General features: G+C 57.1%; 3 protein-coding genes across 3 annotated transcripts in view; 1 reads left to right on the top strand and 2 right to left on the bottom strand.

The window, feature by feature from the left end:
- LOC308051037 (EVI5-like protein) overlaps window positions 1-4,553 on the bottom strand; it is a gene marked incomplete at its 3' end in the record, with an annotated part of 22,146 nt that extends 17,593 nt beyond the window's left edge. The window contains exons 1-2 of the mRNA XM_080361310.1: window positions 4,403-4,553; window positions 919-1,068 (exon numbers count right to left, since the gene is read on the bottom strand). Of these exons, the coding sequence (XP_080217436.1) occupies window positions 919-1,034 (116 nt within the window). The 5' untranslated portion in view covers window positions 1,035-1,068; window positions 4,403-4,553. The remainder of the gene's footprint in view (window positions 1-918; window positions 1,069-4,402) is intronic.
- Window positions 4,554-15,081: 10,528 nt separating this feature from the next.
- Window positions 15,082-44,650, bottom strand: C3 (complement C3; the record flags this gene model as incomplete). Its single annotated transcript, XM_080361371.1, has 40 exons — window positions 15,082-15,223; window positions 16,914-17,049; window positions 17,644-17,727; window positions 18,005-18,091; window positions 19,124-19,213; window positions 19,410-19,515; window positions 20,651-20,740; window positions 21,266-21,353; window positions 21,479-21,530; window positions 21,666-21,816; window positions 22,685-22,843; window positions 23,753-23,916; window positions 24,622-24,772; window positions 24,885-24,980; window positions 26,277-26,436; window positions 26,520-26,595; window positions 27,577-27,780; window positions 27,867-27,953; window positions 28,498-28,564; window positions 29,217-29,429; window positions 29,510-29,649; window positions 30,469-30,554; window positions 31,297-31,408; window positions 32,736-32,966; window positions 33,657-33,728; window positions 34,581-34,710; window positions 34,791-34,952; window positions 36,099-36,293; window positions 36,533-36,745; window positions 37,353-37,499; window positions 37,700-37,815; window positions 38,478-38,598; window positions 39,292-39,394; window positions 40,151-40,241; window positions 40,609-40,691; window positions 40,775-40,869; window positions 40,943-41,013; window positions 41,844-42,003; window positions 43,073-43,265; window positions 44,580-44,650. The coding sequence occupies 40 exons, from the start codon at window positions 44,648-44,650 to the stop codon at window positions 15,082-15,084; spliced, it is 4,995 nt and encodes a 1,664-aa protein (XP_080217497.1).
- A 3,257-nt stretch (window positions 44,651-47,907) lies between these two features.
- VAV1 (vav guanine nucleotide exchange factor 1) lies at window positions 47,908-68,011 on the top strand (the record flags this gene model as incomplete). Its single annotated transcript, XM_080361309.1, has 27 exons — window positions 47,908-48,111; window positions 48,857-48,973; window positions 49,059-49,117; window positions 49,593-49,658; window positions 50,073-50,181; window positions 50,273-50,359; window positions 51,186-51,254; window positions 52,375-52,490; window positions 53,188-53,284; window positions 53,843-53,938; window positions 54,806-54,874; window positions 55,646-55,732; window positions 56,875-56,960; window positions 57,896-58,028; window positions 58,895-59,004; window positions 59,111-59,212; window positions 60,287-60,384; window positions 61,178-61,194; window positions 62,650-62,689; window positions 62,979-63,115; window positions 63,947-64,012; window positions 64,152-64,183; window positions 65,160-65,276; window positions 65,362-65,449; window positions 65,552-65,666; window positions 66,474-66,622; window positions 67,958-68,011. 27 exons carry the CDS (start codon window positions 47,908-47,910, stop codon window positions 68,009-68,011), a joined length of 2,520 nt encoding a protein of 839 aa, XP_080217435.1.
- Between the last annotated feature and the right edge of the window lie 2,882 nt (window positions 68,012-70,893).

The following is a 70,893-nucleotide window of genomic DNA, read 5'->3' as shown; positions in this document are numbered from 1 at the left end:
CAAATAGCCCCTAGAAAAGGAGATATTAACCCAAAATAGCCCCAAATGAGGAGATCTTCCCCCAAAACTGGCCCAAAACTAGAGATATTCCCCCAAAACAGGCCCTAGAAAAGGAGATATTAACCCAAAGAGACCCTAGAATAAGAGATATTAACCCAAAATAGCCCCAAATGAGGAGATCTTCCCCCCAAACTGGCCCAAAACTACAGATATTCCCCCAAAACAGCCCCTAGAAAAGGAGATATTAATCCAAATAGCCCCTAGAAAAGGAGATATTAACCCAAAATAGCCCCTAGAATAAGAGATATTAACCCAAAATAGTCCCAAATGAGGAGATCTTCCCCCAAAACTGGCCCAAAACTAGAGATATTCCCCCCGAAAAGTCCCTAGAAAAGGAGATATTAACACAAAATAGCCCCAAACGAGGAGATATTGCCCCAAAACTGCCCCAAATGAGGAGATATTCCCCTCCAAAAAGACCCAAAAGAGGAGCTATTGCCCCAAACCAGCTCCAGATGAGGAGAAATTCCTGCAAAATGACCTCAAAAAAGGAGATATTTCCCCAAAACTGGCCCAAAAGAGGACAGATTTTCCCCAAAACAGGAGATATTCACCCAAAATAGCCCCAAACGAGGAGATCTTCCCCCAAATAAAGACCCAACCAAGGAGACCTTCCCCCGCAACTCGCCCAAGAGAGATGTTGCCCCAAAACCAGAGATACACCCCCATATATTTATATAGATATTGTACGCAGAATTTATTTTATATTCAAGACATTTTAATATTTCTATTATTTCTATTTTTTGTCACTTATTTTTCCCAATATTTTCACCATTTCCCCCCCCGGTGGCACCAGCTCCTTTGATTTTTAAGTGAAATATCTCTTCAAAAGTCCAACAAACCCCCCAAATTTCGCACCGGTTCTGCTCCTCCAGTTTGGCCAGTAGCTCCAGTTCATCGGGACTCAGGTTTTCTGAGTCGGACGTTGGTCCCGAGGGGACGGACGAGTCGGGGCTGGCGGCTGGAGACGCCATCGCGGGGCCGAATGTGGCGATTCTGGGGCCTCACCTGTGATAAAACCACAACATTTTGTTCAAAATCTCGTTGGAAAAGCAACATTTTAGTCAACGGGACTGAAAATAGGACTTGGCTGAGATATTCGCTGAATTCCCTACAAAAATTCAGGAGTCGTCGCTCTCCGAACACAACAGCGGCGTCATCTGTGTGGCTGCACTGGACTCTCTCAATGGTTCCCTGTCCTTGAACTGAGGGGCCACAACTGGACACGCTATTCCAGATGTGACACACTATTCCAGATGTGACCTCCCCAGGGAGGGGCAGAGGGGCAGGAGAACCTCTCTGACCTACTGAGCACCCCCTTCTAATCCCCCCCAGGTCCCATTGGCTTCCTGGCCACAAGGGCCCAGTGCTGGCTCAGCCCACAGCACCCGCTGTTCCCAGCTGGTCTCCCATCCAAGCACTGACCGGGCCCGACCCTGCTTAGCTTCCCAGATCAGACGAGATGGGGCGTTCTCAGGGTGCTATGGCTGTACATATTATATATATGGATATATATATACGTTCCCCAAGTATATCCTGATAGTATCTGAACCAACCCCTTTTCTCAAGGGCAGAGTAGAGGGGCAGGAGAACCTCTCTGACCCACTGACCACCCCACTTCTAATCCCCTCCCAGGTCCCATTGGTCTCCCATCCAAGCACTGACCGGGCCCGATCCTGCTTAGCTTCCCACATCAGATGAGATGGGGGATTCTCAGGGTGCTATGGCTGTATATATTACACATATATATGTATATATGTTTCCTAAGTATATCCTGATGATATCTGAACTAAAGGGCAGAGCAGAGGGGCAGGAGAACCTCTCTGACCTACTGACCACTCCCCTTCTAACCCACCCCAGGTACCATTGGTCTCCCATCCAAGCACTGACCGGGCCCGACCCTGCTTAGCTTCCCAGATCAGATGGGATGGGGTGTTCTCAGGGTGCTATGGCTGTATATATTATATATATATATGTTCCCCAAGTATATCCTGATAGTATCTAAACTAAACCCTTTTCTCATGCTCATCCTGCTGTCCCCAGGACCCCCAGCTCCCTTTTCACCGCTCTCCAACAGGTCGTTCCCAACCCACACTGGAACTTGGGGTTGTTCTGCCCAGTTACAACACTCTACACTGGTTCTATTTCATTCAATTTCTCCCCTATGGGGTTCAGCCTGGACAACAGGAGCCCGAGGGGGGACATGGGGCTCTCCTTGGGGCTCTAAACGGCACCAGAATCACCACAGGGATCAAAATGGCGCCAGAATCACCTCAGGGTCAAAATGGCGCCACAATCACCTCAGGGATCAAAATGGCACCAGAATCTCCTCAGGGATCAAAATGGCACCAGAATCTCCTCAGGGTCAAAATGGCGCCAGAATCACCTCAGGGATCAAAATTGCCCCAAAATCAACCTCAGGGACATCAAAATGGCGCCAGAATCACCTCAGGGACATCAAAATTGCCCCCAAATCACCTCAGGGATCAAAACAGCGCCAGAATCACCTCAGGGATCAAAATGGCGCCAGAATCACCTCAGGGACATCAAAATTGCCCCCAAATCACCTCAGGGATCAAAACAGCGCCAGAATCACCTCAGGGATCAAAATGGCGCCAGAATCACCTCAGGGCTCAAAATGGCCCCAAAATCACCTCAGGGTTCAAATGGCGGCTGTTCCAACCTTAATGATTCTATGATCTGAATTAAATTGATTAAATCATTGCATTAAATTAGACATAAAGCCAGAATTTAAGCCAATGGAGCCTCATTTTGGGGCCAGAATGGGGAAGAGAGAACCAACAAAACCCACTTGGTTTGGTTTTGGGGGGCGAATTTGTTGCGTTTGAACCAAAAATCTATGGTTTTAACGGTTTTTTTTGGGGGGAAAAAGAGCAAAATGAGAGAAGAAAAAGGAAGAGGAGCCGGGCGAGCGAAATGGGGGAAATTCCAGCCATTTTGGTTAATGTTTTATTGCCAAAAGTGGTAAAATTTAACAGGGGGGGAAAACAGGCTCAATGGTTAACGCATTATTAAGCGGGAAATTTTATAAAAGTGGGCAAAAAAAGCCTTAATTTTATTTAATTTGGCCCAATCTGGTGGTGGCCGCGTGTCCAGGAGAGTCGTTAATTTAAATTAATTCAATTAATTTTGAAAATAAGATATTTTTGATAATAATTAGTATTTCCCTGTAAGGTTTTGCTGGTTGATCCTGCCCCAAAACGCCGGTTTAATCATTAAAAATAAGAGTTTTGCTGCAAAATTGGAAGTTATTGGTTAAATAGAGGCCATGGCACAAACGATTTGGGTTCAAGAGGCGGCGAAAATGGCTTTTTTTGAGGAAAAAACCATGGATTTTGGGGGCGAAATGACCCAAAATGCCACTCGGGTGGTGATTTTTTGATGGAAAAGCAGCAAAAAAGGGAGAAAATGGTAAAGAGAAGGGGGATTTTTGGGGAAAAAACCCCTGGAATTAGCCAAAATCATGGTATTTGAAGCCAAATTTGTTGAGGGGGGGGCACAAAGGGTGTGGGAATGGGGATGGGGGGAGGTTTTGGGGGCATTTTAACCAAAATCTCAGGGTTTTTAAGGGAAAAAGACATAAGGGCAACACCCTCTTTGCACACAGGTTGTAATGGGGGGAGGGAAAGGGGGGAAACCCCCCAAAATCAGCATATAGGGGGGGGGGACACCCCTAATGTCACCCCTATGGGGACACACACCTCCCCAATGTCACCCCTATAGTGGGGGGGGGGACACCCCCCCAATAGCCTCTAATTCCCCCCCATTCCTTAGGGGACACACACCCCTAATTACCCCCCCCCATCCCAATTAGTGTTTTGACCTTATTTACTCCCTCAGCTTTTGGGGGACACACACACTCCCCCCTAATTACCCCCCTCCCCCAATTAGTGGGGGGGGACACCCCCAATTACCCCCCAGTGTTGGGTGGGGGGGGGGGTTACCCCCCTTTTCCCCCCCCCATATGGGGGAGGACCCCAAAATAACCCTCAGGTGGGGGGAGGGAACCCCAATCCCCCCCCCTATAGATTGGGGGGGGGGAGGGTATTTACCCCAAATTACCCCCCACAGCCTATGGGAGGGGGGGAGTCACCCCATAGACACTCCTTTGTAGCCTAATGGGGGGGTTTGCCCCATTCCCCCCCCCCCCAAAGAGGGGTCACCCCCTCATCCCGGGGAAGGGAGTGACTCCTAGGTTCATTAGCGGGGTTATTAGGCCTAATTACCCCCCCACAGAGGGTTAATTACCCCCCCAGGGAGGGGGGGCACCTCTATTTCTAAGGACAGGACCCCCCCCCAGGGGGCGGGGCGCTCCTCCTACCTGCGAGACGCTGCCATAGCGACCACCGGCTGCCTCCGAGGGGGGGGCCCGCGGCTTCCCCCGGCCGCCACCGCCGCTGGGAGCCGAGCGGGAGCCGCGGCCGCCGCGGGCCCCGCCGCTGCCATGGGGGGGGACCCACCGCCGCCGCCGCCGCCCCGACACCGACTGACAGCGATTGACAGGCGGCCCCGCCCCGCAGCCAATCACCGCTGGGTTTCCGCGCCTCCGCCCGCCCTCCCGCGGCGCCTCCGCCAATCGACGCGACCCATCCATTAACGAGCCGCCGCTGTCAACGGCGCCTTGCTGAGCGGCGAGCCAATGAGGTGGCTAGCCGGGGGGTGATGGGCAAGCCGGCCTTCCAATGAGATTCAAGGAGATGCTTCCACTGAGGGGGGTGGGAAGCGTGCTGCTGAGAGGCGAATGGCAGGCGCAGGGAGGATGATGGATAGGTGGGGTGACCAATCAGCTGCCAGATCTCGCTGGAGTGGCACCTGGATGACAGGAGAGGACAACAAGCCCCCCCCTTTCAGCCGCAGGGTTTGGATTTGATTGACAGAAGAATTCACCAATCGCTGGCGCAGGAGAAGGTGAGGCAACCTATGGGAGCGCGGAGAACAGGAGGCGTTCACTCCTCCAGCACAGGTGGCTGATCCCCCGGGGAGATTTGCGGCTCTTATTGGCTGGTGGATGATGATAGGCAGTTGCCTCCACCTATGGGACGTCGAGTAGCTGATGCGATGGGGGTCCCCAGGAACATGGGGGCACTGGGGGGTCCTGGATGCTGCAAAGTGGCTTTTTTTAGAGCTTTAGGGCATTTTCAACCACTTCACTTTTAGTATTTAAAGAAGAAAAACATATAAAACCCTAAAAAAGCTTAAAGACATAAAAATGTGGGAAGTTTAGTGGTGGGAGCTGGTGGTTTGGGGGGAAATCGAGCAATTTTGGGGGCGTTCATTAACATTTTCCTTGTGGGGTCGCTTTTTGGGGGAAAATTGACCAATTTTGGGGTCACCTGTTAACAATTTGTTGTTTGCAGAGTCACTTTTTGGGGGAAAATTGACCAATTTTGGGGTCATTTGTTAACATTTTGCTTGTTCCTTGTGGGGTCACTTTTTGGGGGAATACTGACCAATTTTGGGGTCACCTGTTAACAATTTATTTGTTCTTTGACGGGTCACTTTTTGGGGGGAAACTGAGTGATTTTGGGTGCATTCATTAACATTTTCCTTGTTCCTTGCGGGGTCGCTTTTTGGGGGAAAATTGACCAATTTTGGGGTCACCTGTTAGCAATTTGTTTGTTGTTTGCAGAGTCACTTTTTGGGGGAAAATTGGCCAGTTTTGGGGGCATTAATTAACAATTTATTTGCTCTTTGCCGAGTCACTTTTTGGGGGAAAACTGAGTGATTTTGGGTGCATTCATTAACATTTTTCTTGTTCCTTATGGGGTCACTTTTTGGAGGAAAACTGACCAATTTTGGGGTCACTTGTTAACAATTTGTTTGTTGTTTGCAGAGTCACTTTTTGGGGGGAAATTGACCAATTTTGGAGTCACCTGTTAACAATTTGTTTGTTGTTTGCAGAGTCACTTTTTGGGGGAAAATTGGCCAATTTTGGGTGCATTCATTACCATTTTCCTTGTTCCTTGTGGGATCCCTTTTTGGGGGAAAATTGGCCAATTTTGAGGTCACTTGTTAACAATTTGTTTGTTGTTTGCAGAGTCACTTTTTTGGGGGGAAATTGAGCAGTTTTGGGGGAAATTGAGCGATTTTGGGTGCATTCATTACCATTTGCCTTGTTCCTTACGGGGTCACTTTTTGGGGGAAAATTGACCAATTTTGGGGTCACCTGTTAACAATTCATTTGTTCTTTGCCGAGTCGCTTTTTGAGGGGAAACTAAGCAATTTTTGGGGGAAACTAAGCAATTTTGGGGGAAAACTAAGCAATTTTGGGGGTGTTTATTAACTCGACGCATCACCACCTAATCAGAGCCGAACCCCAATGAACAACCAACCCCCTTAAATCACCGTTTTGCCCCCAAACCGAGCGCCGCCCTCACCTTTTTTTCCCATGGTCCGCGCACCAAAACACCCCAAAAAAAGGGAAGAGAAAGCGCCGAAGGGCGTTTTTGGGGCCGAACATGCAAATCGGCGACTCGCGGGCGCCGGAGCGCGGCGCCTGTTTTGCCGAATTGCGGCGGCTCCATTTGGGTGTCACCGGCATCACCATCAACACCGATCCCTAAAACCCCCCGAATTGTCGCTCCGATCGCCTCCAAACCCCCCAATTCGGCGTTTCCCACCCCAAAAACCAACCCGCCGTGGGCGGATTGCCCGAAAACGGCGCGTTTTTGGGGAAGCCAAACGGCGGCGCCATGGAGACCTACGGCAATTGGTTGGGACCCCCCGGCAAGCGCCCGCCGAGGCAAACAGGTACGTTTTGGGGCAATTTAATGAGATTTTGGGCCGTTTGGGTGGATGGGTGTTGAGTCCCGGACTGGATTGCGCAGCCAATGGAACTGGATTCAAGCCACTAGGTCTCAGCTCATAAGGACAACACGCAACATCCTCCTAATTTAACCCATAAGGACCAGCGATGACATCCTTGTGACGTCACACAAGCCTCCGTTTGCACCCAAAAAACCCCAAACCTCACGTTTTCGCCCCAATTTCAGCTCTAAACTCCACATAGAGCCTTAAAAAACCACCGGAACGTCCGCCTTGTGGTTTGACCAACAGGGTTTCGCTTCCTTCCCCGTATCCCGACGCTCTTCTCCTTTCTTTTTTGGGCAGGAATTTACTCCGTCGCCGGGAAAATGACGCCCATGGGCGACTTCAGACCGGGTAATTTGTCCTAATTTCACCTTTTTGGGCTCTTTTTGCTGTGTAGACGGAAAGCAGAACTCCCCAAGGTTCCCCCTTTGTGCTTTATTTGGAGCTCGGTCGCTCAAACGTGTCCCGCGTTTCGCTCCAAATTTGGCTCCTTCTGTCAAATTACCCCCAAAATAACCCCGAAATTTCACTCTTGGGTGGATTTAGGGGGAATTTATCCATCCTCAATTTGCTAAAATTCATCTCTTTTCGCTTAAAAACTCATTCGAACCACTTAGCGGCCAAACCTGAAAGCACAAAGCGACGCCCTAAAACGCTATAAAACCCCCTAAAAAAACGCCGATTTTGAGCAAAAAGGTGTAAAAACCTCGCGAAGGGGCCGGGAAAGGGGGTGATACGTAAAACCACTGATTTTGCCCCATTTTGTAGCGTCCCCCGACAGCTTTGACGATGATTATGACGACGTGTCCCTATCGGAGTCGAATCGCGGCCCCAAATTATCGGCGACCCCCGGGGATCCATCCAGGAGCAAGAGCAGCACAGGTGGATCATCGTGGGGGTGATTTGCCCCCAAAATCCCCCCAAAATGCCCTAAAATCCCCCCAAAACCACCACCCAATGACTCTAATACCCCTCTCAATAGGGGTTTACACCTTGGTGGGGAAACCGGGGCAGATTTGCCCCCAAAATGCCCTAAAATCCCCCCAAAACACCACCCTGTGACTCTAACACTCTTCCCAATAGGGGTTTACACCCTGGTGGGGAAACCAAGGCAGATTTGCCCCCAAAATGCCCTAAAATGCCCCAAAACACCACCCTGTGACTCTAACACTCTTCCCAATAGGGGTTTACACCCTGGTGGGGAAACCAAGGCTGATTTGCCCCCAAAATGCCCTAAAATGTCCCCAAAACACCACCCCGTGACTCTAACACTCCTCCCAATAGGGGTTTACACCCTGGTGGGGAAACCAAGGCTGATTTGCCCCCAAAATGCCCTAAAATGTCCCCAAAACACCACCCCGTGACTCTAACACTCCTCCCAATAGGGGTTTACACCCTGGCGGGGAATCCGGAGCAGATTTGCCCCCAAAATGCCCTAAAATCCCCCCAAAACACCACCCTGTGACTCTAACACTCTTCCCAAAAGGCGTTTACACCCTGGTGGGGAATTCGGGACAGATTTGGCCCCAAAATGCCCTAAAATCCCCCCAAAACACCACATTGTGACTCTAACACTCCTCCCAAAAGGCGTTTACACCCTGGTGGGGAATTCGGGACAGATTTGCCCCCAAAATGCCCTAAAATGCCCCCAAAACACCACCCCGTGACTCTAACACTCCTCCCAATAGGGGTTTACACCCTGGTGGGGAAACCGGGGTAAATTTGCCCCCAAAATGCCCTAAAATCCCCCCAAAACACCACCCTGTGTCTCTAACACTCTTCCCAATAGGAGTTTACACCCTGGCGGGGAAACCGGCGCCTCCGAACCCTCCCCAAAATGGTGAGTCCCCCTCAACCACCCCCTCCCCCCCATGGCGGAGCCCTCCGTTGCGTCCTTACCCAAAAAGCTGTGATTTCGCCCCAATTTCTTCCCCACAGGCGACGCGGAGCGCGGAGGCGCCGGGGGCCGGAGCCGTGGGGCCACATCGGTGGCCATTCTCTACTTCTTGGTGGCGCTGAGCTTCGTCGCGTGGGTCCTGTTGTTCGCCGTGGGGCTGGTGAAACGTGAGTGGCCACGGGAGGGTGGGCGTTGGGTGAAAAAGAGGCCGGTTTGGTTAAAATGGTGGAAAAACGACCAAAAAAGGGCGGTTTTGCTTGTAAAATGCGGCTCAGCCCGCTGGGATTTGAGGGTCCGGTGGGGTGCAAAATGGGGCTAAAAGGTGTTTGACGGCACAATTTGGGTTGAATTTCACCTCGGAATGTGAATAACAAGAAGAAGAACAATAATAACAATAATAACAAGAGGAGGAACAAGAAGAAGTGGAGGAAGGAGGAGGAAGGAGGAGGAAGGAGGAGGAAGGAGGAGGAAGGAGGAGGAAGGAGGAGGAAGGAGGAGGAAGGAGGAGGAAGGAGGAGGAAGGAGGAGGAGGAAGGAGGAGGAAGGAGGAGGAAGGAGGAGGAGGGAGGAGGAGGGAGGAGGAAGGAGGAGGAAGGAGGAGGAAGGAGGAGGAAGGAGGAGGAAGGAGGAGGAAGGAGGAGGAGGAAGGAGGAGGAAGGAAGAAGAACAAGAAGGAAGAAGAAGAACAAGGAAGAAGAACAAGGAAGAAGAAGAACAAGAAGGAAGAAGAACAAGAAGAAGAACAAGAAGGAAGAAGAAGAACAAGAAGAAGGAAGAAGAACAAGAAGGAGGAAGAAGAACAAGAAGGAGGAAGAAGAACAAGAAGAAGGAAGAAGAACAAGAAGGAGGAAGAAGAACAAGAAGGAAGAAGAAGAACAAGAAGGAAGAAGAAGAACAAGAAGGAAGAAGAAGAACAAGAAGAAGGAAGAAGAAGAACAAGAAGAAGGAAGAAGAAGAACAAGAAGGAAGAAGAAGAACAAGAAGAAGGAAGAAGAAGAAGAAGAAGGAAGAAGAAGAAGGAAGAAGAAGAACAAGAAGAAGGAAGAAGAAGAACAAGAAGAAGGAAGAAGAAGAACAAGAAGGAAGAAGAAGAACAAGAAGGAAGAAGAAGAACAAGAAGTCATCATCATCATCATTTAAATGAAAAATATTTTCTTTCAAAAATTAAACAAATCAATAATCATTAATAATAAATCAATAAATATATATATAAAATTTTAAGGGTTTAGCCCCAAATTTCCCCCATCCCGGCACCTCCCGCCCCATTTTCTCCGAGCTGTAAACCCAGACTAAATCTGCCCCTTAATTCCCCGTTCAGCCCCAAAACCACCCAAATTTGGGCAGATTTTGACACCACTTGCGACTTTTTGGCCTCATCCTGCCCTATTTTCCTTCATTTTCACCCCAGAGATGGAAATGGCAGCGGAACTGAAGCTCCTGCGCTCGAACTTCTCGGAGAGCCAAGCGGACGGTGAGTGGTGCTGATTTTGGGGGCGTTTGGGTCATTTTCTGGCACCGGTTACGCCGATTGGTGTCAATTCACCCACCCATGAGCCAATTCTGGAGGAATTAGCCCCAAAAAGGAGCGATTTGGCCCATGGGATTCGTCCTATGAGGATCCCGCTTGGGGATAATAACACGGGATAATAATAAATGCTTGAAGGAGTCGTTAATTACGTTATATCATGGGTTAAATCCTTAAAGGAGTCTTTAATTAAATGCAGAGTGGGGCAAATCCTTCAATAAGTCGTTAATTAAACGCGGAATTGGGCGAATCCTCAAATAAAGCCTTAATTAAAATATATCATGGGCCAAATCATTCAATGAGTCTTTAATTAAATATACAACAGGCCCAATCCTTCAATAAGTCATTAGTTCAATTATATAATGGGCCAAATGCTTCAATAAGTCATTAATTAAATACAGAATAGGGCGAATCCTTCAGTAAGTCGTTAATTCAATTATATCATGGGCTAAATGATTCAATGAGTCATTAATTAAATACAGTATGGGGCAAATCCTTCAGTAAGTCGTTAATTCAATTATATCATGGGCTAAATGATTCAATGAGTCATTAATTAAATACAGAATGGGGCAAATCCTTCAGTAAGTCGTTAATTCAATTATATCATGGGCTAAATGATTCAATGAGTCATTAATTAAATACAGAATGGGGCAAATCCTTCAGTAAGTCGTTAATTCAATTATATCATGGGCTAAATGATTCAATGAGTCATTAATTAAATACAGAATGGGGCAAATCCTTCAGTAAGTCATTAATTAAGTTATACCATGGGCCAAATGCTTAAAGGAGTCATTAATTAAACACAGAATGGGGCAAATCCTTCAATAAGTCACTAATTAAATACAGAATGGGGCAAATCCTGCAATAAGTCATTAATTATATTATGGGACAAATACTTAAAGGAGTCATTAATTAAATACAGAATGGGGCAAATCATGCAATAAGTCATTAATTACATTATATCATGGGCCAAATGCTTCAATGAGTCATTAAATAAATATTGCACGATTCGCCCCATTCTGTAAGCCGTTAATTAAATTATATCACGGGCTAAATGCTTCAATAAGTCATTAATTAATAACTATATCACGAGCCATAGCGCAGCAAAACGTCCCCCAAACCCACGGCCCCGATTGGGGTTCCCGTGCATGGAAAAGTGGTAAATCTTGGGGGGGGAAAAGGCTGGAAATGGGGTAAAACGGGGCATTTGGGGGTCGCGCAGTGCGGCGGGAGCTGCGGGAGCGGCGGCGCGAGCAGACGCGGCTGCGGAGCGGGATGCAGCGGCAGCGCCAGGAGCTGCAGGACATCACCGGTACGAACACACACCGCGTTTCTCCCCCAAAATAACCAAATCCCCTCCGTTTTTGTGGCCATTTCTCATCGTCTCCCTCCCCACCAACCAGCGGTGATCTGCAGGTCCATCCCCGACGGCAAAAAGTGCTCGGCCGGGTGGCAAATCTTCGAGAAGAGCTGCTACTTCTTCTCGTCGGAACGGGCGAGCTGGGCGGATGCCGGCGAGCTCTGCGCCGACCAGGACGCGCATCTCGTCATCGTCGACTCCGAGAGGGAACAGGTGAGCCTGGGGAGTTGAGTTGAGTTGAGCGAGTTGGGTTGGGTTGGGTTGGTTGGGTTGGTTGGGTTGGTTGAGCTGAGTTGGGTTGAGCTGAGCTGAGTTGAGCTGTGTTGAGCTGAGCGAGTTGAGTTGGGTTGAGCTGAGCGAGTTGAGTTGGGTTGAGCTGAGCTGAGTTGAGTTGGGTTGAGCTGAGCTGAGTTGAGTTGGGTTGAGCTGAGCTGAGTTGAGTTGGGTTGAGCTGAGCTGAGTTGAGCTGGGTTGAGCTGAGCTGAGTTGAGCTGAGCGGGTTGAGTTGGGTTGAGCTGAGCAGGTTGAGTTGGGTTGAGCTGAGCGAGTTGAGTTGGGTTGAGCTGAGCGAGTTGAGTTGGGTTGAGCTGAGCTGAGTTGAGTTGGGTTGAGCTGAGCGGGTTGAGTTGGGTTGAGCTGAGCGAGTTGAGCTGGGTTGAGTTGAGTTGGGTTGAGCTGAGCGAGTTGAGCTGGGTTGAGTTGAGTTGGGTTGAGCTGAGCGAGTTGAGCTGGGTTGAGTTGAGTTGGGTTGAGCTGAGCGAGTTGAGTTGGGTTGAGTTGGGTTGAGCTGAGCGAGTTGAGTTGGGTTGAGTTGGGTTGAGCTGAGCGAGTTGAGTTGGGTTGAGTTGGGTTGAGCTGAGCGAATTGAGCTGGGTTGAGTTGAGTTGGGTTGAGCTGAGCGAGTTGAGTTGGGTTGAGTTGGGTTGAGTTGGGTTGAGTTGGGTTGAGTTGGGTTGAGTTGGGTTGAGTTGGGTTGAGTTGGGTTGAGTTGGGTTGAGTTGGGTTGAGCTGAGCGAGTTGAGTTGGGTTGAGTTGAGTTGGGTTGAGCTGAGCGAGTTGAGTTGGGTTGAGTTGGGTTGAGCTGAGCGAGTTGAGTTGGGTTGAGTTGGGTTGAGCTGAGCGAGTTGAGTTGGGTTGAGCTGGGTTGAGTTGGGTTCAGCTGGGTTGAGCGAGTTGAGTGAGTTGAGTTGGGTTGAGCTGAGCTGAGCTGAGTGAGTTGAGCTGGGTTGAGCTGAGTTGAGCTGAGCAAGTTGAGTTGAGCTGAGTTGAGCTGAGCTGAATGACTTGAGCTGAGTTGAGCTGAGCTGAATGACTTGAGCTGAGTTGAGCTGAGTTGAGCTGAGTTGAGCTGAGCAAGTTGAGATGAGTTGAGTTGAGATGAGTTGAGTTGAGATGAGTGAGCTGAGTTGATTTGAGTGAGCTGAGTTGATTTGAGTGAGCTGAGTTGATTTGAGTGAGTTGAGCTGAGCTGAATGGAACTTAGTTAAGTTGAGCTGAGTTGACCTGAGTTGAGCGAGTTGAGTTGAGCTGAGTTGTTTTTTAACCAATTCTGCCTCATTTTAGGGTTTTTTAGTGGAGAACATGAACAGCAGTGGCCTGTACTGGTTGGGGGTGACGGACCAGCTGCAGGAGGGAAACTGGGTCTGGACCAACGGCGACCGCACCAGCATCAGGTAAAACCCCCCAAAATTGGGAAATCAAAGGAAAACGGCAACGTTGACGCACCAGAAATTCGCTTTTTTAGCAGTTGTGCAGAAACTTGTCGCGTTTTTAATCATTTCGGCCCCGTTTTCGCAGTTATTGGGACACGTGGACGGAGAACAAGGACAAGGAGCAGGAGGATTGCGGCACCATCGGGGCCGGCGGCGTCTGGAGCGACGAGCGCTGCTCCCGCGCCCACCACTGGATCTGCGAGAAGGCCTGGAATTGCTGATTTTCCGCTTAGTTTTCCCTGGTTTCGCACGATTTTCCAAAAAAAAAAGCAGCAGATTTCAATATTATATCATGGGGCAAATCCTTAAATGAATCATTAATTAAATATAGAACGGGGCAAATCTGTCAATAAGTCATCAATTAAATACAGAATGAAGTCATCTCTGAATTTCTCCTTTGTGGAGCTCAACAAAGCCTGACAGAGCCCAATAAAGCCTGACAGGGCCCAACAGAGCTCAACAAAGCCCAATAGAGCCCAACAGAGCTCAACAAAGCCCAGTAGAGCCCAACAGAGCTCAACAAAGCCCAGTAGAGCCCAGCAGAACTCAACAAAGCCCAACAGAGCCCAGCAGAACTCAACAAAGCCCAACAGAGCCCAATGGAGCTCAACAGATCCCAACAGAGCCCAATAGAGCCCAACAGAGCTCAGCAAAGCCCAGTAGGGCCCAACAGAGCTCGACAGAGCCCGACAGAACTCAACAAAGCCCAATAGGGCCCAGCATAGCTCAACAAAGCCCAACAGAGCCCAATAGACCTCAATAAAGCCCAACAGGGTCCAATGGAGCTCAACAAAGCCCAGTAGAGCCCAACAGAGCTCACCAAAGCCCAACAGAGCCCAGCAGAACTCAACAAAGCCCAACAGAGCCCAATGGAGCTCAACAGATTCCAACAGAGCACAATAGAGCCCAACAGAGCTCACCAAAGCCCAGCAGGGCCCAACAGAGCCCGACAGAGCTCAACAAAGCCCAACAGAGCCCAACACAGCCCAGTAGGGCCCAACAGAGCCCAATAGAGCCCAGCAGAGCTCAACAAAGCCCAACAGAGCTCAACAAAGCCCAACAGAGCCCAGTAGGGCCCGACAGAGCTCAAGAGAGCTCAACAAAGCCCAACAGAGCCCAGTAGGGCCCGACAGAGCTCAAGAGAGCTCAACAAAGCCCAACAGAGCCCAGTAGAGCTCAACAAAGCCCAACAGGGCCCAACAGAGCTCAACAAAGCCCAATAGAGCCTGACGGGACTCAACAAAGCCCAATAGAGCCCGACGGGGCTCAACAAAGCCCAATAGGGCCCGACAGGGCTCAACAAAGTCCAATAGGGCCCGACGGGGCTCAACAAAGTCCAATAGGGCCCAGCAGAGCTCAACAAAGCCCAGCAGAGCCCGACAAAGCCCAATAGAGCCCAACAGACCTCAACAAAGCCCAATAGGGCCCAACAGAGCTCAACAAAGCCCATCACCCACTATGATGACACCATCACCCCCTATGGTGTCCCCACCACCCCAGTGTCACCTACAAAGTCCCCATGACACCAGCGAAGTCCTCACCACCCCATTGTCCCCAACCATGTCCCCACATCCCCCCCCATACAAACCCAGAGCCGGACTGTCAGTAAGGTCTTTATTTAACCCCTAAAAAAGTGTGTGTGGGGGGAGACGGGAGGGTGCGGGGCACCCATAGGGGGCACCCATGGGTGGGGGGCTCAGGATGGGCACCCGAACATGGTCATGGCCTCAGCGAACTCCAGCAGGTCCTGGCACAGGGACATGACGTCCGGCTCCTGGCACGTGTCCTCCGAGGGCCACAGCTCCAGCCACGTGTCCTTCCCCACCAGGTACGAGAAGCTGGGGACACGGGGGACACGGGTTATAATGAGGACACACGGCTCGTGTCCCTGCGTCCCCACATGTCCCCGATGTCCTGTGGCTTGTGTCCCTGTGTACTGCTCACTCATGTCCCAGCTGCTCATGTCACCAGTGTCCCCACGTCCCATCTACCCGCATCCCCATGTCCCATCTACCACATCCCCAGTGTCCCCATGTCCCATCTACCCGCATCCCCAGTGTCCCCACACGTGTCCCAATGTCCCTGTGTTTCCATATCCCCATGTCCCATCTACCCACATCCCCAGTGTCCCCACACGTGTCCCCATGTCCCATCTACCCACATCCCCAATGTCCCCACACGTGTCCTCACGTGTCCCCATGTCCCATCTACCCACATCCCCAGTGTCCCCACACGTGTCCCCATGTCCCATCTACCCACATCTCCAGTGTCCCCACACGTGTCCCAATGTCCCTGTGTTTCCATGTCCCTATGTCCCATCTACCCACATCCCCAGTGTCCCCACACGTGTCCCCACATGTCCCCATGTCCCATCTACCCGCATCCCCAGTGTCCCCACACATGTTCCAATGTCCCTGTGTTTCCATGTCCCCATGTCCCATCTACCCACACCCCCAGTGTCCCATGTCCCTATGTCCCCATGTCCCCATGTCCCTGTGTTTCCATGTCCCCATGTCCCATCTACCCACACCCCCAGTGTCCCATGTCCTGTGTCCCCATGTCCCCATGTCCCATCTACCCACACCCCCAGTGTCCCATGTCCTGTGTCCCCATGTCCTCATGTCGCTGTGTTTCAATGTCCCCATGTCCCATTTACCCACATCCCCAGTGTCCCATGTCCTGTGTCCCCATGTCCATCTACCTGTTCCCAATGTCCCCATGTCCCCAATGTCCCATGTCTTGTGTCCCCGTGTCCTCATGTCCCCTCTACCCACATCCCCAATGTCTCATGTCTTGTGTCCCCATGTCCCCACATACGTCCCCAAGTCCCCAGTGTCTCATGTCTTATGTCCCCATGTCCCCACATGTGTCCCCACACATGTCCCCATGTCCCATCCACCCACATCCCCAGTGTCTCATGTCTTGTGTCCCCATGTCCCCACATGTGTCCCCATGTCCCCACTGTCTCATGTCTTGTGTCCCCATGTCCCCATACGTGTCCCCAATGTCTCATGTCTTGTGTCCCCATGTCCCCACACGTGTCCCCATGTCCCCACTGTCTCATGTCTTGTGTCCCCATGTCCCCATACGTGTCCCCAATGTCTCATGTCTTGTGTCCCCATGTCCCCACATGTGTCCCCATGTCCTCAGTGTCTCATGTCTTGTGTCCCCATGTCCCCACATGTGTCCCCATGTCCCCAATGTCTCATGTCTTGTGTCCCCATGTCCCCACATGTGTCCCCATGTCCCCAATGTCTCGTGTCTTGTGTCCCCATGTCCCCACACTTGTCCCCATGTCCCCAGTGTCTCATGTCTTGTGTCCCCATGTCCCCACACTTGTCCCCATGTCCCCAGTGTCTCATGTCTTGTGTCCCCATGTCCCCACATCCCCACACGTGTCCCCACACATGTCCCCATGTCCCATCCACCCACATCCCCAGTGTCTCATGTCCCTGTATTTCCACATCCCCATATCCCACCCACATCCCCCGTGTCCCCACGTCCCCCGGCGTGTCCCCATGTCCCTACCGGCCATTGGTGACCCACATGTCGCTGGCCAGGCCCCACACCAGGTATTCCTGTCCGAGCCGCAGCTGCAGCGCGTCCCGGCACTGCCGGTGGCTCACGAAGGTCCGGTTGCTCCCGGCCGGGTCCTCGTCGGTCCCTGTCACCCGAGGGGACACGCGGGTGACACGTCACCTCCACCCAACGCAATGGGGACGGCCGCTGGGGTACGTCCCGCAATGGGGACACTCAGTCCCCAGGGACTGTTGTCACCAGCTGTGGGTGACACCAGCCCCCTCCAGCCTTCCCCAGCACCTGTGGGTGTCCCCACCTCAACTGGGTGACACTGGCCTTCATGGGTGTCCCCAACACCCTTGAGTGCCACCAACAACCCTGGTGGCCCTTCCCAATAGGTGTCCCAGTCACTGTTGAGTGTCCCCAACCCACATGGGTGTTCCCAACCCCCTTGAATGTCCCCAACCCCCTTGAGTGCCACCAACAGCCCTGGTGGCCCTTCCTAATGAGTGTCCCCATCACTGTTTGGTGTCCCCAACCCACTTGGGTGTCCCCAACCCACTTGGGTGCCACCAGCCCCCCTGGTGGCCCTTCCTAATGAGCGTCCCCATCACTGTTGGGTCTCCCCAACCCACTTGGGTGTCCCTATGCCACCTTAGTGCCACCAACCCCCCCTCCCTGGCTGTCCCCAGCCCAAGGTGACCCCCGTGGTGGCCTTGTCCCCAAACCACGGTCATACCCATCTTGATGACGGAGAGGACGGTCATGATGTAGTTGTCGTGTGACAGCGACTGCTCCGTGGCCACCAGCTTCACCTTGTACACTGGGGAGGGGACATCACCGCGTCACCCCCACCCCGTTCCTCTTGTCCCCTCATGTCCCCATCGCCTCCTGTGTCCCCGTTGCCCCCAATGTCCTTCCATGGCCCCTTCATGTCCCCACCCATATCCTTTGCGTTCCTCATTGTCCCTCCATGACGTCACACCACCCGTTGTCCCTCTATGATGTCACATCCCCCATTGTCCCCCCATGACGTCACATCCCCCATTGTCCTTCCATGACATCACACCCCCCATTGTCCCCGTGTCCCCATGTCCCACCATAGTCGACCCCGGCCTCGCAGGCGCGCTCAATGCGCTGGTTGACGGTGATGGCGACGTCGTCCTTGTGCCGCACGAAGCAGTTTTCTGTGGGGACATGGGGACATGGCCATGACATGGTCTGGGGTGGCAGTGACACGTCGTATCATGGCAGGGACATGGCCCCATGATGACCACGACATGTCCCATCATGTCAATGCCACGTCCATCATGGCCATGACGTGTCCTATCATGGTCACGACGTGTCACATCATGAGCGTGACGTGTTCCATCATGTCACTGATGTGTCCCATCATGACCTTCACATGTCCCATCATGCCAATGACAGGTCCCATCATGACCATGACGTGTCCCATCAGCTCAATGACACATCCCATCATGGTCATGACTTGTCCCATCACAACCATGACGTGTCCTATCATGGTCATGAGGTGTCCCATTGCAACCATGACATGTCCTATCATGGCCATGATGTGACGGAACACGTCATGGTCATGATATGTCACATCACGAGCGTGACATGTTCCATCATGTCATTGATATGTCCCATCATGACCTTCATGTGTCCTATCATGACCATGACATGTCCCATTATCTCAATGACACATCCCATTGTGGCCATGAGGTCCCATCACAGCCATGACTTGTCCCACCATGGCTATGAGGTCCCACCATGGCCATGACTTGGCCATGATAGGACCTCATGGCCATGACTTGTCCCATCACAACCATGACATGTCCCATCATATTAATGGCACATCCCATCATGGCCATGACGTCCCATCATGGCCATGACTTGTCCCATCACAACTATGACATGTCCCATCATATCAACGACACGTCCCATCATGGCCATGAGGTCCCATCATGGCCATGACTTGTCCCATTGCAACCAAGACATGTCCTATCATGACTATGAGGACCCATCATGACCATGATGTGTCCCATCGTGACCATGACGTGTCCCATTATGTCAATGACACATCCCATTGTGGCCATGAGGTCCCATCACAGCCATGACTTGTCCCATCATGGCCATGAGGTCCCATCATGGCCATGACTTGTCCCATCACCACCATGACGTGTCCCATCATGGTCACACCATTGTCCCCACGTCACCTTCGGCGCAGCGGCAGACGTCCCCATAGCAGATCTTGCTCAATTGTCCCCCGTCCTTGTCCGGGTGGTAGAAACGGGTGCAACGGTCATCTGTGGGGACACAAAGGGACACGAGGGGACACAAGGTGAGGGGGGACACGATTGGGAGACACGTGGAGGACACAGGGGACACAAAGGAACACAGGGAGAAGACCAGATGGGACAAAGGGACAGGAGGGGATGTGGAGGGGACTTTGTGGAGGACAGAGGGGACCTGAGGGTGACAGGAGGGGACATGGGGACGCACCAATCTTGTAGTAGCTGTAGACGGTGACGGCCGCTGGCTGGATCAGGCCCACACGGAACCGCTGATGGGCCTTGAAGGCAAAACACTCCTCGGCCTTGTGGGAGATCTGGGGACACGGGGACAACGTGGGGACACCATCACGACCATGACGTGTCCCATCAGGTCAATGACACATCCCATCATGGCCACGAATTGTCCCATCACAACCATGATGTGTCCCATCAGGTCAATGACACGTCCCATCATGACCATGACGTGTCCCATTATGTCAATGGATTGTCCCATCGTGGCCATGATGTGTCCCATCACGACCATGACACATCCCATCAGGTCAATGGACACATCCCATCATGGCTATGACTTATACCATCACAACCATGGCGTGTCCCATCATGGTCATGAGGTCCTACCATGGCCATGACGTCTCCCATCGTGGCCATGAGGTCCCATCGTGGCCATGAGGTCCTATCATGGCCGTGACGTGTCCCATCGTGGCCATGAGGTCCTATCATGGCCGTGACGTGTCCCATCGTGGCCATGAGGTCCTATCATGGCCATGACGTGTCCCATCGTGGCCACGACGTGTCCCATGACAACCATGACATGTCCTATCATGGTCATGACAGGTCCCATCATGAGCGTGACGTGTCCCGTCATGTCAATGACAGGTCCCATCATGACCATGACGTGTCCCATTATGTCAATGGATTGTCCCATCACAACCATGACGCGTCCCATTATGTCAATGGATTGTCCCATCACAACCATGACGCGTCCCATCAATGGCCATGAGGTCCTATCATGGCCATGACGTGTCCCATCATGTCATGTCACATCACGAGCATGACATGCTCATGGGGACACCGTGGGGACACAGGGACAGTGTCAGCGCCACAACCCCCAGCCTGGCCCTGTCCCCAGCTGTGTCACCGCCATGTCCCCATCCACCATGTGGAGCCACCCCTGGCCTTGTCCCCACCCATGAGAGCCTTTTCCTGTCCCCAACCCCACCTGTGTCCCCACCCTTGTCTCCATCCCCGTGTCCCCATTGTCCCCCATGTCCTTGTCCCCATCCTTGTTGCTGTCCCCACCCCTGTCCCATCCTTGTCCCCATCCTTGTTGCTGTCCCCACCCCTGTCCCATCCTTGTTCCCATCCTTGTTGCTGTTCCCACCCCTGTCCCATTGTGCCCCCAGTCCCGTCCCATCCTCGTCCCCATCCCCGTGTCCCCATTGTCCCCACCTTGTCCAGGTAGATGACGAGGTTGCTGCGCTCCGCCAGCGCTTTGTCGATCTCGAACTTGGAGATGTACCTGTCCACCCCCTCCGTGAGCTGGGGACAGGGACACGGTGACACCGGGCACGTGGGGACACGTGGGGACACGTGGCAGGATGCAGGGATGTGGGGACACGGGGAGGATGAGGACATGTGGGGATGTGGGGACACTGGGGGACACGGGGAGACATGGGGACACTGGGGGCACGAGGGGACACTGGGGGACATGGGGAGATGTGGGGACACTGGGGGACGTGGGGATGCTGGGGACACAAGCGGGGATATGGGGACACAAGGGGGGATATGGGGACACAAGGGGGGATATGGGGACACTGGCGGGGACGTGGGGAGGATGTGGTGACGTGTGGGGACGTGAGGACATGGGACCACATGGGGTACGTGGGACCACAGGGGGACATGGGGACACAAGGACACAGTGACACCAGGGGACACATGGCCATGGACTCAGCAGCACAGGGGAATACGGGGACATGGTGACACGAGGGCACACAACGGCAGGGCGCTGTGTCCCCTCCCCTTGTCCCCATGTCCCCACACGTGTCCCCATGTCCCCACGCTCACCCTCTTCAGGTCCTGCAGGTCGGGCGAGAAGCCGGTGAGCATGGACACATCCAGGATGGACATGGTGGCATCCACGGTGTCCAGGTGCCTGTGGGGACAGCGCTGAGGCCACACGCTTGTCCCGTCTTGTCCCCAACATCCCCAATCCCTGATATCCCTGTCCCCAGTGTCCCCACTCCTCTCCTTATCTCCATTGTCCCTAATGTCCCCAACCTGGTGCAGATGGTGATCTTGACGGAGCGGACGACGCCATCTTCTTCCTTGCCTGTGCGGGGACAATGAGGGGACAATGAGGGGACAATGAGGGGACAACGAGGGGACATCGAAGAGGACCTGGGGGATGCACACAGAGGACACGGGGAGGGGTACAGGGGACACCGTGGGGACATTGGGGACTCACCCGCCTTGACGTCCTCCACCTGCACCCTCAGGTCGAAGTTGTCACACTTGTTGTCCTTCTCGGGGACCTTGGCGTTGTAGACGGTCACCACTGTCATTGTCCCCTTGCCCGTGCCCTCGGCTTTCACCGTGAAGTCCTCGTTCAGCTTGGTCTGTGGGGACAGGGACAATGGGGACATTTCCCGGACATGGAGGGGACAACAGGGACACAAAGGGGACAGGGACATTGAAGGACATGGAGAAAACAGGGACGTTGAAGGACATGAAGGGGACAACAAGGACACAAAGGGGACAGGGACACTGAAGGACATGGAGGGGGCAGGGATGTTAAAGGACATTGAGGGAACAACCAAGACACAATGGGGATAAGGACACTGAAGGACATGAAAGGGACACAGAGGGACATGAAGGGGACGGGGACATTGAATGACATGGAGTGGACAACCAAGACACAAAGGGGACAGGGACACTGAAGGACATGAAGGGGACAGGGACACTGGGGGACACGGAGGGACATGAAGGGGATGGGGACATTGAGGGACATGGAGGGGACAGGGACATTGGGGGACACGGAGGGACATGAAGGGGACAGGGACATTAAATGACATGGAGGGGACAACCAAGACGCAAAGGGGACAGGGACACTGAAGGACATGGAGGGGACAGGGACATCAAAGGACATTGAGGGGACAACAAAATACAAAGAGAACAGGGACACTGAAGGCCGCGAAGGGGACAGGGACATTGAAGGACATGGAGGGGACAACCAAGACACAAAGGGGACAGGGACACTGAAGGACATGAAGGGGACAGGGACATTGAGGGACACGGATGGACATGAAGGGGATGGGGACATTGAGGGACATGGAGGGGACAGGGACATTGAAGGACACTGAGGGGACAACAAAACACAAAGAAGACATGGACACTGAAGGACATGAAGAGGACAGGGACACTGGGGGACACTGAGGAGATGGGGACACCCAGGAACAGTGACACGGGTGACACAGGTGACGGTACCTCTTCGGACCGCGCCACCAGCGCGTTGCGGTTCTCGATGCGGTAGGTGACGGGTTTGGCGCGACGCGGCAGCAGCAGCGACACGTCCAGGTTGAGCTCCAGCTGCCGCGGGGACGCCAGCTGGTACTGGGCCAGCGCCTGGAACACCAGCATGGTGGCCTGCGGGGACACCGGGGTCACCAGGGCTTGGGGACAACACCTGGAGTGTCCCCAGAGACCCCCTGGGTGACCCCAAGTGACAACAAGGTGACCCTTGGAACACCAGCATGGTGGACTGTGGGGACACTGGGGGTCACCAGGGCTTGGGGACAACACCTGGAGCATCCCCAAATACCCCTTGGGTGACCCCAAGTGACAACAAGGTGACCCTTGGAACACCACGATGAGGGGACATCTGGTGTCACCGGGACTTGGGGACACCATCTGGAGTGTCCCTAAAGAGCCCCTGGGTGACCCTGAGTTACAACACAATGACCCTTGGAACACCAGCGTGGTGGCTTGAAGGGACACCTGGGGTCACCAGGGCTTGGGGACAACACCTGGAGCATCCCCAAAGACCCCTTGGGTGACCCCCCAAGTGACAACAAGGTGACCCTTGGAACACCACGATGAGGGGACGTCTGGTGTCACCGGGACTTGGGGACATCCTTTGGAGTGTCCTCAAAGACCCTTTGGGTGACCCCAAGTGACAACAAGGTGACCCTTGGAACACCATGATGAGGGGACATCTGGTGTCACCAGGACTTGGGGACAACACCTGGAGCATCCCCAAAGACCCCTTGGGTGACCCCAAGTGACAAGATGACTCTTGGAACACCAGCATGCTGGTTTTTGGGGACATCTGGTGTCAGCAGAGCTTGGGGACACAATCTAGATTGTCCCCAAAGCCCCCTGGGTGGCCTAGAGGTGGACCCCAAACCCTGATGGATCCCTCAACACCCTTGAGGTCCCATACACGTCCCCAAGAGCCACTCGCCATCCCTGGAGTCCCCAGGGCCACAAGGTGACCCCTCAACCCCCACCTGCCCCACAGCAGCACCCATGGGTGCCAAGGGACCCGTAGCCCACCTGAGTGGACCCGTAGCCACCACCGAAGTAGTTCTGCTGGGCCAACCACCTGGCCACCGGCCCCGTCAGCTCTGCCTTCTCCATCTGCAGCAGGGCCAGCAGCGCGTAGGACGTCCCCTCCATGTTGTAGGTGCGGGCGTTACGTTCTTCCCAGCTCTTCCCTCCTGAGGGGACACCGGTGGGTCAGCACCCCCTGGGGACACGTTGTCCCCACCCCAGATAACCCATAACTACGTGTCTCCCGCACCCCGGTGTTGTCCCCATGTCCCCCATGGGCAAAACGTCACCTTTGGAGAACTTCATGAGAACCTTCTCGCTCTTGAGGTGGCCGGTCAGGGGACACATTGTCCCCACCCCAGATAACCCATAACTACGTGTCCCCTGCACCCCGGTGTTGTCCCCATGTCCCCCATGGGCAAAACGTCACCTTTGGAGAACTTCATGAGAACCTCCTGGTTCTTGAGGTGGCCGGTCAGGGGACACGTTGTCCCCACCCCAGATAACCCATAACTACGTGTCCCCTGCACCCCGGTGTTGTCCCCATGTCCCCCATGGGCAAAACGTCACCTTTGGAGAACTTAATGAGAACCTCCTGGTTCTTGAGGTGGCCGGTCAGGGGACACGTTGTCCCCACCCCAGATAACCCATAACTACGTGTCCCCTGCACCCCGGTGTTGTCCCCATGTCCCCCATGGGCAAAACGTCACCTTTGGAGAACTTCATGAGAACCTCCTGGTTCTTGAGGTGGCCAGTCAGGAGTCTTGAGGTGGCCGGTCAGGGGACACATTGTCCCCACCCCAGATAACCCATAACTACGTGTCCCCCACACCCCGGTGTTGTCCCCATGTCCCCCATGGGCAAAACGTCACCTTTGGAGAACTTCATGAGAACCTTCTCGGTCTTGAGGTGGCCGGTCAGGGCCAGCGCGTAGGAGGTCAAGGCCACCGTGTAGGGCCGGGCCAGTGATTGGTACCTCTTGGTGAGGTACTGGGCGGCCTTGGTGATGCTCCTCTCCAAGCTCTGGTGGGGGGGGAAAGCCAATTTTGGGGTCTCAGGTGGCTTCGAGAAGGGTTGGGTCTACGTGACAAGAGCCAATTGTCCCCAGCATGGGGTTGGGGACAAGGCCACTCACGTTGACGCGGTCCTTGCAGATCTCTCGGGACTCCTGCAGCGCGATGAGGACGAAGGCCGTGAGGGACACCTCGGGTTCGGCGCCGTGGTACCCGCCCTGGGGGACAAAATGGGGGAAGACTTGAGGGATCTCCTGAACCTTGGGAAGGTCCATGGGACTTGAGGGATCTCCTGAACCTTGGAGGACTTCATGGGACTTGGGGGATCTCCAGAACCTTGGGAGGACTCCATGGGACTTGGGGGATCTCCAGAACCTTGGGAGGACTCCATGGGCCTTGTGGGATCTCCTGAACCCTGGGAAGATCTGCGAGACTTGAGGGATCTCCTAAACCTTGGGATGGCTCCATGGGACTTGAGGGATCTCCTGAACCTTGGGAAGTCCCATGGGACTTGAGGGATCTCCTGAACCTTGGAGGACTCCATGGGACTTGAGAGATCTCCTGAACCTTGGGAAGATCTGTGGGACTTGAGGGATCTCCTGAACCTTGGAGGACTCCATGGGACTTGGGGGATCTCCAGAACCTTGGGAGGACTCCATGGGACTTGGGGGATCTCCAGAACCTTGGGAGGACTCCATGGGCCTTGTGGGATCTCCTGAACCCTGGGAAGATCTGCGAGACTTGAGGGATCTCCTAAACCTTGGGATGGCTCCATGGGACTTGAGGGATCTCCTAAACCTTGGGATGGCTCCATGGGACTTGAGGGATCTCCTGAACCTTGGGATGGCTCCATGGGACTTGAGGGATCTCCTGAACCTTGGGAAGGTCCATGGGATTGAGGGATCTACTGAACCTTGGAGGACTCCATGGGACTTGAGAGATCTCCTGAACCTTGGGAAGATCTGTGGGACTTGAGGGATCTCCTGAACCTTGGGAAGATCTGTGGGACTTGAGGGATCTCCTGAACCTTGGGAAGATCTGTGGGACTTGAGGGATCTCCTGAACCTTGGGAAGATCTGTGGGACTTGAGGGATCTCCTGAACCTTGGGAAGTCCCATGGGACTTGAGGGATCTCCTGAACCTTGGAGGACTCCATGGGACTTGAGGGATCTCCTGAACCTTGGGAAGATCTGTGGGACTTGAGGGATCTCCTGAACCTTGGAGGACTCCATGGGACTTGAGGGATCTCCTGGACCTTGGGAAGCTCCGTGGGACTTGAGGGATCTCCTGAACCTTGGGAAGATCTGTGGGACTTGAGGGATCTCCTAAACCTTGGAGGACTCCATGGGACTTGAGGGATCTCCTGAACCTTGGGAAGCTCCATGGGACTTGAGGGATCTCCTGAACCTTGGAGGACTCCATGGGACTTGAGGGATCTCCTGAACCTTGGGAAGCTCCATGGGACTTGAGGGATCTCCTAAACATTGTCCACCAGCATTGGGACCCCCCCATACCACCATCTCCTTGTGGATGACGGGAGCATCTTCTTGGAAGATGCCATCAGGCTTCTGCTTCTCCAGGATGAGCCACTTGACGGCCCCGCAAACCACCTCGGGCTCAATGTCCACCAGCGTGATGGCCAAGGAGAAGACTTTGGCCACATAGGCTGTCAACCTGGTGGACAAGGGGGGACCTTGGTGGCACGTTCGACGCAGTCACCTGGACCCACGTGGTGGTGGTGGCAACGGGACCCTCACCAGGTGCTCGATGGCCGGTCCTTGAAGGCGGCGTAGGAGTTGTCGGGCTTGCGGAAAGCGAGTTGTTGGGTGTAACCTGGGGAGGAGATGTGGGTTGGACAACACAAGGGGCACCCAAGGGTGCTGTCAGGTCATAAAGGTCCTTCAGCCATTGGCCACTCTATGGGAGATGATGACTCCACCCTATGGGAGATGATGCCCCCACCCTTCCTTTGGGAGATGCCCCCATGCTTTGGGAGGTGATGCCACCACCCTACAGGAGATGCCACCACCCTATGGGAGATGATGACTACACCCTGTGGGACATGATGCCACCACCGATTTGGGGGATGACTCCACCCTATAGGAGATGATGCCCCCACCCTTCCTTTGGAAGATGCCCCCACACTTTGGGAGATGATGCCACCACCCTTTGGGAGATGACGCCCCCACCCATTTAGGAGATCATTACTCCACCCTACATGAGATGATGCCACTACCCTTCCTTTGGGAGATGCCACCACCAATTTAGGGGATGCCACCACCCTACATGAGATGATGCCACCACCCTACAGGAGATGCCACCACCAATTTAGGGGATGACTCCACCCTATGTGAGATGATGCCACCACCCTACAGGAGATGCCACCACCCTACAGGAGATGCCACCACCAATTTAGGGGATGACTCCACCCTACGTGAGATGATGCCACCACCCTTTGGGAGATGCCACCACCCTTTGGGAGATGCCACCACCAATTTAGGGGATGACTCCACCTTATGGGAGATGATGCCACCACCCTTTGGGAGATGCCACCACCAATTTAGGGGATGCCACCACCAATTTAGGGGATGCCACCACCAATTTAGGGGATGCCACCACCCTACGTGAGATGATGCCACCACCCTACAGGAGATGCCACCACCCTACAGGAGATGCCACCACCCTACAGGAGATGCCACCACCCTACAGGAGATGATGCCACCACCCTACAGGAGATGATGCCACCACCCTACAGGAGATGATGCCACCACTCTACGTGAGATGATGCCACCACGCCACAGCAGATGTCCCCACCTTTTTTGATCAAGTTGATGGCCTCAGCGCGCCGGTCGATGCCGAAGCTCTCCCACTGCTGGGTGCTGTCCAGGTAGTGGGTGGCGATGACCGTGGGCGTCATCCCGATCATGTTCTGCTCGCCGCAGCCCGCCGGCGTCACAATGAGGTGCTTCAGCTTGTCCCCATCAATAGCCTTCTCCACCAGGACGGACACGGGGTTGCCTGGACCAGAAGAAGGGGACACGTCAAGGCGGGAGCGTCCTGTCCCCTCCTGGTTTGTCCCCATGGGGTGTCCCCTGTGGTCCCACCTTGGATGCTGACTTTGGTCTCCGATTCGGTGTTGGGGACGATGTCGGAGAGGTTGGCTGCCCTCACCCGTTCTTCTTGGACACCATCTGTGGGGCAAGGGAGGTCAGGGTGGACACGGGTGGCCCTTCATGTCCCCATCACCCCCAGGTGACCCAGCCCTGCAGACCCTTGTCCCTCGAGATGTTCCAGAGCTGAACCACGTTGTCCCTTCTCCCTTGAGATGCCCCATCTCCATAATGAGATGTCCCTTGTCCCCAAGGGTGTCCCAGGCCCACAGCAGGATGTCCCTCATTCCTTGAGGTGCCCCAGTTCCATAGCAGGATGTCTCTTGTCCTCAAGGATGTCCCTTGTCCCCAGGGATGTCCCAGACCCACAGCAAGATGTCCCCAATTCCCTGAGATGCCTCATCTCCATAGCAAGATGTCCCTTGTCCCCAAGGTGTCCCAGTCCCACCCTTGGTGGCACATCCATCATCCCTCAAGATGTCCCAGGCCCATGGTGGGACTTCCCTTGTCCCCTGAGATGCCCCCAATCCCTCAGGGGAAATCCCCATGGGGCTGGGGCATGTCCATGGGACGGGGACATCCCCATGGGGCTGGGACATCCCCAAGGCCACCTGGGACCACTCACTGATTCCCTTCGTCTTCGGGTCCAACTCAACGATCTTCACCGTCTTCTCCAACCTTATCCCTTCGGGCTGCAGATGGGAGAGTCCAATGCTCCAGGTTGGGTTGGGTTTGGGTTCCTCCCCTTCCCAACCTCCCTCTGGGTTGTCCAGGAAGGTTGTCCCACCCCAACATGCCACCAACAGCTCAAGGTGCCATGGAGGGGACCCAAGACCCCAAGATGCCACTAAGACCTCAAGATGCCACCAAGAAGACCTCAAGGTGCCATGGAGGGGACCCAAGACTCCAAGATGCCACCAAGAAGACCTCAAGGTGCCATAGAGGGGACCCAATAGCCCAAGATGCCACCAAGACCTCAAGATGCCACCAAGAAGACCTCAAGGTGCCATGGAGGGGACCCAAGACCCCAAGATGCCACCAAGATCCCAAGATACCACCAAGAAGACCTCAAGGTGCCACGGAGGGGACCCAATAGCCATAAATGCCACCACCAGGGTTGTCCAGGAAAGGTGTCCCAGTACAAACCAGCACCCCCAGGTCACGGGCCAAACTGGGAGAACCCCAGAAGACCACACTTGACCATCCTGGATGGAGGATCCTTGGACGTCAACACCAGGATGGAACCAGAGATGCGGATGTCACAGGGCCACCACACTGGGGACATCTCAGCGATGGAGGTGGCACCACATGGTGGAGATACCATGAGCAGCAACACCTACTCACCACAACTTTGAGCTTCTTCTTGACGCCGTCGGCCACGAAACTGCCCCGGACGGCGGCCTTGACCTCCACATCATGTTGTCCCAGCTGCAAGGGGACAATGACGAAGGGGACGGCCCAGGATGATTGTGGCTTCAGCTTGAGGATCTGCTGGTAGCGCTTCTTGGAGGTGGACGCGCTGCAGATGGCCGGGTTGTGGACCAGCTCCACGCGAACCTGATGGACACCGAGTTGGCCGTGGGGTCCAGGTGGCCACCAAAGCCCCCCTAGATACCCAGCGTGGGTCTCCTACCAACCGTGATCTCGTGGGTCCAGTAGTTGTAGAGGACGGCGCGGATCTCCACCTGCTCGTTCCTCACCACGGAGTAGGGCAGGCGCAGGTCAATGAAGAACTCCTTCATCACCGTGATCTCGTATGGGTCGGCCACACACAGCCCTGCCGGGTGGCCCATGGGGACACGGGACTCAGGTTTAGGGGCTCCTTGTGTCCCAGGGATGTCCCCAAGATGATCCCTCAAGTCCCAGGGGGCCAACCAAGGTTCAGGAGATCCCTCAAGTCCCACAGATCTTCCCAAGGTTCAGGAGATCCCTCAAGTCCCATGGAGCCATCCTAAGGTTCAGGAGATTCCTCAAGTTCCATGGAGCCATCCCCAAGGTTTAGGAGATCCCTCAAGTCCCATGGAGCCACCCCCAAGGTTTAGGAGATCCCTCAAGTTCCATGGAGCCACCCCCAAGGTTTAGGAGATCCCTCAAGTCCCATGGAGCCATCCCCAAGGTTTAGGAGATCCCTCAAGTCCCATGGAGTCCTCCCAAGGTTTAGGAGATTCCTCAAGTCCCACAGATCTTCCCAAGGTTCAGGAGATCCCTCAAGTCCCATGGAGCCAACCAAGGTTCAGAAGATCCCTCAAGTCCCATGGAGCCATCCCAAGGTTTAGGAGATCCCTCAAGTCCCACAGATCTTCCCAAGGTTCAGGAGATCCCTCAAGTCCCATGGAGCCATCCTAAGGTTCAGGAGATTCCTCAAGTTCCATGGAGCCATCCCCAAGGTTTAGGAGATCCCTCAAGTTCCATGGAGCCATCCCCAAGGTTTAGGAGATCCCTCAAGTCCCATGGAGCCAACCAAGGTTCAGAAGATCCCTCAAGTCCCATGGAGCCATCCCAAGGTTCAGGAGATCCCTCAAGTCCCATGGAACGACCCCAAGGTTTGGGGAACTCCTCCAATCCCCAGGGAGCACCTTCCTCCTCCATCACATACCCTTGGTTGGGGACAGGCTGACGGCCAAGACCTCCCAGGTAGTGATGGAGTCCTTCAGGTAGATGGGCAGAGTCTTTCCGGAGATGCTGGTGAAGATGAGAAGGACCAACGAGGTCACAACCAACCCTAAGCCAGGCTTGGGAGGTGGCACCAGCCACCACGCTGGAGTAAGGGGCTCACAGCTGGTCCCCAAGGTGGAGCAGGGGGGTGTAGATGGTCCCTAAACTGGACCAGCGTGCCACACTTGGTCCCCAAGGTGGACCACGGGGTTGTAGATGGTCCCTGAGCTTGATGAGGGTGTCACACTTGGTCCCCAAGGTGGACCAGGAGGGTGTAGATGGTCTCTAAACTGGACCAGGGTGTCACACTCGGTCCCCAAGGTGGACCAGGAGGGTGTAGATGGTCCCTGAGCTGGACCAGGGTGTCACACTCGGTCCCCAAGGTGGACCAGGAGGGTGTAGATGGTCCCTGAGCTGGACCAGGGTGTCACACTCGGTCCCCAAGGTGGACCAGGAGGGTGTAGGTGCCACCTGAGCTGGACCAGGGTGTCACACTTGGTCCCCAAGGTGGACCAGGGGGGTGTAGATGGTCCCTGAGCTTGACCAGGGTGTCACACTTGGTCTCCAAGGTGGACCAGGAGGGTGTAGGTGCCACCTGAGCTGGACCAGGGTGTCACAGTTGGTCCCCAGGTTGACTCAGGAGGTCCAAGGTGGCCCTTGATGGACTTGGGGGATTCATAACTGATCTCCAGCCTCCAGAGCTGGCCAGGGAGGAGGTGCCGATCCCCAGGCTGAGCCACGGGGTGGTGGGATGGGGTCGCACGCTCACCCCAGATCGTTGGGCGGCTCCGTCAGCTTCTCCTCCTGCCACAACCAGCTCTCCGGGAAGAGGCTCCGCGAGGGGATGTCGTCATCGTCCAGGAATCCATCGTCCACCTCGCCTGGGGGCGGCACCATCCCCCTCGACCGTGGCCTCAGGAGACCAACCCCTGAGCGGAGCCGGTAGCACCCCCAGCATCATCCGAGCACCGCTCGAGCAGCGTGTGGGCAGCACCCAACCCCACCCAGCCCTCTCCCAACCATCGCTTGAGGTTCACTTGACCTTCCCCCAACCTTCACCCAAGCTTCCCCCAACCATCACCCAACCATTGCTTGAGGTTCTCTTGACCTTCACCCAACCATCTCCCAACCTTCACTCAACCATCACCCAACCTTCCCCCAACCATTGCTTGACCTTCACCCAAGATTCACCCAACCTTCACCCAACCTTCCCCCAACTATTGCTTGACCTTCACCCAAGATTCACCCAATGTTCCCTCAACCATTGCTTGAGGTTCTCTTGACCTTCACCCAACCATCTCCCAACCTTCACTCAATCATTGCTTGACCTTCACTCAACCCTCTCCCAACCATTGCTTGAGGTTCTCTTGACCTTCACCCAACCATCTCCCAACCTTCACTCAACCATTGCTTGACCTTCACCCAACCCTCTCCCAATCATTGCTTGAGGTTCTCATGACCTTCACCCAACCATCTCCCAACCTTCCCCCAACCATCACCCAACCTTCCCCCAACCCTCTCCCAATCATTGCTTGAGGTTCTCTTGACCTTCACCCAACCTTCACCCAACCTTCACCCAATCATTGCTTGAGGTTCTCTTGACCTTCCCCCAACCATCTCCCAACCTTCCCCCAACCATCTCCCAACCTTCCCCCAACCATCTCCCAACCATTGCTTGAGGTTCTCTTGACCTTCACCCAACCATCTCCCAACCTTCACCCAACCATCTCCCAACCATCAATTGAGGTTCTCTTGACCTTCATCCAATCATCACCCAACCATAACCCAACCTCCACCCAACCTTCTCCCAACCATCACTTGAGGTTCTCTTGACCTTAACCCAACCTTCAGCCAAGATTCAACCAACCTTCATCCAAGGTCTACCCAACCTTCCCCCAACCATCTCCCAACCTTCACCTGACCATTGCTTGAGGTTCTCTTGACCTTCACCCAAGTTTCACCCAACCTTCACGCAACCATCACCCAACCTTCATCCAACCTTCTCCCAGCCATTGCTTGAGGTTCTCTTGACCTTCATCCAACCATCACCCAACCATCGCTTGAGGTTCTCTTGACCTTCACCCAACCATCTCCCAACCTTCACCCAACCATCCCCCAACCTTCACCCAACCTTCACCCAACCATCCCCCAACCTTCACCCAACCATCCCCCAACCTTCACCCAACCATCCCCCAACCTTCACCCAACCATCCCCCAACCCTATGACCCAGGACTTGCTTCGCGCCAGCTGGAGATGGAGCTCGCGCTGCTTCTGCTCGCGGATGCCCTTGATGTAGTTGCAGCAGGTCAGGAAGGCCTGGACGCAGGTGTCCCCATCCTGGATGTAGGTGGCCCGGCGCTCGCAGCTGTGTCCCATGGGGTTGTCCTTCATCCCGTCCTCGCAGCACTTGCGTTGCGCCTTGTCCGTGTACTCGGCCGCTGATGGGACCGAGGGACCCGACTGGCACCCGGCATCCCCAGGGACATGGGACATGCTGGTGGCCTTTGGGTCATGGAATCTGTGGTGTCACCGGGGACCTGGGACACTCTGGTGGCCTTTGGGACATGGGACATTAGTATTGATAGGGAGATAGAGTGAGCTGGTGTCCCTCAGGGACATGGGACAATCTGGTGGCCTTTGGGACATGGGACACTGGTCTTGATGGGGATATGGAATGAGCTGGTGTCCTTTGGGGACACGGGACAATCTGGTGGCCTTTGGGACATGGGACACTGGTCTTGATGGGGATATGGAATGAGCTGGTGTCCTTTGGGGACATGGGACAATCTGGTGGTCTTTGGGACATGGGACACTGGTCTTGATGGGGATATGGAATGATATGATGTCCTTTGGGGACATGGGACAATCTGGTGGCCTCTAGGACACTCTGGTGGCCTGTAGAGTGTGGAATGTTATGGTGTGACCAGGGATACGCTGGTGGCCTTTGGGACAATCTGGTGGCCTTTGGGACATAGGACGCTGTGGTGTCACCAGGGCTTGGGATACCGGTGTGGATTAGGACATGGGACAATCTGACATCCCTCAAGGACATGGGACACCATGGTGTCCCCAGGGGCATGGGCCATCCTGGTGTTTTTGGGGACAAGGGACACTCCGGTGTCACCTACCCTTGGTGCCCTTGTACTCCATGAGCTGCAGGGAGCGGCGCTTGCGCTTGGCAGGTTGGGGACACTGGACATCTGGGGAGGGAGGGGACAGAGGTGTCACCACCCCATGGCATCAGGATGTGACCCCGAACCCAAGTGTCACCTTCCAAAGCTCAGGGGACACCTTCAGGTGTCACATTCCCCAACCCTTGAAGTGCCATGTCCCCAAGGTGTCACCCTTGAGATGCCACCCCAGGTTGTCCCCAATGCGTCCCCTACCCATCTTTGAGCCCCATCCTTGAAGTATCATGTCCCCAAGGTGTCACCCTTGAAGTGTCACCCAGGTTGTCCCCAATATATCCCCTACCTGTCCTTGAGCCCCATTCTTGACATGTCACGTCCCCAAGGTGTTGCCCTTGCGATGCCATCCCAGGTTGTCCCCAACATGTCCCCTACCCATCCTTGAGGCCCATCCTTGAAGTGCCACCTCAGGTTGTCCCCAACATGTTCCCTACCCATCTTTGAGCCCCATCTCTGATGTGCCACATCCCCAAGGTGTCACCCTTGAAGTGTCAGCCCAGGTTGTCCCCAATGTGTCCCCTACCCATCTTTGAGCTCCATCCTTGAAGTATCATGTCCCCAAGGTGTCACCCTTGAGATGCCACCACAGATTGTCCCCAATGTCCCCCCTACCCATCTTTGATCCCCATCCTTGAAGTGCCACATCCCTGAGGTGCCACCCCATGTTGTCCCCAATATGTCCCCTACCCATCTTTGAGCCCCATCCCTGATGTCCCACATCCCCAAGGTGCCACCCTTGAGATGCCACCCCATGTTGTCCCCAACATGTCCCCTACCCATCTTTGAGCCCATCACTGACGTGCCACATCCCCAAGGTGTCACCCTTGAGATGCCACCCCAGGTTGTCCCCAGCGCGTCCCCTACCCGCTCGCTGTGGCGTGGTGACCTTCTCGCTGGTGACGATGCTCAGCCCGGCGTCCGCAAAGACGCCCACGTTGTCCCTCCCGCTGCCCGCGGTGCAGCCGATGTCGCTCTTCTCCACCGTGTCCCACACCTACGGCCGCGTTGGGGACAAGGGTGACGGCCACCGGGACAAACGGGGACAGCGGGGACGGCAGGGACGTGCTCGCTCACCTTGGCTTGGGTGATCTTGTGCTTCTTGTTGAGGACGAAGACGCCCTTGTCCACGGCCACCAGCCCCACGTGGGCGTTGTGGTCGCCCTCGATGCGCAGCCGCATGGGCGTCCCTGGCTCGTGGACGCGGTTGTCGGCCTCCGACGCGCCCTTCACCACCAGCTGGGGGGGACATGAGGTGGTGTTGGGTTGGGAACACGGGGTGGCATTGGCTGATGTCCATGGGACACCCCAAAAGAACCTTCACCACATCCCCAGGAGCTGCCGTGACCCCAAGGGGTGGTGGGGACCTCCAGGGGTGGTTGATGTTCCTCATGGTGGAACATCTGGACCATCAATAGGCTGCCCAAGTCACTCATGGACTATCCAAAGCACCCAAGTGACACCCAGTCCCCATCATGGGCCACCCAAAGCCTTCAAGGGTCACCCAAACCCTTCCAATGGTCACACAAACCCCTCAAGAGTCATTCAAGTCCCTCAAGGGCCACCTCAAGGGTCACCCAAGCCCTTCCAATGGTCATCCAAACCCCGCAAGGGTCACCCAAGTCCCTCAAGGGCCACCTCAAGGATCACTCAGTCCCTTCAAGAGTCACCGAAACCCTTCCAATGGTCACCCAAACTCTTCAAGGGTTACCCAAACCCTTCAAGAGTCACCGAAACCCTTCCAATGGTCACCCAAACTCTTCAAGGGTTACCCCCAAACCCTTCAAGAGTCACCGAAACCCTTCCAATGGTCACCCAAACTCTTCAAGGGTTACCCAAGACCCTTCAAGAGTCACCCAAACCCTTCCAATGGTCACCCAAACTCTTCAAGGGTCACCCAAGCCCTTCCAAATGTCCCCCAAGGGCCACCTCAAGGGTCACTCAATCCCTTCAAGAGTCACCCAAACCCTTCCAATGGTCATCCAAACTCTTCAAGGGTCACCCAAGACCCTTCAAGAGTCACCCAAACCCTTCCAATGGTCACCCAAACTCCTCAAGGGTTACCCAAGCCCTTCCAAATGTCCCCCAAGGGCCACCTCAAGGATCACTCAGTCCCTTCAAGAGTCACCCAAACCCTTCCAATGGTCACCCAAACTCTTCAAGGGTTACCCAAGACCCTTCAAGAGTCACCGAAACCCTTCCAATGGTCACCCAAACTCTTCAAGGGTTACCCAAGACCCTTCAAGAGTCACCCAAACCCTTCCAATGGTCACCCAAACTCTTCAAGGGTTACCCAAGACCCTTCCAAGAGTCACCCAAGACCCTTCCAAGAGTCACCCAAGACCCTTCCAAGAGTCACCCAAGACCCCTCAAGGTCCCACTCACGCTGCCCATGCACGTATCCTTGACGTCCACCCAGACGGAGTCGGCCACGATCTCGCCAGGCATCACGTAGTAATAGGCCACGATGCGGAAGGAGGGGATGAGCTCGGCCGTCACCGGCAGCGACATGGTGACCAGGCTCTGCCCGGCCTCGTGCGCCTGCCGCCCCACGCGCACGATGCGGCCCTTGCTCATGACCTGCGGGCGGGCGAGGAGAGGACGCGGTTGGTGGCCACGCGGTCACCGAAGTCACCAAGACTTGAGGCCGCGTGTGGAATATTGTGTCCCATTGTAGCCCCTCAACTCAAGGACAGGGACACGTTCCTGTGTCACCTCAGCTGGGTGTCCCTGCTCGGGGGGACCGGGTGAGCTTTGAGATCCCTTCCAACACTCTGGGATTAAGATGGGGGACAATGGGGCGGCCCACGCGCCCTCACCAGGTAGGTGAAGAACCGCACGGCGTCGCGGACGGCGTTGCTGTTGCTCTTGAGGTGGAAGTTGACGACGAGGTTGTCCCCAGGCTTCACCTCGGTGGCCCCCACGGCCAGGTGGAGGAAGTTGCCGGAGGAGCCCTGGCTGCGGTACGCTTCCGCCGTCATCTGCCGCGACGCCTGGCGCTCGGCCGGCAGCCCCGGCTGGTCCGTCCGCACCTGCGACACGGGGGACACGGTGACGTTGGGTCAATGGGGAGAGGTGTGGACCTGGATGGGGGTCAACATGGAGGTCTGGGCTGCCGTAGAGGTCTTGGTTGTGCTGGTGTTCCCTGCTGGCCTGGGACCTGGTCAATCGTCATCAGCTCCTTGGTCAACTTGATCACCTTGGTCAACCTGACCACCTTGGTCAACCTGACCACCTTGGTCAACCTGACCATCTCCCTTGGTCAACTATCATGAACTCCTTGGTCAACTTGACCATCTCCCTTGGTCAACTATCATGAACTCCTTGGTCAACCTGACCATCTATTGGTCAACCTGACCATCTATTGGTCAACCTGACCATCTCCCTTGGTCAACTATCATGAACTCCTTGGTCAACCTGACCATCTATTGGTCAACCTGACCATCTCCCTTGGTCAACTATCATGAACTCCTTGGTCAACCTGACCATCTATTGGTCAACCTGACCATCTCCCTTGGTCAACTATCATGAACTCCTTGGTCACCCGAACATCTCCACCACCACTGTTGTCACAGCAACCCCAACCCCCAGGTTGCCCCTGTCCCCACCTTGGCTACCCCGGTGCCGATTGTCACTCACGGTGATGGGGACGGTGTCCTTGTTGGCCGGCATGTTGAGGACCAGCTTGGCCGTGCCGTCGCGTTGGGTGGAGACGATCCCCTGGAAGCCATCGGCCTTGACGGTGACACGCGGAGCCGGGGACCCATCGGGGTTGGTGACGTAGACCTGACAGGGGGACACGACACGAGGGACACGTCACCCGGTGCCATCCAGGTGACACAGGGACAGGACACAGGGACAAACTCTGGTCCCCACGTCTCCTCCAACCACAATCCCCCCAGGTTTGTCCTGTCCCCACCATGATGCTGGTGACACATGGGGGTCATTGGCCAACTGTCCCCAACGCTGTCCCCAGGTGGCATTACCGTCAGGTCAAAGGGCATCCCCGGCTTGAAGTACTTGGGGGTGTGGGTGAAGTGGATGGTGTAGGGGGACGTCACGATGCGGATGCCACTGCGCTGCGTCTCCACCATGTCACTGCCTGCGGTGGCCATGGGGATGGACATGTCACCCGTGGCGGCCACCAGGGGACCTGGGTGGCCCCAGGTGTCCCCATCCTCACTGTTCCCAACCCCATCCTCGTTGTCTCCAGCCCCTGGTCTTCTCCATCCTTTGGTGTCCCCAACCCCTCATCTCTCCATCCTTTGGTGCACCCAACGCCTTTGTCCCCAACCCCTTGTCTCTCCACCCTTTGGTGTCCCCAACTCCTTGTCTCTCCACCCTTTGGTGTCCCCAACCCCTTGTCTCTCCATCCTTTGGTGTCCCCAACCCATGTGTCCCCAACCCATGTGTCCCCAACCCCTTGTCTCTCCATCCTTTGGTGTCCCCAACCCCTTGTCTCTCCATCCTTTGGTGTCCCCAACCCATGTGTCCCCAACCCCTTGTCTCTCCATCCTTTGTTGTCCCCAACCCTTGTGTCCCCAACCCCTTGTCTCTCCATCCTTTGGAGTCCCAGACCAACGTGTCCCCAAACCCAACTTGTCCCTGCTGCCCCCATCCCCTTATGTCCCCACATGTCCCCAGGTGTCCCCCACCCACCAAACTTGCTGAGTCCTGTGACACAGACAGAGCCAGTGGCCTCATGTGTCCCCACTGTCCCTGTTCCCCAATGTCCCCTCATGTCCCCCCATGTCCCCCGCACACCTGAGTCGGTGAGGACGGTGACGGACACGTAGAGCGAATGTCCCACCAGCTCCTGGGGGTTCTTGAACCGCTGCCGCAGGTCGGCCATGGACAGTGTGGCCTCCCCGTCCCCGTCGGTCACCTGCGGGACAGGGTTGGTGGGACAGGGGACAACAACAGGGACAGGGGACAAACATGGGGACAGGGGACAATCATGGGAACTGGGGTGGGGACAGGGATGGGAACAGGGGACAACCATAGGGATGGGGGACAACAATGGGAACGGGGGTGGTGAGAGGGGACAACAAGGGGGACAAGGGACAACCATAGGGACCAGGTTGGGGACAAGGGTGGTGACAGGGGACAGCCATGGGGATGGGGGACAACCATGGGGACCGAGTTGGGGACAAAGGTGGTGACAGGGGACAGCCATGGGGACCAGGTTGGGGACAAACACAGGGATTGGGATGGGGACAGGTGGAGGGATGGGGGTGACAGCAAGGGACAACAGAGGATGAGGGCGGGGACATGGACACAGAGTAGGGTTGGGGATGGGGACACAGAATGGTAATAAGGACATGGGATGGGGACAGGGACATGGAGACGGGGACACAGAATCGAGACGGGGCTGTGGGATGGGGACACAGGACAGGGACATGAAATGAGGATGGGGACAAGGGACAAGGACATGGGATGGGAACAGGAACAGGGACATGGGATGGGAACAAGGACACAGGATGGGGACAAGGACACAGGATGGGGATGGGGCTGTGGATAGGGACACAGGACAGGGACAAGGACATGGGATGGGGACAAGGGACACTGCTGGTGTCACCTGGATGCGCTGCAGGGACTGGGGGATGCTCTTCTTCTCGTCGTCCACCATGACGCCGAAGAGGACGAACGCCGAGCCCTGTAGGCGCTTCCCATACAGGTACCTGGGGACGAGCCGCTGTCACCGCGTCCCCATCACTGTCACCACGTCCCCATGACATCCCTTTCGCTGTCACCGCATCCCCATCACTGTCCCTATGTCCCCATGACATCACTGTCACCGCAGTCCCATCACTGTCACCGCATCCCCATGACATCTCTGTCGCTGTCACCGTGTCCCCATCACTGTCCCCATGTCCCCATGACATCTCTGTCACTGCAGTCCCATCACTGTCACCGCATCCCCATGACATCTCTGTCGCTGTCACCGTGTCCCCATCACTGTCCCCATGTCCCCATGACATCCCTGTCACTGCAGTCCCATCACTGTCACCGCGTCCCCATGACATCCCCGTCACTGTCACCATATCCCCATTGCATCCCCATCATTGTCACTGTGTCCCCATCGCATCCCCATCATTGTCACCGTGTCCCCATCGCATCCCTGTCACTGTCACCGCGTGTCCCCCACATCCTCATCGTGTCACCCTGTCACCCCATTGCCCCACATCCTCATCAGTGTCCCTGTCACTCCACCTGCCCATGTCCCCATGTCACCCCTGGGGACATCACCCCGTGTCCCCTCACCTCCTGTCACATCCATCCCCTTGTCCCCACCGCCCTCACCCCGTCACCTTCCACCGGTGCCACCCCCATCCCTGGGGACATCCCACGGGGTCGATGTCACCCCCCACTGTCCCACTGTCCCTCGGGTGGGGTTTTGACCCCAAAGCTGCAGAACGCGGGTGTCCCCGTCCCACCTGGCGGTGATGGTCACCCGGAAATCCTCCTGCCGGTCGATGTACAGGAACTTCTCCTCGGGCTCCAGGAGCACCTCGAAGCTCGGCAGCACTGCGGGGGATGGGCACCCGGTGGACCCAGGCGTTCGGGAGAGGCCCGAGGGACCCAGGCGTCCGGGAGAGACCAAGGGACCCAGGCGTTCAGGAGAGACCGAGGGACCCGGGCGTGCAGGAGAAGACCGAGGGACCCAGGTATGTGTCAAAGACCGAGGGACCCAGGTATGTGTCAAAGACCGAGGGACCCAGGCGTCCGGGAGAGACCGAGGGACCCGGATATGTGTCAAAGACTGAGGGACTCAGGCGTCCGGGAGATGCCCAAGGGACCCAGGTATGTGTCAAAGACTGAGGGACCCAGGCATGTGGGAGGGGCCCGAGGGACCCAGGCGTCCGGGAAGGACCCAGGCGTCCGGCGACCTTACCATACTCTTTGACTTCAAATTGGGTGGAGAAGACCTGTTCTGGCGAATCTTCAAATTTGGCCATAATCGTCCACGTCCCCAAGCTGAGAAAGACCGAGGGGACAAGGTGAGGGGACAAAGTGGTGGCCACCGATGTCCCCGTGTCCCCCGTGGAGGTGACACCCACCTGACGACCTCGGGCAGGTAATGGTTGAGCGAGAAGATGCCGGTTTTCATGGGCGAGGACACGGGCACTTGTTTGACGATGATGTTGTCGGGGGTCTGGGGGACACGGAGACGTTGGGGACGGTGACATCGGGGTCCCCGTGTCCCCATGTCACCTGTGGGAACCCACCTTGAACTCTACGACCACCGTCTTGGGTGCCGGTTCCATGCGGTGGTTCAGGGCGAAGAGGCGACAAAGGACTGGGTGGGGGGACATGGGGACATGGTGAGAAGGGACAGGGTGGGGACACCCACAAATGGGGGGATGTCCCCAAATAGGAGCTGGTCCCCAGCAACCCAAGGTGACACCAGGATGGCAAGATGCCATGGAGGGGACCCAAGACCCCAAGATGCCATAGAAGGGACCCAAGACCCCAAAATGCCGTCAAGAACCCAAGATGCCACCAAGAAGAGCCAAACATGCCATAGAAGGGACCCAAGACTCCAAAATGCCACCAAGAAGAGACAAAGATGCCACCAAGAAGAGACAAAGATGCCATAGAAGGGACCCAAGACCCCAAGATGCCACCAAGACCCCAAGATGCCACCAAGACCCCAAGATGCCACCAAGACCCCAAGATGCCACCAAGAAGACTCCAGGTTGCCATAGGAGGGATGCAAGACACCAAGATGCCACCAAGAAGACCCCAGGTTGCCATAGGAGGGATGCAAGACCCCAAGATGCCACCAAGAAGACCCCAAGACCCCAAGATGCCACCAAGACCCCAAGATGTCACCAAGAAGACTCCAAGTTGCCATAGAAGGGACCCAAGACCCCAAGATGCCACCAAGAAGACCCCAAGATGCCACCAAGAAGACCCCAAGATGCCATAGAAGGGACCCAAAACCCTAGATGCCACCAAGACCCCAAGATGCCACCAAGAAGAGCCCAAGATGCCACCAAGAAGAGCCCAAGATGCCACCAAGAAGAGCCCAAGATGCCATAGAAGGGACCCAAGACCCCAGGATGCCACCAAGAAGAGCCCAGGATGCCACCAAGAAGAGCCCAGGATGCCACCAAGGGGACCCACCGGTGGAGCTGGGGGTGTAGATGGGCTTGTCCGTCTGCACGAAGATGTGGCCGCTCTGCAGTGACACCAGCAGCACCTTCTCCAGTGTCACCTGGGCCACCCGCGCCGTCACCGACACGAAGCGCTTCCCCTGGCCCGGCGGCAGCTCCTTGGCCGACACCTGCGGGGACAGGGGACACCGGTGGCACCCGCCCCATGGGGACCATGGGATGGCAGCGAGATGAGGGTGTTAGGTGATGGTCACCAAGGTCCCTAGGGTCACCATCACCAAGAACCCCATGGTCACCATCTCCAAGGATATGGGGTCATTGTCACCAAGGAGCTGAGCTGGCTGTCCCCAAGGACCCCATGGTCACCATCACCAAGGACCCTGTGGTGACCGTCCCCAAGCACATGGGGTCACTGTCCCCAAGGATCCCATGGTCACTGTCCCAAATGACTTGGGGTCGTTGTCCCCATGGACCTGGGGTGACTGTCCCCAAGGACCCCATGGTCACCATCCCCAAGGACCAGGGATCATTGTCCCCAAGGACCCCATGGTCACCATCCCCAAGGACCAGGGATCATTGTCCCCAAGGGCCCCATGGTCACCATCCCCAAGGACCTGGCACCACTGTCCCCAAGGACCCCATGGTCACCATCCCCAAGGACCAGGGATCATTGTCCCCAGGGACCCCATGGTCACCATCCCCAAGGGCCCCATGGTCACTGTCCCCAAAGACTTGGTGTCATTGACCCCAAAGACCCCATGGTGACCATCCCCAAGGGCCCCATGGTCACTGTCCCCAAAGACTTGGTGTCATTGACCCAAAGACCCCATGGTGACAATCCCCAAGGACATGGGGTGACTGTCCCAAGGACCTGACACCACTGTCCCCAAGGACCCCAGGTCACCATCCCCAAGGACCCCATGGTCACCACCCCACCCCAGATGCCACCACCCCCATGGAGGTTCCCCACCTCCTCCCGGTCACCTCGTTGGGTCAGGAGGGGTCAGTGACCGGTGGGGTGGTGACATATGGGATGGACACACGGGGACGTGACACGGGCGGAGGTGACACATGGGACGGTGACACAGGGGGAGGTGACACCTGGGATGGACACACGGGGTGGTGACACAGGGGATGGACACACAGGGAGGTGACATGGGGGGAGGTGACACCTGAGATGGATACATGGGGTGGTGACACATGGGGGAGGTGACACTGTGGGGGAGGTGACATCCATACCTTGATGGTGGCCTTGGCCAACATGCCCTGTGCTGGGTTGATGGGGACCCGGACCTGGTAGAGAACCTGGCGCTTGCTGGGAAAGTCCTGGACCAGCACGGTGGCCTCGGTGGCCACCGTCAAACCTGGGGCCTCCAGCACCACCTGCTCCTCCGTGTCCAACCGCAGCACGGCCGGGGCCACCATGGTCACCCTGGGGACAGCGTGGAGGTGGCACTGGGTCCCCATGGCACCTTGGGGACCTCACAGGACCCTGGGACAACCTGACCTGTCCCAATGGCACCTTGGGACCTCACAGGACCCTGGGGTCACACTGACCCGTCCCAATGGCACCTTGGGGACCCCACAGGACCCTGGGACACCCTAATCTGTCCCAATGGCCCCTGGGGGACCCACAGGACCCTGGGACACCCTGACCTGTCCCCATGGCACCTTGGGGACCTCACAGGACCCTGGGACACCCTGACCTGTCCCAATGGCACCTTGGGGACCCATAGGACCTTGGGACACCCTGATCTGTCCCAATGGCACCTTGGGGACCTCACAGGACCCTGGGACACCCTGACCTGTCCCAATGGCACCTTGGGGACCTCACAGGACCCTGGGACACCCTGACCTGTCCCAATGGCACCTTGGGGACCCCATAGGACCCTGGGGACACCCTGATATGTCCCAATGGCACCTGGGGGACCTCACAGGACCCTGGGACACCCTGACCTGTCCCCATAGGACGCTGGGGACACCCTGATATGTCCCAATGGCATCTTGGGGACCCCATAGGACCCTGGGACACTCTGACCTGTCCCCATGACACCTTGGGGACCCCATAGGACCCTGGGGACACCCTGACCTGTCCCAATGGCACCTTGGGGACCCCACAGGACCCTGGGACACCCTGACCTGTCCCAATGGCACCTTGGGGACCCCATAGGACCCTGGGGACACCCTGATATGTCCCAATGGCACCTGGGGGACCTCACAGGACCCTGAGACACCCTGACCTGTCCCAATGGCACCTTGGGGACCCCATAGGACCCTGGGGACACCCTGACCTGTCCCCACAGGGGGTCTCATGGGTGGGAGTCCTGGGACAGGGGGGTCCTATGGATTGGGGGGTCCCATGGGGGGTTCTATGGGTTGAGGGTCCCATGGGGCATCCTGGGACATGGGTGGTTCAATGGGTGCAGGGGGGGGCCCATAGAGGGTCCCATGGGTTGGGGTCCAATTGATGGAGGGTCCCATAGGGGGTCCTGGGACAGGGGGGAAACCCATAGGGGGTCCTGGGACAGGGGGGAAACCCATGGGTACAGGGGGGTCCCAGGGGGGAAGGAGGGGTTCCATAGGGGGTCTCATGGGTGGGGGTCCCATGGATTGGGGGGTCCCGGGACAGAGTGGGGGGATCCCATGGGTGGGAGACCCATAGGGGGTCCTGCGACAGGGTGGTCCCAGGGGTGAAGGGGGGGTCCCATAGGGGGTCCCATGGGTGGGGGTCCCATGGGTGACTCACAGCTGGGCGGTGGCCAATGGCAGCAGCAGGAGCCCCAGGACGAGCGGGGGGGGCAGCGCCGGAGCCCCCATGGTCGTGGTGGGGGGTGGTGACAGTGACACCGGGGGGGTCCCTTTATGGTGGCACCAGTGGTTAATGTGTAACCAGCGCCCAGACGCCTGGGTCCACCCATGCCAACCAGGCTCGGACGCCTGGGTCCACCCATAGATGTAGCGGGGGGGGGGGCACCCCCCGGATGCCTGGGTCCACTTGGGTGGGGGTTGGGAGCCAATGGGTGAGTCCCAGACGCCTGGGTCCACTTGGGTGGGGGTTCACCCAGCCACCTGAGTCCACCCGGACGCCTGGGTCCACCCATAGTGAGGGGGTGCAGGACCCACTTTTTGGGGGGGTCCGCAGCTTTCTGGGTGCAGCTGGGTGGGGGTTGGGAGCCCCAGGACTCCTGGGTCCACCCACAGCGGGGTGGGGGAGGGGCTGCCCGGACGCCTGGGTCCTTCCTCATTTCGGGGAAAGTGGTTGGCTGGGGGCCATGGGGGTTGCGACATCGCATGGGGGGGGAAAGGGGAGGGACGTGACGGGAATGGGGGGACACCGAGGGACACCAGGGGACACTCCTGGGTTGGGTGGATGGGAAGGACCCGAACACCTGGGTCCCCCCTGGACCCGAATTCCTGGGTCCCCCCTGACACCCAGAACCCCCCCTGAACACTTGGCAGGACCCGAACTCCTGGGTCCTCCCTGAACCCGAACTCCTGGGTCCCCCCCAAAGACCTTTGACAGATCCCGAACGCCTGGGTCCCCTCCATGACCCCTCGGTAGGACCCGGATGCCTGGGTCCCCCTGGGATCTATTGGGTCACCACACCTGGACGCCTGAGTCCTTCATGAGACCCTCAGTGGGGGTGCAGGCCCCGGACGCCTGGGTCCCTTCCTGGACCCCTGGTAGGACCCGGATGCCTGGGTTCCCCCTGAGAACCCCCAACAGGCCCCGGATGCCTGGGTCCCCTCACGAGTCCCGGACGCCAGAGTCCCCCCTGGGGCCCCCAACACACCCCGAACGCCTGGGTCCCCACAACTCCTGGACGCCTGGGTTCCGTTTTACTCCCGGATGCCTGGGTTCCCCCCTCTTCTAGATGCCTGGGGCCCCCAACAGGCCCCGGACGCCTGGGTCCCCCCTGGGGCCCCCAACATGACCTGAACACCCAGGTCCCCACAACTCCCGGACGCCTGGGTCCCCGACGATTCCCGGACGCCTGGGTCCACTATTACTCCCGGATGCCTGGGTCCCCCCATGACTCTCGGACACCTGGGTCCTCTCTGGGGCCCCCAACAAGCCCCGAACGCCTGGGTCCCCCCTGGGGCCCCCAACACAACCTGAACACCCAGGTCCCCACAACTCCCGGACGCTTGGGTCCCCCACGATTCCCGGACGCCTGGGTCCCTCCATGACTCTCGGACACCTGGGTCCTCCCTGGGGCCCCCAACAAGCCCCGAATGCCTGGGTCCCCCCTGGATCCCCCAACAGGCCCCAAACACCTCGGTCCCCTACAACTCCCGGATGCCTGGGTACCCCCTGGGTCCCCACAACCCCCGGACGCCTGGGTCCACCCATGGGCCCCTCATTCCCCCACAAGCCGTGACCACACTGGGGCCCCCCAGGAAGCGGTGGCTCCTCCCTGGCTGCGGGAGGGACCCCGGCATCCGGCCGCTGCCTCGGGGCTCCCATTGGCCCCCGCGGGCGCAGGCGCGGAAGCACCAGCACCATCACCTTCCGGCTCCGGTTCCTCAACAGGGCCACCAAGGCCTCATCTCCAGCGGTTCCTCCTCAATCGTGGTGGGTTTTGGGGGGGGAAGGACCCCCCGGCTGTAGGACCCTCCCCAGAAGTGATTGAAGACCCATCTCCATTGGTTCCTCACCAGAAGTGGCTCCACCTGGACCTCATCTCCATCAGCTCCTTAGAGAACACCCCATAAGGTCTCATCTCTATTGGTTCCTCTTCAATCGTGGGGGGTTTTGGTGGGGGAAGGACCCCCCGGCTATAGGACCCTCCCCAGAAGTGATTGAAGATCCATCTCCATTGGTTCCTCACCAAAAGTGGCTCCACCTGGACCTCATCTCCATCAGCTCCTTAGAGAACACCCCATAAGGTCTCATCTCTATTGGTTCCTCTTCAATCGTGGTGGGTTTTGGTGGGGGGAAGGACCCCCCAGCTGTAGGACCCTCCCCAGAAGTGATTGAAGACCCATCTCCATTGGTTCCTCACCAGAAGTGGCTCCACCTGGACCTCATCTCCATCAGCTCCCTAGAGAACACCCCACGAGGTCTCATCTCCGTTGGTTTCATCCTCCAAGTGGTCCCACCTGGACCCAACTCCAGCAGGTACGTGGACAACGTCCCACCAGGGCCGCACCTCTATTGGTTCTTCACCAGACATGGTAGTTTTGGGGGGAAGGACCCCCCAGTTGTAGGACCCTACCCAGAAGTGATTGAAGACCCATCTCCTTTGGCTACTTGGACACCATCCCACCAAGCCCCATCTCCATTGGCTCCTCCCCAGACTCCATCCCACCAGGACCCATCTCCATTGGCTACTGGGACCCCATCCCACCAAGACCTATCTCCATTGGCTCCTCCCCAGACTCCATCCCACCAGGACCCATCTCCATTGGCTTCTCCCTGGAGTGCTACCACCAGGACCCATCTCTATTGGCTCCTTCCTAGAGTGGTCGCACCAAGACCCATCTCCATTGGCTCCTTCCCAGACTCCATCCCACCAGGACCCATCTCTATTGGCTCCTTCCTAGAGTGGTCCCACCAAGACCCATCTCCATTGGCTCCTCCCCAGACTCCATCCCACCAGGACCCGTCTCCATTGGCTCCTTCCTAGAGCGGTCCCACCAAGACCCATCTCCATTGGCTCCTCCCCAGACTCCAACCCACCAGGACTCATCTCCATTGGCTCCTTCCTAGAGTGGTCGCACCAAGACCCATCTCCATTGGCTCCTCCCCAGACTCCATCCCACCAGGACCCATCTCCATTGGCTTCTTCCTAGAGAGGTCCCACCAAGACCCATCTCCATTGGCTCCTTCCTAGAGTGGTCCCACCAAGACCCGTCTCCATTGGCTTCTTCCTAGAGTGGTCCACCAAGACCCATCTCCATTGGCTCCTTCCTAGAGTGGTCGCACCAGTCCCCACCTCCACCAACTTCTTCTGGGTGGTCCCACCAAGCCCCATCTCCATTGGCTCCATCCTAGGGTGGTCCCATCAAGCCCCATCCCCATTGGGCGCTGCCCAGACCCCGGCGCACGTCCCGCCGGAGCGGCGGGCGCCATGGAGGCGTGGCGGCAGTGCGCGCGGTGGCTGGTGGCCGCGCGGGTGCTCCCGGCCGCTCACCGCGCCAGCGGCCCCGAGGGCCACGTGTGGGACCTGGCGCAGGCGCTGCGGGACGGGGTCCTGCTGTGTCACCTCCTCAACGCCCTCCTGCCCCGCGCCGTGTCCCCCCACGACATCTGTCCCCGCCCGCAGATGTCACAGGTGAGACCCGGCCTGGGGGATGGGGACAATATGGGGACAACGGGGGGATGGGGACTAAGGTGGGAATGGGGGTGACGGTGACAAGAGGGTCGATGGTGACAATGGGGATAATGGTGGTGATGGGGGGGACAAGAGGGTCAATGGTGACAATGACAGATGGTAGGAATGAGGGTGACAAGGGTGACAAGAGGGTTGATGGTGACAATGGGGATAATGATGGTGATGGGGGTGACAAGAGGGTCAATGGTGACAAGTGTAGATGGTGGGAATGGGGGTGACAAGAGGTTCAATGGTGACAAGGACAGATGGTGGGAATGGGGGTGACAAGGGTGACAAGAGAGTTGATGGTGACAAAGGGGATAATGGTGGTGATGGGGGTTACAAGAGGGTCAATGGTGACAATGACAGACGGTGGGAATGGGGGTGACAATGGTGACAAGAGGGTTGATGGTGACAATGGTGACAAGAGGGTCAATGGTGACGATGGGGGTGACAAGAGGGTCCCATGGTGACAATGACAGACTGTAGTGATGGGGGTGACAATGGTGACTGGAGGGTTGATGGTGACAATGACAGAGATGACACCAACGGTGGTGACGATGATGGGATGACGGTGACAATGACAGAGATGCCACCAATGGCGATGACGATGGGATGACGGTGCCGATGGCCATGACGGTGCCAAGGGGGGCGCCGATGGGGGTCAGGGTGACATGGGGGTGACACGGTGACGGTGCCACCGCAGTTCCTGTGCCTGAGGAACATCCGCACGTTCCTGAGCGCCTGCACCGACAAGTTGGGGCTGCCCAAGCACCGGCTCTTCGGGGCCTTCGACCTCTTCGACGTCCAGGACTTCGGCAAGGTGGGGACCCAGGCGTCCGGGGGGGACCCAGGCATCCGGGAGGGACCCAGGCGTCTGACTCTCGATGTCCCCTGTGTGTCCCCAGGTCATTGACACCCTCTCGACCATCTCCTGGACGCCCATCGCTCAGAGCAAAGGCCTCACGTGAGTGGAGGGGACCCAGGCATCCGGGGCTCAAGGGACTCAGGTGTCCGGGCCTTGAAGGACCCAGGCGTCCGGGACCCCTTCCTGAGGGACCCAGGCATCCGAGCTTTGAGGGACCCAGGCATTCGGGGCTCAAGGGACCCAGGTGTCCAGGCCTTGAAGGACCCAGGTGTCTGGGATCCCTTCCTGAGGGACCCAGGCATCCGAGCTTTGAGGGACCCAGGCGTCCGGGGCTCAAGGGACCCAGGCGTCCGGGGCCTCGAGGGCTCAGGGGCATCCAGGGCTCAAAGGACCCAGGTGTCCGGGCCTTGAAGGACCCAGGTGTCCAGGCCTTGAAGGACCCAGGCGTCCGGGACCCCTTCCTGAGGGACCCAGGCGTCCGGGGCTCAAGGGACCCAGGCGTCCGGGGCTCAAGGGACCCAGGCGTCCGGGGCCCAAGGGACCCAGGCGTCCGGGTTGTGTCCCCCTTACCCAGGCCCTTCCCCACCGAGGACTGCATTGGGGACGATGACATCTACAGCGGCCTGTCCGATCTCATCGAGTGAGTGGGACGTTCTGGTCCATACTGGTCCATACTGGTCCATACTGGTCCATACTGGGAACAGCTTAAGTGTCTCTAGGGGGGCTTGAAGGGGATACCGGGCCATACTGGGGGCAGCTTAAGGGCCATACGGGTCCATACTGGTTCATACTGGGGATAGGCTGGGGGACTCTGGGGGGCATTTGAGGGTGATACTGGTCCATACTGGTCCATACTGGGGATAGATTGGGGGGTTCTATGGGGGCTCGTGGGGCACACTGGTCTATACTGGGCCATACTGGGGATAGGTTGGGGGGCTCTATGGGGGTTCGCGGGGCACACTGGTCCATACTGGTCCATACTGGGGATAGATTGGGGGGCTCTATGGGGGTTCGGGGGCACACTGGTCCATACTGGTCCATACTGGGAATGCAGCGACACGGCCGAGGAGGATGATGAGCTGTACGACTGCGTGGAGGCTGAAGGGGACGATGGGGACGACGTCTACGAGGACCTGATGCGATCGGAGCCACCGACGGCCACCGTGGGTGTCACCTCCCCTTCCCGGACGCCTGGGTCCGCTTCCCGGATGCCTGGGTCCCTCTCCCGGACACCTGGGTCCCCTGTATTTGCAGAAGGAGCTGGATCGGCGGCTTTGCTGCCTCCAGGAGCTGCGGCAAACGGAGGAGAAGTACACACAGACCCTGGAGAGCATCTGCCAGGTGGGGACATTGGGGACATTGGGGACAATGGAGACAATGGGGGATAACGAGGACGTTGGGGACATTGGGGACAATTGGGATGTTGGGGACAATGGGGACGTTGTGGACATGGAGAGACTGGGGACAGTGGGACATGGAGATGTGGGGGACATGGGGGACAATGGGGACATTGGGGACAATGGGGACATGGGGGATAATGGGGATGTTTGGGACGTTGGGGACAATGGGGACAATGGGGACATTGGGGACAATGGGGACATGGGGGATAATGGGGATGTTTGGGACGTTGGGGACACTGGGGACACTGGGGACAATTGGGACATGGGGGATAATGGGGATGTTTGGGACGTTGGGGACAATGGGGACATGGGGATGTTGGGGACAGTGGGGACACTGGGGACATGGAGGGACAAGGGGGGACATTGAGGTAGTTGGGGACACTGAGGACATGGGGACATTGGGGACGTTGGGGACATGGGGAGACATTGGAGACATGGGGACATCAAGGAAATAAAGGGACACTGGGGGACATTAGGAACATGGGGGACAAGGGGGGACAATGGGGACATGGGGGACAATGGGGACATGGGGGACAATGGGGACATGGGAGATAATGAGGATGTTTGGGATGTTGGGGACAATGGGGACACTGGGGACATGGGGATGTTGGGGACAATGGGGACATGGGGGACAATGGGGACATGGGAGATAATGGGGATGTTTGGGACGTTGGGGACAATGGGGATACTGGGGACATGGGGACACGGGGCTATTGGGGACATGGCCCCGGGCTCCCAGTGCTCCCAGTAAGTCCCAGTTTCCCCAGCACTTCCTGCGGCCGCTGCGGCACTTCCTGCCGCCCCAGGACCTGGAGAGCGTGTTCATCAACACCGAGGTGACCCCGGCACACCAGTCACACCAGTAACCCTCCCAGTGCTCCCAGTAACCCTCCCAGTGCTCCCAGTACCAACCAGTGACCCCCCAGTGCTCCCAGTAACCCCGACCAGTCACACTAGTGATCTCCCAGTACTGACCAGTAACACCCAGTAACCCTCCCAGTAACATCCCAGTAACATCCCGGTAACATCCCAGTGCTCCTTGTAACCCTTCCCAGTGCTCCCAGTAACATCCCAGTGATTCCAGTAACATCCCAATGCTCCCAGTAACATCCCAGTAACATCCCAGTGATCCCAGTAACATCCCAATGCTCCCAGTAACATCCCAGTAACATCCCAGTGATTCCAGTAACATCCCAGTAACATCTCAATGCTCCCAGTAACATCCCAGTAACATCCCAATGCTTCCAATAACATCCCAATGCTCCCAATAACATCCCAGTAACATCCCAGTGCTCCCAGTAACATCCCAATGCTCCAAATAACATCCCAGTAACATCCCAGTAACATCCCACTAACATCCCAATGATCCCAGTAACATCCCAGTAACATCCCAGTGCTCCCAATAACATCCCAGTGCTCCCAGTAGCATCCCAATGCTCCCAGTAACATCCCAGTAACATCCCAATGCTCCCAATAACATCCCAATGCTCCCAATAACATCCCAGTAACATCCCAGTGCTCCCAGTAACATCCTAATGCTCCCAGTAACATCCCAGTAACATCCCAGTGCTCCCTGTAACCCTTCCCAATGCTCCCAGTAACATCCCAGTAACATCCCAGTGCTTCCAGTAACATCCCAATGCTCCCTGTAACATCCCAGTAACATCCCAGTGCTCCTTGTAACCCTTCCCAGTCCTCCCAGTAACATCCCAGTAACATCCCAGTGCTTCCAATAACATCCCAATGCTCCCTGTAACATCCCAGTAACATCCCAGTGCTCCTTGTAACCCTTCCCAGTCCTCCCAGTAACATCCCAGTAACATCCCAGTCCTCCCAGTAACATCCCAGTAACATCCCAGTGCTCCCAATAACATCCCAATACTCCCAGTAACATCCCAGTGCTCCCAGTAACATTCCAGTGCTCCCAGTAACTCTTTTTCGGGGTGTCCCCCCCAGGAGCTGCTGCAGCTGCACCAGCAATTCCTGGGGGAGCTGCGGGGGATACTGGGAGCAACTGGGAGCACTGGGGGGGCCCGCGGGCTGCCCCCCCTGTTCCTGACCTACAAGAAGAGGTACTGGGGGAACTGGGAGGAACTGGGAGGAACTGAGGAGAGGTTACTGGGAGCACTGGAGGGAACTGGGGAGACTGGGATGTACTGGGAGCACTGGGGGGAACTAGGGAGACTGGGATGTACTGGGGGGAACTGGGAGGAACTGGGAGGAACTGGGGGGCGAGTTACTGGGAGCACTGGGGGGAACTGGGGACACTGGGAGGAACTGGGAGGAACTGGGAGGAACTGGGAGGAACTGGGGAGGGGTTACTGGGAGCACTAGGGGGAACTGGGGAGACTGGGATGTACTGGGGGGAACTGGGAGGAACTGGGGGCACTGGGAGAGGCCCATTTTATGGCCTGTTTTGGGTCTATTTTGGGGTCATTTGGGGCTATTTCATGGTTGATTTTTGGGCCAAATTCTCTCCATTTTGGGCCCAACTTCAGGTCCATTTTGGGCACAATTCTGTCCATTTCAGGTCCAATTCTGGATCCATTTTGGGTCCATTTCTCTCCATTTTGGTCCTGTTACCAACTCAAACCCCAACCATTTTGCACCCAATTTCGGGTCCATTTATGTCTATTCCAGGGCTGATTTTTGGGTCCAATTCTTTCCATTTTGGGCCCAACTTCAGGGCCATTTCAGGTCCAATTTTGAGTTCAATTTGGCCACGTTTTGGGTGGATTTGGGTGGATTTTGGGTGGTTTTTGTCCACAGGTTCCTGCTCTATGGCCGCTACTGTAGCCAAGTGGAATCGGCCGCCCGGCGCCTGGACCAGTTGGCCACCAACACCGACCTGCGCATGAAGCTGCGGGTGCGCCCGGACGCCTGGGTCCCTTCCATGGGACCCCCCCCAAACCCCCCCCTTGAACCCCCAAATCTCCCATTAACCTCCAAATCCCCCCACGAAACTGCGGGTGCACTCGGACGCCTGGGTCCCTTCCATGGGAACCGCCCCCCCCATGACCTCTGTGACTCCACGTGACCCCTGTGATCCCCTTGACCCTACGTGACCCCCCCATGACCCTTTGACAACCCTTGACCCCTGTGACCCCTTGACCCTTGTGACCCCATGACCCCTGTGACCCCACATGATCCCCTTGACCTCTGTGACCCTCCTGATCCCTGTGACCCCCATGACCCCTGTGACCCCACATGACCCTTGTGACCCCTGTGACCCCACATGACCTCCCTTGACCCCCATGACCCCTGTGATCTCCCATGACCCCTTTGACCCCACATGACCCCTTTGACCCCACATGACCCTTGTGACCCCTGTGACCCTACATGACCTCCCTTGACCCCTGTGACCCCCGTGACCCCCATGACCCCCTTGACCCCCCGTGACCCCTGTGACCCCCCGTGACCCCAGGAGTGCTCCCAACGAGCCAACAACGGGCGCTTCTCCCTGCGGGATCTGCTGATGGTGCCGATGCAGCGAGTGCTCAAGTACCACCTGCTGCTACAGGTCTCATCCCGGGGCATGCCTGGGTCCCCTGGGGCATGCCTGGGTCCCTTGGGGAGGAAGGGGCATGCCTGGTTCCCTTGGGACATGTCTGGGTCCCTTGGGGAGGAAGGGGTATGCCTGGGTCCCTTGGGGATGTGGGGACACACTTGGGTCCCTTGAGGCATGCCTGGGTCCCTCAGGGATTTGAGGGAATGCCTGGGTCCCTTTGGGAAGAAAAGGGATACCTGAGTCCTCTGGGGCATGCCTGGGTCCTCTAGGTCCCCAGGGGAATGCCTGGGTCCCTTGGGGCACACCTGGGTCCCTCAGGGCACGCCTGGATCCCTCAGGGATGTGTGGGCATGCCTGGGTCCCTCAGGGTATGTCTGGATCCCTCAGGGATGTGTGGGCATGTCTGGGTCCCTTGGGGCACACCTGGGTCCCTCAGGGCACGTCTGGATCCCTCAGGGATGTGTGGGCATGCCTGGGTCCCTCTGGGCATGCCTGGGTCCCTCAGGGATGTGTGGGCACGCCTGGGTCCCTTGGGGCACACCTGCGTCCCTCAGGGCATGCCTGGGTCCCTCAGGGATGTGTGGGCATGCCTGGGTCCCTCTGGGCATGCCTGGGTCCCTCAGGGATGTGTGGGCACGCCTGGGTCCCTTGGGGCACACCTGGGTCCCTCTGGGCACGTCTGGATCCCTCAGGGATGTGTGGGCATGCCTGGGTCCCTCGGGGCACGCCTGGGTCCCTCAGGGATGTGTGGGCATGCCTGGGTCCCTTGGGGCACACCTGGGTCCCACTGTGGGGGGGTTCTACCCATTGTCCCTCGGTGGGGGAGGTGGGGCCCGGACGCCTGGGTCCCTGCTGTGACCTCTGACCTCTGACCCCCAGGAGCTGGTTAAGTTGACCCCGGAGCCAACGGAGCGGGAGAACCTGAGGGGGGCGCTGGACGCCATGAGGGTGGATTTGGGGGGTCCTGGGTGGTTTGGGGGGGTCTTGGGGAAGTTTGGGGGGTTCTTGGGGGGTCTTGGGGGTCCTGGGGGGGTTTGGGGGGATCCTGGAGGCAGTTGGAGGGATTTTGGGGGAGTCCTGGGGGATTTTGGGGGGTCTGGGGGGGATCCTGGGGGCATCTTGGGGAAGTTTGGGGGGTTTTGGGGGGTCCTGGAGACACCTTGGGGGGGTCTTAGGGGGTTCTGAGGAGTTTTGGGGGGGGCCCAGGGGCATATTGGGGGGTCCTGGGGGATATTGGGGGAGCTTTAGGGGGTCCCAGAGGGTCCTGAGGGGTCTTGGGGAGGTTTGGGGGTGTCTTAGGGGGTTCTGATGGGTTTTGGGGGGGTCTTGGGAGATTTTGGGGGGGTTCCAGGGGGTTCTTGGGAGTTCTGGAGTTACTTGGGGGGTGTTGGGGGGTCCTGAGGGATTTTGGGGGGTTCTGGTGGGTTTTGGGGGTCTTGGGGTATCTTAGGGAGTCCTGATGGGTTTTGGGGGGTCTCAGGGGGATCTTGGGATGTGTGGGGGGTCCTGGGGATGTCTGGGGGAATTTGGGGGTGTCTGGAGGTGTCCTGGGGCTTTGGGGGGTCCCTGGGGAGGTTTGGGGGAGTCCTGGGGGTTTTGGGGTGTCTGGGGAATGTGGGGTGTCCTGGGGGGGTTTGGGGTGTCCTGGGGAGTTTTGGGGTGTCCTGGGGGGTCCCCGGGGGTGTTGTTTTTTTGGGGGGGTCTGACTGTGCCCCCCAGGATTTGGCTCAATGTGTGAACGAGGTGAAACGGGACAACGAGACCCTCAAACAGCTGACGAGCGTCCAGCTGTGTCTGCACAACATGGTGGGGACCCCGAAACCCCCTGAGACCCCAAACCCCCCCACCCTGGGACCCCCCCAAACACCCTGAGACCCCCCAAAGCCCCTCAAAGCCCCTGGGACCCCCCCAAACTGCCTCTGCACCCCCAAACTGTCCCAGTGTCCAGCTGTGTCTGCACAACATGGTGGGGACCCCAAAACCCCCTGGGATCCCCCTTATGTCCCTGTGTCCCCTCCATGTCCCTCACGTCCCTCATGTCCCCCCATGTCCCCATATCCCCATGTCCACATGTCCCCATGGCCCCCCATGGCCCCATGTCCCCATGTCCACGTGTCCCCCCCATGGCCTCATGTCCATGTGTCCCATGTTCCCCATGTCCCCACATCCCCATGTCTCCATATCCCCACATCCCCCCATGTCCCCCCATGTCCCCATGTCCCCATATCCACATTCCCCCATATCCCCATGTCCCCCCATGTCCCCATATCACCCATATCACCCATGTCCCCGGATGTCCCTGGATGTCCCCGCCATGTCCCCATATCCCCATGTCCCCCCATATCCCCATGTCCCCCTATATCCCCATATCCCTATGTCCACGTGTCCCCATGTCCCCCCATGTCCCCATGTCCATGTGTCCCATATCCCCATGTCCCCTCATGTCCCCATATCACCCATGTTCCCATATCCCCCATGTCCCCCCATGTCCCCCCATGTCCCCCCATGTCCCCCCATGTCCCCCATATCCCCATGTCCCTTCATGTCCCCATATCACCCATGTGCCCATAACCTCATGTCCCCCCATGTCCCCCCATGTCCCCTCACGTCCCCATGTTCCCCATGTCCCCCCATGGCCCCCATGTCCATATGTCTCCATATCCCCATGTCCCCCCATGTCTCACATATCCCCATGTCCCCATATCCACATGTTCCCCCTGTCCCCCATGTCCTCTATGTCCCCCCATATCCACATGTTCCACCTCTCCCCCATGTCCTCTATGTCCCCCCATGTCCCCATATCCCCCTGTCCCCATGTTGCCCCATGTGCCCCCATTGTCCCCATGTCCCCCCATGACCCCATGTACCCCCATATCTCCCTGTCCCCATGTCACCTCATGTCCTCCCAATGTCCCCATATCCCCCCATGTCCCCATGTCCCCATGCAGCCGCAGTCCCTGGCTCAGTTCGGTCGCCCCAAAATCGACGGGGAGCTGAAGGTCTCCAGCACCGAGAGGCGCTCCAAGGTGGACAGGTGGGACGGGGACATGGGGACACCGTGGGGACACCGCGGGGAGACCCATGGGGACAACCACAAGAACACGGGAATACCCATGGGGACAACCACAGGGACATGGGGACATCATGGGGAGACCCATGGGGACACCACAAGAACATGGGGACACCACAGGGACATCCACAGGGACATGGGGACACCCATGGGGACACCACAGGGAGACCCATAGGGACATGGGGACACCATGGAGACAACACAAAGAGAATGGGGACACCACAAGAACATGTGGACACCACAGGGAGACCCATAGGGACATGGGGACACCACAAGAACATGGGGACACCACAGGGAGACCCATAGGGACATGGGGACACCATGGAGACAACACAAAGAGAATGGGGACACCACAAGAACATGGGGACACCACAGGGAGACCCATAGGGACATGGGGACATTCAAGGAGACTCCATGGGGACACCACAGGGACATGGGGACACCACAGGGACATGGGGACACCACAGGGAGAACCACAGGGACATGGGGACACCATGGAGACACCACAAGGAGAATGGGGACACCACCAGAACCTGGGGACACCCTTGGGGACACCCAAGGGGACACCACAGGAACATAGGGACACCATGGAGAGACCCATGGGGACACCACAAGAACCTGGGGACACCCATGGGGACACCACAAGGACATGGGGACACCCAAGGAGACACCATGGGGACACCACAGGGAGATGGGGACACCCAAGGGGACACCATGGGGACACCACAAGAACCTGGGGACACCACAGGGAGACCCACAGGGCCATGGGGACACCATGGAGACACCACAAGGAGACCACAGGGACACCCATAGGGCCAGACAGATGGGAACACAAGGACACCTTGGGGACACCCCGAGGTGTTTGGTGGCCATGGTGTCACCTGCGTCCGTGTCCCCAGGTACGGGTTCCTCCTGGACAAGGCCCTGATCATCTGCAAGCGCCGTGGGGACAACTATGAGGCCAAGGACGTGGTGGACCTGCAGAGCCACCAGCTGCGCGACGGTGGCCTCGGGCCCCGTGACGGCAAGAAGGTACCAAGGGGAACGGGTGGTGGCCCAAAGGACGGGTCTGGTGGCCCAACAGCCAGGTCTGGTTGGTACGAAGTCTTCGGTGGCCCAAGTGTCCACATCTGGTGGCCCCAAGTATCTAAGTCTTTGGTGGCCCAAGTGTCCATATCTGGTGGCCCAAGTATCCAAGTCCTTGGTGGCCCAAGTGTCCACATCTGGTGGCCCAAGTCTCCAAGTCCTTGGTGGCCCAAGTAACCAAGTCCTTGGTGGCCCAAGTGTCCACATCTGGTGGCCCAAGTATCCAAGTCCTTGGTCGCCCCAAGTGTCCAAGTCTGGTGGCCCAAGTCTCCAAGTCCTTGGTGGCCTAAGTCTCCAAGTCCTTGGTGGTCCAAGTGTCCAAATCTGGTGGCCCAAGTATCCCAGTCCTTGGTGGCCCAAGTGTCCACATCTGGTGGCTCAAGTATCCAAGTCCATCGTGGCCCAAGTGTCCAGATCTGGTGGCCCAAGTGTCCACATTTAGTGGACCTCAACATCCAGGTCCCTGGTGACCCAAGTGTCCAAGTCCTTGGTTGCCCAAGTGTCCACATCTGGCGACCCAAAGTGTCCAGGTCTGGTGGGACCAAGTGTCCATGTCCTTGGTGGCCCAAAGTGTCCAGGTCTGGTGGCCCAGGTGTCCACATCCTTGGTGGCCCAATTGTCCACATCTAGTGGCCCTCAACATCCAGATCCTTGGTGGCTCAAGTGTCCATGTCCTTGGTGGACATGGACAAATCCTGGTGGCCCCAGGTGTCCGGGGGTGTGGAACCCAGGCGTCCGGGTGGTGAGGAACCCAGGCGTCCGGGGGTGAGGAACCCAGGCGTCCGGGCGCCGCTGAGCCCCATTCCCTGCAGTGGAGCCACACGTTCCTGCTCATCGCCACCGCCGGGCTCCAGGGCTACGAGCTCTTCTTCAAGACCCATGAGCTGAAGAAGAAGTGGCTGGAACAGTTCGAGATGGCCCTGTAGGTGCCCAGCACCCATGGGTGGGGGTCCCATCCTCATTGGTGGCCCTGGGGGTGAGACAATTTGCCCCCCCAGCAGCCTCACATCCCCCACGTCTCTTGGTAGCTCCAACATCTTCCCCGAACACGCGTTGGCCGATGGGCATGAGTTCCAGATGTTCTCCTTCGAGGAAACCACGTCCTGCAGGGCCTGCCAGATGTTGTTGAGGTGGGACCCCCAAAATGACGGCCCATTTTGGGGGGGGATGGGGTGATATGGAGAAGGGGATTTAGGGGGTGGAGGTCAAGGTTGGCCAATGGTTGGGTGGAGTCAAGAGGTGGGTGGGGGTCAATGGTTCGGTGGGGGTCAAAGGTTGGGTGGGGTCAATGGTTGGGTGGGGTCAAAAGGGGTCAGGGGTTGGGAGGGGTCGAAGGGTTGGGTGGGGTCGAAGGGTTGGGTGGGGTCAAGGGTTGGATGGGGGTCAAGAGGTGGATGGGGGTCAAGGGTTAGGTGCGGGTCAAGGGTTGGGTGCGGGTCAAGAGTTGGGTGGGATCAAGGGTTGGGTGGGGTCAATGGTTGGGTGGAGGTCGATGGTTGGGTGGGGTCGATTGTTGGATGGGGGGTCGATGGTTGGGTGGGGTCAAGGGTTGGTTGGGTGGAGGTCGATGGTTGGGTGGGGTCAATGGTTGGGTGGGGTCAATGGTTGGGTGGGGGTCAAGGGTTGGGTGGGGTCAATAGTTGGGTGGGGGGTCAATGGTTGGCTGGGGTCAATGGTTGGCTGAGGGTCAATGGTTGGGTGGGGTCAATGGTTGGGTGGAGGTCGATGGTTGAGTGAGGGGTCAATGGTTGGGTGGAGTCAAGGGTTGGGTGCAGGTCGATGGTTGGGTGGGGGTCAATGGTTGGGTGGGGTCACTAGTTGGAGGGGGGTCAATGGTTGGGTGGGGGGTCAATGGTTGGGTGGGGTCAATGGTTGGGTGGAGATCGATGGGTGGGGGGTCAAGGGTTGGGCGAGGTCAAGGGTTGGGTGGGATCAAGGGTTGGGTGGGGTCAAGGGTTGGGTGGGGTCACTGATTGGGTGGGGGGTCGATGGTTGAGTGGAGGTCGATGGTTGGGTGGGGGTCGATGGTTGGGTGGGGTCAAAGGTTGGGTGTGTGGAGTCCCAGGTTGGCCAAGGCCACCGTGGGCCAATCCCGGGCCGGCTCAAACCCAAGGTGGTTGATCCCGGTGGGGCTCGAGGGCCGGGATTGGCTGTGGGGCACGGGGGCGTCCCCTCGTGCTCACCGTGTCCCCCCTTGTCCCCAGGGGCACGTTCTACCAGGGCTATCGCTGCACCCGCTGCCGCGCCCCCGCGCACAAGGAGTGTCTGGGCAGGATGGGGCCCTGCGGGAAGGGCGGGGCTGGTGAGCGGCATCATGGGACGGAGGGGGACGGGCAGAGAGGGTTGGGGGAGCGGGAGACAAGATGGCGGACACAGTGCCAGGGATTGTGGGGTACAAGATGGCTGATGTGAGCGTTATGGGGTACAAGATGGCTGATGTGAGCAGGGTATATTGGGATACAAGATGGCCGACGTGGGCAAGGGAGTTTGGGGTACAAGATGGTGGATGCAGAGCTAGGGATTGTGGGATTCAAGATGGCCGATGTGAGTATTATGGGATACAAGATGGCAGACATAGAGCCAGGGATTGTGGGATCCAAGATGGTTGACATGAGCATTATGGGATACAAGATGGCCGCCATGAGCAGGGGATTGTGGGATCCAAGATGGCCGACAAAGCACAGTGCACTGTGGGATACAATATGGCGGACATATTGCCAGGGATTGTGAGATATAAGATGGCTGATGTGAGCATTATTGGGATACAAGACGGCTGATGTGAGCAGGGGATTGTGGGATACAAGATGGCGGAAATAGAGCCAGGGATTGTGGGATCCAAGATGGCTGACATGAGCAGGGCATTATGGGATCCAAGATGGCAGACACAGAGCCAGGGATTGTGGGATACAAGATGGCAGACATGAGCATTAGGAGATCCAAGATGGCCGCCATGAGCAGGGGATTGTGGGATCCAAGATGGCCGACAAAGCACAGTGCACTGTGGGATCCAAGATGGCTGATGGGTGTTAATGAGTGTTAATGAGTGTTAATTAGCGCTAATTACCCCATTAACGAGTGTTTCCTCTTCTCTACAGACCCCGGAACCCGGAAGGTACCGGCGGGAACTGGGAAAATGGGGCAAAATGGGCGGGAAATGGGTCGAAATTGGCGGGAAATGGGTCGAAATGGGCGGGAAATGGGTCGAAATTGGCGGGATATGGGTTGAAATTGGCGGGAATGGGTCAAAATGGGCGGGAAATGGGTTGAAATGGGCGGGAACGGGTCGAAATGAGCGGGAAATGGGTCAAAATGGGCGGGAATGGGTCAAAATGGGCGGGAATGGGTCGAAATGGGCGAGAATGGGTCAAAATGGGCGGGAATGGGTCAAAATGAGTGGGAAATAGGTCAAAATGGGTGAAAATGGGCGGGAATGGGTGAAAATGGGCGGGAATGGGTGAAAATGGGCGGGAATGGGTCAAAATGGGCGGGAATGGGTCAAAATGGGTGAAAATGGGTGGGAATGGGTCAAAATGGGCGGGAATGGGTCAAACTGGGTATGAATGGGTCAAAATGAGTGGGAAATAGGTCAAAATGGGTGAAAATGGGCGGGAATGGGTGAAAATGGGCGGGAATGGGTCAAAATGGGTGAAAATGGGTGGGAATGGGTCAAAATGGGCAGGAATGGGTTAAAACGGGTGGGAAACAGGTCAAAATGGGCTGGAATGGGTCAAAATAGGTGGGAAATGGGCCAAAATGGGTGGGAATGGGCCAAAATGGGTGGGAAATGGGTCAAAATGGGCGGGAATGAGTCAGAATAGGGGGAAATGGATAAAAATGGGCAAAAATGGGTTAAAATGGGGGAAAAGGGTCAAAATGGGCAGAAATGGGTCAAAATGAGCGGGAAATGGGTCAAAATGGGTGGGAATGGGTTGAAATAGGCGGGAATGGGTCAAAATGGGCGGGAATGAGTCAAAATGGGTGAAAATGGGTGGGAATGGGTCAAAATGAGCAGGAATGGGTCGAAATGGGTGGGAATGGGTCAAAATGGATGGGAATGGGTCAAAATGGGCTGGAATGGGTCAAAATGGGCGAGAGATGAGTCGAAATGGGTGAAAATGGGTGGGAATGAGTCAAAATGGGCAGGAATGGGTCAAAATAGGTGGGAAATGGGTCAAAATGGGCGGGAATGAGTCAGAATAGGGGGAAACGGATAAAAATGGGCAGGAATGGGTCAAAATGGGCGAGAATGGGTCAAAATGGGGGTAAATGCGTCAAAATGGGGGGAAACGGCTCAAAATGGGTGAGAATGGGTCAAAATGGGTGAAAATGGGCAGGAATGGGTGAAAATGGGTAGGAATGGGTCAAAATAGGGGGAAATGGCTCAAAATGGGCGGGAATGGGTCAAAATGGGTGAAAATGGGCAGGAATGGGTGAAAATGGGCAGGAATGGGTCAAAATAGGGGGAAATGGGTCAAAATGGGTGGGAATGAGTCAAAATGGGTGAAAATGGGTCAAAATGGGCAGAAATGGGTCAAAATAGGTCCCAACTGGGTCATCTTGTCCCCAGAACAAGTGGCCGCGGCTGCAGTCTGAGCCGGGACACCTGGGTGAGGACACAGCCCGGATGCCTGGGTCCCCCGGATGCCTGGGTCCTCGTGTGAGGGGCAAAGGGGAGGGTCCACACCCGGACGCCTGGGTCCTCATTTCGGGGGTGTCCATGTCCCAGACGCCTGGGTCCTCATTTTGGGGGTGTCCATGTCCCGGACGCCTGGGTCCTCATTTGGGGGGTGTCCATGTCCCGGATGCCTGGGTTCTCGTGTCGGGGGAGCGTCCAGACCTGGACGCCTGTGTTCCCCCGGACGCCTGGGTCCCTCCCCATGGACTGTCCCCCCGCAGGGCTCCCCAAGATGGAGGCCACGCAGCCGTACGGGGGTGTCCCCCCCCCGCCAGGGTCCCTGGGGACCCCCCTGCGCCTCAGCCCCGGGGACGTCCTGGAGGTGACAGTGGCCGAGGCCGAGCAGCTGTGGTGGCAGGTGAGGACAGAGTGCCATGTCCCCCCCATGTTCCCTGTGTCCCCTCATGTCCCCACAATGTCCCCTCAATGTCCCCTGGTGTTCTCATGTCACCCCAGTGTCCCCAATGTCCCTCCCAAGTCCCCCCAGTGTCCCCCCATCCCCAGGTCCCCTGATGTCTCCCCCCAGTGTCCCCCCATCCCCAGGTCCCCTGATGTCCCCCCCACGTCCCCTTGTGTCCCCATGTCACCCCAATGTCCCCATGTCACCCCAATGTCCCCATGTCACCCCAGTGTCCCCATGTCCCCTCATGTTGTCCCCATGTCCCCCCACATCCCTTCATGTCCCTGTGTCACCCCAATGTCCCCATGTCCCCCCAGTGTCCCCATGTCCTCCCATGTTGTCCCCATGTCCCCTGATGTCCCCCCCACGTCCCCTTGTGTCCCCATGTCCCCCCAATGTCCCCATGTCCCCCCAATGTCCCCATGTCCCCCCATGTTTTCCCCATGTCCCCTGATGTCCCCCCCACATCCCCTTGTGACCCCTGTCACCCCAGTGTCCCCACGTCACCCCAATGTCCCCACATCCCCCCATATCCCCCCCACGTCCCCTTGTGTCCCCACGTCCCCTTGTGTCCCCACGTCCTCTTGTGTCCCCATGTCCCCCCAGTGTCCCCATTTCCTCCCTACGTTCCCCCCGTGTCCCCTGATGTCCCCCCCACATCCCCTCATGTCCCCACATCCCCTCATGTCCCCACATCCCCTCAATGTCCCCATGTCACCCCAATGTCCCCACATCCCCCCAGTGTCCCCACGTCCCCCCCACAATGTCCCCATGTCCCATTGTCCCCAGGGCAGGAACTTGGCCACCGGTGACCTGGGCTGGTTCCCCTGCGCCACCGTCAGACCCTTCGTCCCCGTGAGTCGCGGGGACCCCAAAACTGTCCCCAGGGACCCCCAGAAATGTCCCCAAGGAGCCCCTGAGATCTGGGGGCGTCCTGGGCTCTGGGGGTGTCACTTTGTCACCTTCTTGTCCCCAAATCTGCTTCTGTCCCCAGGTGCCGCTGCCGGATCTGTCCGTCTACCCCTGGTTGGTGTCGGGGACCCCAAAATCCTCTTCTGGGACCCCAAATCCTCCCATGGGACCTCAGTTTTTCCCTGGGCCCCCAAATCCTCTCCTTGGACCCCAAATCCTCTCCTTGGACCCCAAATCCTCCCATGGGACCCTAATCCTTCTCTGGGTCCCCAAATCCTCTTCTGGGACCCCCAAATCCTCTCCTTGGACCCCAAATCCCCTTCTGGGCCCCCAAATGATCTTCTGGGACCCCCTAATCCTCTCCTTGGACCCCAAATCCTGCCATGGGACCCCAGTCCTTCTCTGGGTCTCCAAATCCCCCTCTGGGTCCCCAAATCTTCCCCTGGCTCCCCAAATCCTCCCTCAGCCCCTGGGGACCCCAAATCCTCTTCTGGGACCCTAAATCTTCCCCTGGGACCCCAAGTCCTCCCCTGGGTCCCCAAATCCTTCTCTGGGCCCCCAAACTCCCCTCTGGGCCCCCACAACCCCTGGGGACCCCCCAAATCCTCCCCTGGTTCCCCAAATCTTCCCCTGGGCTCTGGGGACCCCAAAATCCTCCCCTGGGCCCCCAAATCCTGTCCTGGGACCCCCAAATCCTCCCATAGCCCCTGGGGCCCCCAAATCCTCCCCTAGGGACCCGAAATCTTCCCCTGGGACCCCAAATCCTTTCCTGGGACCCCCACATTCTTCCCTGGGCCCCCAAATTCCCCTCTGGGCCCCCACAACCCCTGGGGACCCCCCAAATCCTCCCCTGGGTCCCCAAATCTTTCTGTGGGCCCCCAAATCCTCCTGTGGGCCCTGGGGACCCCCAAACCCTCCTGTGGGCTCTGGAGACCACAAGACCCCATCAACCCTCCCCAGGGTCACCCCAACCCTCCTGTTTTCCCCCCAAATTCTCCATCCACGTGTCCCCCAGCCCCCCAAAACCCCCCCAAATCCCCTGGGGTGGCATTTTGGGGGGTTCAGGACCACGTGCCCCCCACATTTGTAGGTTCGCCGGCCCCATGGAGCGCGGGGAGGCCGAGGAGGCGCTGGCCCCACGTTCGGACGGCGCGTTCCTGGTGCGGCAACGGGCGAAGGACGGCGGCGAATACGCCATCAGCATCAAGTAATGGGGGGACACCCACGTTTTTTGGGGTGTCACAAGGGTGGGGGACACCCTGAGGGGTCACCCCACCGCGTCCCACCCCCAGGTTCCGTGGGGAGGTGAAGCACATCAAGGTGATGACCGGAGAAGGGTTGTTCCGCGTCACCGACAAAAAGGCCTTCAAGGGGTTGGTGGTGAGTCTTGGGGGCAACCCAGATGTTTGGGGACCCTCCCAGATGTTTGGGGAGCCCTCTGTGGGTTGGGGGAGCTGGTGGTGACCCCCGAATGGTCTCCAGGAGTTGGTGGAGTTCTACCAGCGCCATTCGCTCCGGGATTGCTTCAAGGCGCTGGACACCACGTTGGCCGTGGCCTTCAAGGAGCCTGAGAGGCGCGCGGGGCCGTGGGCGCACGGTGGGACATGGGGACAAAGGGGGGACATGGGGAGGTCCCAGTGGATGGGTGAGGTGGGGTGGAGGTGATGGAGTCCCACCATTGAGGTGAGGTGGGATGGGGGTGGTGGGATCTTAGGGTCGTGGTGGGATGGAGATGATGGGGGTCCCACCATTGGGGTCATGGTGGGTTGGAGGTGATGGGGTCCCACCATTGGGGTGAAGTGGGATGGAGGTGGTGGGATCTCAGGGTCATGCTGGGATGGAGATGATGGGGGTCCCACCATTGGGGTCATGGTGGAGTGGAGGTGATGGGGTCCCACCGTTGGGGTCATGGTGGGGTGGAGATGATGGGGGTCCCACCATTGGGGTCATGGTGGGGTGGAGATGATGGGGTCCCACCATTGGGGTCATGGTTGGATGGGGGTGATGGGTTGAGTTGAGGGACCAATGGTCAAGAAGAACCAAGGGGGACACGTGGGACAAGGGGACAGTTGGGTCATGGAGTCACCTCATTGACAATGGCCAAGGTTGGGTTGAGTGACCAACAGCCAAGAGGCACCAAGGGGACAGTTGGGTGATGGAGTCACCTCATTGACAATGGCCAAGGTTGGGTTGAGTGACCAACGGCCAAGGGGGACAAGGGGACAGTTGGGTCATGGAATCACCTCATTGACAATGGCCAAGGTTGGGTTGAGTGACCAAGAACCACGGGAGGGTCGATGGGACACAACAACCATGAGGAGCAGCTGGAGGGACCACGGTCGCCGCGAGGTGGCCCCGGGGGACCCCAAGGTGGCCCCGGGGGACCCCGTGTCCTTGTCCCCAGGCGCCGTGCGCAGCTTTGGCTCGGCCAAGGCCCGGTACGACTTCAGCGCCCGCGACCGCACGGAGCTGACGCTGCGCGAGGGCGACGTGATCCGCGTCCTCAGCAAGAAGGGCCACCCGGGCTGGTGGAAAGGGGAGATCTACGGACGGGTAGGACCCCCACGCGTGGCGCCCGAGCTCCAGCACCTGCTCCCATGTGTCCTTCACCCATCGTGTCCTTCCTCTTCCATGTCCTTCACCCATTGTGTCCTTCTTGTCCCGTGTCCTTCACCCATTGTGTCCTTCTTTTCCCATGTTCTTCACCCATCGTGTCCTTCTTCTTCCATGTCCTTCACCCATTGTGTCCTTCTTGTCCCGTGTCCTTCACCCATTGTGTCCTTCTTGTCCCGTGTCCTTCACCCATTGTGTCCTCCTTGTCCCATGTCCTTCTCCCATCATATCCATCTTCTCCCATTGTGTCCTTCACCCATTGTGTCCTTCTCCTCCCATGTCCTTCACCCATTGTGTCCTTGTCCCATGTCCTTCACCCATCGTGTCCTTCTTCTCCAATGTTCTTCACCCATTGTGTCCTTCTTCTCCCAAATCCTTCACCCATCGTGTCCTTCTTGTCCCATGTCCTTCTCCCATCATGTCCATCTTCTCCCATTGTGTCCTTCTTCCATCATGTCCTTCTTGTCCCAACATGTCCTTGTCCCAACATGTCTTCCCACTCCCAACGTGTCCTTCTTGTCCCATCATGTCCTTCACCCATCATGTCCTTCTTCTCCCATGTCCCTCTCCCAATGTGGCCGTCTTCTTCCATCATGTCCTTCTTCTCTCAATGTGTCCTTCTTCCATTGTGTCCTTCTTGTCCCATCATGTCCTCCTTGTCCCATCGTGTCCTCCTTGTCCCATCATGTCCTTCTTGTCCCATTGTGTCCTTCTTCTCCCAATGTGTCCTTCTTCCATCATGTCCTTCTTCTCCCATATCCCTCTCCCAACACGTTCATCTTCTCCCAATGTGTCCTTCTTCTTCCATCATGTCCTCCTTGTCCCATTTTGTCCTCTTGCTCCCATGTCCTTCTTGTCTCAACATGTCCTTCTTGTCCCATCCTGTCTTTATTGCCCCATCATGTTCTTCTGCTCCCAATGTGTCCTTCACCCATCATGTCCTTCTCCCGTGTCCATCTTGTCCCAACGTGTCCTTCTTGTCCCAACGTGTCCTTATTGTCCCATCATGTCCTTCTTCTCCAATGTGTTTCTTCTCCCAATGTGTCCTTCTTATACCATCATCTTCTCGTCCCATCGTGTCCTTCTTGTCCCATCGTGTCCTTCTTGTCCCATCGTGTCCTTCTTGTCCTATCGTGTTCCTTCTCCTCCCATTGTGTCCTTCATCTCCCATCATGTCCTTCATCTCCCATCATGTCCTTCATCTCCCATCATGTCCTTCTTGTCCCAACATGTCCCATCGTGTCCTTCATCTCCCACCGTGTCCTTCTCCCCCAGGTCGGATGGTTCCCCGCCAACTATGTGGATGAAGATTACTCGGACTATTGCTGACCACAGACCCCCCCATCCCATCCCATCCCATCCCATCCCATCCCATCCCACCCCATCCCATTCCCCAGGAGGGACAATAAACGAGGATAAGGACGAATCATGGGGTCGAGTTCTGTGGGAAGGGACCCAGGCATCCGGGTAGAGGTGACATCCCAGGGTTGATGTCCCCAAGAAGGGACCCAGGCATCCAGGTGGGGGTGACCATGGGGTTGATGTCCCCAAGAAGGGACCCAGGCATCCGGGTGGGGGTGACCATGGGGTTGATGTCCCCAAGAAGGGACCCAGGCATCCAGGTGGGGGTGACCATGGGGTTGATGTCCCCAAGAAGGGACCCAGGCATCCGGGTGGGGGTGACCATGGGGTTGATGTCCCCAAGAAGGGACCCAGGCATCCAGGTGGGGGTGACCATGGGGTTGATGTCCCCAAGAAGGGACCCAGGCATCCGAGTGGGGGTGACCATGGGGTTGATGTCCCCAAGAAGGGACCCAGGCATCCGGGTGGGGGTGACCATGGGGTTGATGTCCCCAAGAAGGGACCCAGGCGTCCGGGTGGGGGTGACCATGGGGTTGATGTTCCCAAGAAGGGACCCAGGCGTCCGGGTGGGGGTGACCATGGGGTTGATGTCCCCAAGAAGAGACCCAGGCGTCCAAGTGGGGTCAAGATCATGGGGACAACATCTCTGAGAAGGGACCCAGGCATCCGGGCAGAGTTGACACCCCAGGGCTGATGTCCCCAAGAAGGGACCCAGGCGTCCGAGTGTGGGTGATTAAACTTTGATGCCCCAAAATGGACATTTGACCTCCCCAAGTGAAAATTTGACCCCAAAAAGGGGCTGGTGAGCATCAATATTGGGGTTATAACACCCCCCAAATAACATTTTTTACCCCAAAATTGGGGGTTGAGCCCTATGGGGGGGTGGATCCTGGGCCCTATTGGGCTCTGTTGGGTTTTGTTGGGCCCTATTGGGCTCTGTTGGGCCCTATTGGGCTCTCTTAGGCCCTATCAGGCTCTGTTAGGCTTTGTTGAGCTCTATTGGGCTTTGTTGAGCTTTGTTGGACTTTGTTGGGCCCTGTTGGGCTCTGTCGCGCTTTGTTGTGCTCTATCAGGCTCTGTTGGGCTTTGTTGGGCCCTATTGGGCTCTGTTGAGCTCTGTTGGGCTTTGTTGGGCCCTATTGGACTCTATTAGGCTTTGTCGGGCTTTATCGGGCTTTGTCAGGCGCTATTAGGCTCTGTTGGGCCCTATTTGGCTTTGTTGGGCTCTGTCAGGCTATGCTGGGCTCTGTTGGGCTCTGTTGGGCCCTACCGGCTCCGTTGGGGTTTGTTGGGCTCTCTCAGGCCCTGTCAGGCTCTGTTGGGCCCTATTGGGCCCTCTCAGGCTTTGTTGGGCTCTGTTGGGCTTTGTTGGGCTCTCTTAGGCCCTATTGGGCTTTGTTGGGCCCTCTTGGGCTCTGTTGAGCTTTCTTAGGCCCTATTGGGCTCTGTTGGGCTCTGTTGGGCTCTGTTGAGCTTTCTTAGGCCCTATTGGGCTCTGTCGGGCTTTGCTGGGCTCTGTTCAACTTTCTTAGGCCCTATTGGGCTCTGTCGGGCTTTGTTGGGCTCTGTTGGGCTTTGTTGGACTCTCTTAGGCCCTATTGGGCTCTGTTGGGCTCTGTTGAGCTTTCTTAGGCCCTATTGGGCTCTGTTGGGCTTTGTTGGGCTCTGTTGAGCTTTCTTAGGCCCTATTGGCCTCTATCGGGCTTTGTTGAGCTCTGTTGAGCTTTCTTAGGCCCTATTGGGCTCTGTTGGGCTTTGTTGGGCTCTGTTGAGCTTTCTTAGGCCCTATTGGGCTCTATCGGGCTTTGTTGGGCTCTGTTGAGCTTTCTTAGGCCCTATTGGGCTCTGTTGGGCTTTGTTGGACTCTCTTAGGCCCTATTGGGCTCTGTTGGGCTCTGTTGAGCTTTGTTGGGCTCTGTTGAGCTTTCTTAGGCCCTATTGGGCTCTGTCGGGCTTTGTTGGACTCTCTTAGGCCCTATTGGGCTCTGTTGGGCTCTGTTGGGCTTTCTTAGGCCCTATTGGCCTCTGTCGGGCTTTGTTGAGCTCTGTTGAGCTTTCTTAGGCCCTATTGGGCTCTGTTGGGCTTTGTTGGGCTCTGTTCAACTTTCTTAGGCCCTATTGGGCTCTGTTGGGCTCTGTTGGGCTTTCTTAGGCCCTATTGGGCTCTGTTGGGCTTTGTTGGGCTCTGTTCAACTTTCTTAGGCCCTATTGGGCTCTGTTGGGCTCTGTTGGGCTTTCTTAGGCCCTATTGGCCTCTGTCGGGCTTTGTTGAGCTCTGTTGAGTTTTCTTAGGCCCTATTGGGCTCTATTGGGCTTTGTTGGGCTCTGTTCAACTTTCTTAGGCCCTATTGGGCTCTGTTGGGCTCTGTTGGGCTTTCTTAGGCCCTATTGGGCTCTGTCGGGCTTTGTTGGGCTCTGTTGAGCTTTCTTAGGCCCTATTGGGCTCTGTTGGGCTCTGTTGAGCTTTCTTAGGCCCTATTGGGCTCTGTCGGGCTTTGTTGGGCTCTGTTGAGCTTTCTTAGGCCCTATTGGGCTCTGTCGGGCTTTGTTGGGCTCTGTTGAGCTTTCTTAGGCCCTATTGGGCTCTGTCGGGCTTTGTTGGGCTCTGTTGAGCTTTCTTAGGCCCTATTGGGCTCTGTTGGGCTCTGTTGGGCTCCTCATCTCATCACTAAGGGGGCGGTGGGGACCCCAAACACACCCTGAGGACCCCGGCGTCCAGGTCGGTGACATCCCGGGGGGATCGTCCCCTGTTTTCGGGGACAATTAAAGCCCTTTTAGGACACTGGGCACCATAAATAGATTTATTAATTAATAAATAAATTAAGCGGCGAATAATTTAGGGAGGGGGA

This window comes from Nesoenas mayeri (assembly GCF_963082525.1).
Source record: "Nesoenas mayeri genome assembly, chromosome: 31".
Lineage (NCBI taxonomy): Eukaryota > Metazoa > Chordata > Aves > Columbiformes > Columbidae > Nesoenas > Nesoenas mayeri.
This window is presented reverse-complemented; position numbering and strand designations above follow the sequence as displayed.